The 71,515-nt window shown below is 37.6% G+C and overlaps 5 protein-coding genes and 1 pseudogene across 12 annotated transcripts; 4 read left to right on the top strand and 2 right to left on the bottom strand.

Moving 5' to 3' along the window:
* Positions 1 to 2,955: 2,955 nt before the first annotated feature.
* On the top strand, positions 2,956 to 6,126 carry LOC131018728 (uncharacterized). The gene is made up of 2 exons (XM_057947437.1): positions 2,956 to 5,392; positions 5,519 to 6,126. The coding sequence occupies exons 1-2, from the start codon at positions 2,956 to 2,958 to the stop codon at positions 6,124 to 6,126; spliced, it is 3,045 nt and encodes a 1,014-aa protein (XP_057803420.1).
* Positions 6,127 to 30,825: 24,699 nt separating this feature from the next.
* On the top strand, positions 30,826 to 33,887 carry LOC131016527 (wall-associated receptor kinase 5-like). The gene is made up of 3 exons (XM_057945240.1): positions 30,826 to 31,985; positions 32,078 to 32,245; positions 32,516 to 33,887. The coding sequence occupies exons 1-3, from the start codon at positions 31,100 to 31,102 to the stop codon at positions 33,721 to 33,723; spliced, it is 2,262 nt and encodes a 753-aa protein (XP_057801223.1). The 5' UTR covers positions 30,826 to 31,099; the 3' UTR covers positions 33,724 to 33,887.
* A 3,854-nt stretch (positions 33,888 to 37,741) lies between these two features.
* LOC131018727 (uncharacterized) lies at positions 37,742 to 38,619 on the top strand. Its single transcript, XM_057947436.1, has 3 exons — positions 37,742 to 37,936; positions 38,025 to 38,270; positions 38,365 to 38,619. The coding sequence occupies exons 1-3, from the start codon at positions 37,742 to 37,744 to the stop codon at positions 38,617 to 38,619; spliced, it is 696 nt and encodes a 231-aa protein (XP_057803419.1).
* Positions 38,620 to 42,233: 3,614 nt separating this feature from the next.
* Positions 42,234 to 44,399, top strand: LOC131016525 (uncharacterized). The gene is made up of 2 exons (XM_057945238.1): positions 42,234 to 43,826; positions 43,894 to 44,399. The coding sequence occupies exons 1-2, from the start codon at positions 42,445 to 42,447 to the stop codon at positions 44,297 to 44,299; spliced, it is 1,788 nt and encodes a 595-aa protein (XP_057801221.1). The 5' UTR covers positions 42,234 to 42,444; the 3' UTR covers positions 44,300 to 44,399.
* Positions 44,400 to 53,045: 8,646 nt separating this feature from the next.
* LOC131016526 (ammonium transporter 1 member 1-like) lies at positions 53,046 to 54,344 on the bottom strand (annotated as a pseudogene).
* An 8,090-nt stretch (positions 54,345 to 62,434) lies between these two features.
* LOC131016523 (cleavage stimulating factor 64-like) lies at positions 62,435 to 70,663 on the bottom strand. Of its 8 annotated transcripts, none has more exons than XM_057945236.1 (12): positions 70,414 to 70,656; positions 69,592 to 69,659; positions 68,951 to 69,035; positions 65,624 to 65,695; positions 65,323 to 65,401; positions 64,804 to 64,978; positions 64,628 to 64,661; positions 64,236 to 64,480; positions 63,819 to 63,896; positions 63,553 to 63,588; positions 63,272 to 63,457; positions 62,435 to 62,812 (listed from the first exon to the last, which is right to left on the bottom strand). In XM_057945236.1, exons 4-12 carry the CDS (start codon positions 65,661 to 65,663, stop codon positions 62,747 to 62,749), a joined length of 939 nt encoding a protein of 312 aa, XP_057801219.1. In that variant the 5' UTR covers positions 65,664 to 65,695; positions 68,951 to 69,035; positions 69,592 to 69,659; positions 70,414 to 70,656; the 3' UTR covers positions 62,435 to 62,746. The 8 variants fall into 8 exon arrangements, with proteins under 8 accessions (XP_057801219.1, XP_057801213.1, XP_057801216.1 ...); XM_057945230.1 differs by having other exon boundaries at positions 62,435 to 62,795; XM_057945233.1 differs by lacking the exon at positions 68,951 to 69,035 and having other exon boundaries at positions 62,435 to 62,795; positions 65,624 to 66,726; positions 70,414 to 70,663.
* Positions 70,664 to 71,515: the final 852 nt, after the last annotated feature.

Here is a 71,515-nt window from a genome sequence, read left to right as displayed (position 1 = left end):
GAGTAGGAATTGCAAGGGGTTGGCCGAGCCCCCTACAATTCCAACTTAGAGTATTCATTGTTCTCGGCCGACTCCGAATCCGGAGCCCGCCGTTTGAATAGAAAGATCATCAGAGCCATCCTCGACTTGGTCAGTAGGAAAAACATCAGATGAAAAGTTGTTGATTGCACCCACAGAGGAAGTACCACGTCTCCTTTTCCTCTCTTCAGCACACGTGGAACTGGAACCGTCGATATGCATGGAGACATTTCCATAATTATGGCTGATTTCCGTCAACGCCAACCTTTGCGGAATAGACGGGATTTTCGTCCCCAAATCTTTGGAGATTTTATGAGCTAAAATCATATCCCGATTTTCCTGTAAATTGGTTACGGGATCTGTAACTGACGGCTCCTTCGAAACCCTAGTGTTAGCCGCCAGCCCACTAGGGTTTACAGAGCCATCCTCGGTCTTGAGCCACTTGTCACCGGCCAAATTCAGGCCCCTCCGATCCGCCGCCTTCAACCAAACTCCCCACTCACGTTCAGCATTTTTCAGGGCAGGATTGAACATGAGTTCGCAAAAATTTTCCGAATGTCCCAGGCGACCGCAAAGAAAACAAAAGACATTGAGCCTTTCATATCTAAAATTGACCACAAAAGAGGAACCATCTTTTTGCTTGATACGCTTAAATCTTTTCAGAGGATCAGAGACTCGGATAGCCACCCGAATGCGCATGTACTGCCTCCAAACACCTGCTGCATTATTACTATCGTATTCCATGTAATTCCCAATGAAGTTACCCAGCAGACGACCAACTCCTTCCGAGAGATATCCGGCTGGGAGATCATGAACCTGGATCCAAAAAGGAAGGGTGTCTAGTGGAACATTTAATGGAAATTCTCCCTTCTTGAGTCTGTGAATGATGAGTGGAAAATTTCCAAAAGCCCAGGGTCCACCATCGTACACCCGAAGCATATCGATCTCATGGAAGAATTGGAAAATGAAACGACCTTGACCAATATCCTTCATGAATACTCCTTTGCCTGGCCTCCAAATGCTCGCAAGACGGCTACGCATGAGGTTGAAATTGATTGGTTGTTCAGTGAGAAAACGACCTACCAAACATAAATCGACGGCAACGGAGGAGTCTCCTGCATGTGATCTCATCATCGAGTTCTATCTCATCATCTTCATTAGCAAGGCTTAGCCCAGCCATGTGATCTTCCATAGAAAAACAGAGAAAAGAAAAAACGAGGGTTCTCAACAAGGGAGAAAAACGACGGCTCTCAACAGAGGAGAGAAAAACAAACACATTTGCTTGGTGTGGTTTTTGGAGACCCACTTATACTTATGAACTAGTAAGGCTTAGCTTTTGATCTGTTCCTATCTTTGAATCCCATAAATACTAGCTAACTCCACCGTAACGCATTTGACACTTTCTACATGTTATGTAGAGCTTTGTTAAATTTTCAGAATTCGCTTCCAAAATATGTGATACGTAGATACCTAATTATCATAGGGGATACATAATCCACATTCTCATATATGTAATGCTTTACCAAGTTTAAAAGAATTTTGTCCAACAAATTTACTCCAAAGTTGGAAATTTGTCGGTTATTTCCTAGAACTTGTCGAAGCCTGGCTTTGACACTACAAGGGGAAACCTTTATTTATAGGCACAACACGCATATATATTATACTATAGACAAATAAATCCATGAGAATTGTACAGCTTGATGATCTCAACATGAACACTGACGCAGGCAGCTACTATATCATAACATCAAACACATAATATATCATCATTTATCGAACATAACCGACTCTAGCTAATATTCTCATTTCTATGCGGATGAAGTTCTAAACTTGGACTCATCAATGTGGACTCCTTCCTCAGCGGCGCGCTCGCCGCCTGATTTTTCAATGGTGGTGAGGCCGCCCTTCCGCCCCATCTCTTGATAGCCTTCTCTTCCGAGCTGCTCCTTCCTCGTCTGCCCACCCCGGCTTCCCATTTCCTGGTACCCTTCCGTCCCCAGCTGCTCCCGTCTGTTAGAGTATTTATATACTCTTAAGTATTATTGTCATTGTGTAGATAAAAAGGAGTTTCTGCTGAAGTCTCACAGAATGTCTCTTGTTGAGTTGCTTGTTCGGTTGCAAGGTTCTGCTGGTTTGTTTCCTTGCGGGTTTTTGAAGTTTTTTGGAAATATATCTTTAAGATATTGCTTTTGCTTGAAGAGTCCGTTTCTTTAGGGTGTCCTCATACCCTAGGACTTGCTGCCTTATGGAAACCCTACATGGGCCCTACGTTGTTTTGGTTTGACAGTTCATGGGCTCTCTACTTCTTGGCAAGGGTTTCATATTTAAAGAGACGTCATCGATCGAAGGCTGCCGCTGCACTCATCGTTATTCTACTTATTTTGAGAGAGTATTTTCGTGCATCTAGAGAGCATACAATACGTGAGGGTGTGCTGTTGCTTTACTCCTTATTTCTTTGGAAGCGTGAGTTGGTTTTATGTTCGTTCATCTGTACTCCGGCTTGTAGGAGCGTTTCTTGATGTTGGTTTGAACGTGGATTGAGAGGCAATCACGTTCTGTGGGTAAGTTCTATCTTGCTCTCTTTTTGTTCACGTAGGTGAAGGTTTGGGAAGAAATAGAGGCTAGGAAGATCGAGTCTTCGCGTGTAAGTCCTTTGTATTTCTTATCTTCACTAGTGAACTGTTGGAACTGGGCGTGGCCCCCCAGACGTAGGTGTGTTATCACCGAACTGGGTAATCATTGTTGGTGTCTTGTGTTCTTTACTTTCCGCACGTTTTGCTTTAAGTTTCGCTGCTTACGTTATTTGTGTGTGGCCGAGACAATTAATCGTTGGATAGGTACAATTTCAATTGGTACCAGAGCGGGATCACCCAAGTTATCGGTGTTGATTCCTGGTGTATCTATCCTGTTCTTTCCGCTGCTGTGTTCGTGTGTTTAATGGCGCTGCAAAGAGAAGGTGGGTCTGTTGTGAGACCACCCCTACTTGATGGAAGCAATTATATCTACTGGAAAATGCGAATGACTTCCTTCATTCGTGCGGTTGATGAGAATGCCTGGACCGCTGTGGAAGAAGGGTGGACTGCTCCTTGTGATGAGGAAGGGAAACCCAAGCCAAGGATCAAGTGGACGTTCAATGAATTGGCTGCTTCTAATGCCAATCAAAAAGCTCTGAATTCTATCCAGAATGCTGTAACTATGGAGGTGTTTGCTCTTATATCCATGTGTGCTAACGCAAAAGAGGCGTGGGATGTTCTGATGAGTACTTATGAGGGGAATTCTAAGGTTAAAAAACAACGTCTCCAGCAACTTGCTACGAAGTTTGAAGAACTAAGGATGGACGAGAATGAGGATATTAGCATCTTTCATGGCAAACTACTTGCTCTTGCTAATGAAAGTTTCTCTCTTGGAGAAAGAATCCCTGAGGAAAAGCTTGTGCGAAAGGTGATGCGTGCTCTACCTGAAAGATTTGACTACAAACTCACTGCCATAGATGAAGCAAGAGACGTCAGTGATATGAAGCTTGAAGAACTCATAGGTTCTTTAAGAACGTTCGAAATGAATCTTCGGCCAGAGAGATCTGAGAAAAAGAAGAGTATCGCCTTTGTCGCCGATTCCGGAAATAACAAGAAGGACTCCACAAAATTCGACTCTGATGACTTGGTTGAATCTCTTGCTCTATTCACCAAGAACTTTGGTAAAGCCTTCAATAAGTACAGGAAGAATAATATGGGCAACAAAGGTTTTCAGAATGCAAAAAGCTTTCAACTATCTCAAGGGAAGAAGGATCAAGGGTCTGCTTCAAGATCTGGAATTCAATGCCACGAATGTCATGGGTATGGTCATATTAAAGCCGAGTGTGCCAACACATTAAAGAAGCAGAATAAATCCTTCAATGCTTCTCAAAGTGATGATGAAACGGATGACAGTGGGAGCGATTCAGAGGATGAACCGGTTGCTCTTCTAAGCTCTACTGATCTTTCTAAGAAGGAGGATATTGAGGATGATCCCCTGAAAATTGGAGTAGATTCTGACTCTGAAGAAAAAGTTGTCGCCTTTACTGCAAAATTGGAGGAAGTCGCTCCAAGTACCTCTTCAGATGATGTTACTGTGGAAGAGACTGAAAGTGATAATGAGGATATTGATGAAAGCTTCTTGACAGAGAATTATGAACTGATGTACAAGAAGTGTGTAGCTGTGCTTGAGCTGAATAAATCTCTTTCCACTCAACTTAGCAATGTCTCGAAGGAACGTGATGAACTTGTGGATCTCTGTGAAAAACAAAAGGCTGAACTGGTGGCTCTTCGACAGACTATGAAATCTAAGATTGATGAACTGGAGCATCATCAAAAACTTGTTAAAATGATGAATACCGGGACTGAAAAGTTGGACGAAATTCTGGAAAATAGTCAAAGCTCTGGAAATAAAGCTGGATTAGGCTTTCAAGGAAAAGGATGGATTCCCAAAGATGATGGAGGAAAAGCTAAAGCCACGCCCCCCAACGCAGTTGATCAGCCGCCTAAACCACCTGTGCTTCGACCAGCTGCTTATAAAAATGCTCATTCGAAGAAAAACTACAATAGAGCTTTCGTTCCAACTTGTCACTACTGTGGAAGGAGAGGTCATATCAGACCTAGATGTCGATTTCTTCTACGCGACATCCAAAATATGAGAAATTCCCAAAATTATCGGCCAAGGATGAACAGAGGATATGTTGTTCACAACTCTCTTTGGTCTGGCTTTCATCGGTCATGGTATTTAGATAGTGGTTGCTCCAAACATATGACAGGAGAAGAGAAGCATCTGGAAGATATTCATATAATTTCTGAAGAAAGAGTAACTTTTGGTGATGGTGTCCAGGCAAAGGTCGTAGGAACAGGTACTTTGAATGTTCCAGGTATGCCTAAACTAAAAAATGTCATGCTAGTTGAAGGTTTGAAGGCCAATCTGATCAGTATCAGTCAGCTCTGCGATGAACAAATGACGGTCATTTTCGACAAAGATAAGTGCATTGTTAAAGATGGAGATGAGGAGTATATCTCGGGCAAGCGATCAAGTGATAATTGCTACATTGTATCTCCTGATAATTCATGTATTCAGGTTCTTGGAGATGATACTGATACATGGCATCAAAAACTTGGACATACCAGCCTGAGAAACATGAAAAAGCTCGTGAAGACAGATGCTATCAGAGGTCTTCCCAAGCTGGTGATTAATACTAAACACATCGAGATTCACCATCATTTTATTAGAGAATTGGTAGAGGAGAAAACTCTCAATTTGGAGTTCTTGCCTACTGAAAGACAGATAGCGGATATTTTGACGAAGCCGTTGGATGCCGAAAGATTTGAGAAGTTACGTGGAGAGCTGGGGCTCTGTATCTTATGACTATCCGTCTTGAGGAAAACATGGGTACTATGCTATTTTGTGAATTCTTCTAGCATAAGTACCAGTTCTTATTCATGTTTCAAATGGAGTCTCTTCAAAAGTGTTATCTTTGCAGATATGAAGTACGCTTATCCTGGTCAATCTTCTGTTAATCAAGTCAAACTTGATCAGACTTGTGTTTATTGGTCCTGTGATCATTCAAGTGTTGTGCGAATGGATCATGTCTTATTAGCTATATTGGGCTTCAATTTCTATGGGTTAATTCTTTTGGGGTTTTCTCTTTCTAAAAGCAGCAACTGGGCTTCTCCTATTTTAGCCCATTGGTATGATAAAGAGCCCAAGATCAGAGACCTTTCATCTCCTTATTTCGGTTCCCGCGGCAAAATTGAGTATCACTATTTCTCTCTCAAGGGAAGTTATCTCTCCAAGAGCTCCGAAGATTCTGACGCCTCCGACCATACTCACTCTGTAGAGGACGGTCAACCTTCACCACCTGTTCAAATTGAAGGTGTGAACAACAATTTTACTGATGAGAATGGTGATTCTAGCGGCAATGATGATCCTCCTCGAACAGCTGCTCAAATTGCTCGCGGAATTTGGGCTGATATGACAGCCTCGTGTAAATGCTTCGCGGCAATGGTCCTGCTGGTGCAATACCTGATGAAGGTTCTAAGGATGAAGATTCTGATGGGTCTGGCAACTAGCTCTTTGTCATTGTTGTGACAAAAAGGGGGAGAAATTATGGTTCTTTCGTTTTTGTGCAGGTGGTGGTTGCTATGGTGCTTGCTTATAGTAATTTTTGGTCTGTAAGCTAACTTTCTAATCTTGTTTGGATGATGGCATGTAATCCAAGAACTCCGGTGCTTCCTCTTTGCTCTTATTTTTTTGTGCCGACGTTATTTCCTTCAGGGGGAGAGTTCTTGTTAAGGGGGAGTGATTTCTGTTTCTGCTGTGTACTCTTGTGTTGTGCAGAAAAGTGATTTTGTCTACACCAATGACAAAGGGGGAGATTGTTAGAGTATTTATATACTCTTAAGTATTATTGTCATTGTGTAGATAAAAAGGAGTTTCTGCTGAAGTCTCACAGAATGTCTCTTGTTGAGTTGCTTGTTCGGTTGCAAGGTTCTGCTGGTTTGTTTCCTTGCGGGTTTTTGAAGTTTTTTGGAAATATATCTTTAAGATATTGCTTTTGCTTGAAGAGTCCGTTTCTTTAGGGTGTCCTCATACCCTAGGACTTGCTGCCTTATGGAAACCCTACATGGGCCCTACGTTGTTTTGGTTTGACAGTTCATGGGCTCTCTACTTCTTGGCAAGGGTTTCATATTTAAAGAGACGTCATCGATCGAAGGCTGCCGCTGCACTCATCGTTATTCTACTTATTTTGAGAGAGTATTTTCGTGCATCTAGAGAGCATACAATACGTGAGGGTGTGCTGTTGCTTTACTCCTTATTTCTTTGGAAGCGTGAGTTGGTTTTATGTTCGTTCATCTGTACTCCGGCTTGTAGGAGCGTTTCTTGATGTTGGTTTGAACGTGGATTGAGAGGCAATCACGTTCTGTGGGTAAGTTCTATCTTGCTCTCTTTTTGTTCACGTAGGTGAAGGTTTGGGAAGAAATAGAGGCTAGGAAGATCGAGTCTTCGCGTGTAAGTCCTTTGTATTTCTTATCTTCACTAGTGAACTGTTGGAACTGGGCGTGGCCCCCCAGACGTAGGTGTGTTATCACCGAACTGGGTAATCATTGTTGGTGTCTTGTGTTCTTTACTTTCCGCACGTTTTGCTTTAAGTTTCGCTGCTTACGTTATTTGTGTGTGGCCGAGACAATTAATCGTTGGATAGGTACAATTTCACCGTCGAGTCTGCCCGCCGCGGCTTCTCCCTGCATAAAAATACTTCAGTTTTTTAAGGAAAAAGAAAACAAAAGATAATTTTGTTATTAATTTATAATATATACCTTGGGCGAGGTGCTCTTGGGCTTCGAGGCTCTTGCCGCCGGTGCCGCCGGGGATCACCGTCTCTCCTTGCCTGGCCCTGGCGTCAAGCTCCTCTCGCTCTTGTTGTGAAGCCATTTCTCTCTCTGTGTCTCTTGATATTGCAGATGTTTATTAATTAATAGTAATTTGTAATAACTAGTATGACGGCTAAGGAAGTGTTGGTTATATATATATAGTGGTGCGCAGCGCGCCTGCATGCGAATGAAGATGAAATTAAGGTTAACAGAAGGTGCCACGTGGACATGAAGTGCAGACGCGGCTGAAGAATGTGGAAGAGACCAGCCCCTCGCGACACGCAGTCGCTTACTCGGCCTCTCATCTTCGATTTTAGCGCCACGACACCGATTTCTACCATAAGAGAATATTATCGATGCCCGAGAACTACATGGGCTGCTCAGGTTAATCTCAATTCGAAAGGAGGACTTAAAATTGTAAGCCCAAACTTTTTTATGCCCATAATTTTGACTATTTTATAAATATGGGATAAATTTTTTTGGGCTTTCAATTATAGGATAAATTTTTAAAAATTGAGTAAAAATAGAATAAATTGAACTCGAAAATCAATTTATCATGAAATTGTAAACCCAATTTTTTTTTACTTACATTTGCAAAATGACCAAAGTTACGGTCCTAAAAAGAGAGAGAGAAGAAAGAATTTTTTTAAAAATTTAATCTTTAAATAAATATAACTTTTACATTCCAAATCAAATATTTACATAAAATAAGTCAAATTAAAGCTCTTATTGTGATCTTTAATTTGACATGCATATTAAATATTTTGAGTGGCAATTTTGGAGTGACAAGATATTAAATTTTTTGCACGCAAGAAAAGAAAATACAGGGGAAGAAAAAAGGATATAAATAACCCTTAAAAAGACAAGATTTCAATTTGAGTGAGAAATTTGGAGTTATAATAAAATTCAAGGTTTATTTATAAACTATATTTTTTAATTTTTTTATCTTTTAATTATTTTATTTTATTTCTTTCTAAAATTGTAAAATTCTACTAATTATAAAATATGTAATATGCATATCAAATTAAAGATCACAATAAGAGCTTTAATTTGACATATTTTATGTAAATATTTGATTTGAAATGTAAAAGTTATATTTATTAAAAGATTAAAAATTTTAAAAAAAATCTATCTTCTCTCTCGTTTTTTTAGGCCCGTAACTTCGGTCATTTTGCAAATGTAGGACAAAAAATTTTGGGATTGCAATTGCAGGACAAATTGATTTTTCGGGCTCAATTTGTCCTACTTATGCTCAATTTTTGAAAATTTATCCTACAATTACAAGCCCGAAAAAATTTGTCCTACATTTGCAAAACAGTCGAAGTTATGGGTCTAAAAAAACTGAGCTCTAAAATTTTTAAATCAATAAAATTACAATTTGAATAGCTCGTAATTGAATAGTCCAACACTCAATAAGATTGATTTGAAAATAGTCTGAAATTTTGTAGGATTGATCCAAAAATAATGTATTCGCTTGATTATATGAAAAATTTCTCATTATTTGATTTTCAACTTGATTACTTTGCTTCTCAAACTTAGTATGATAAGATATATTTTTCAAAAATTTGTGAAATATATTTTGATTCAATATTTAAAAGTTATACTTATTATTTCACCTCTCTCTATTTTTAATCTAATACTTAACTAAAATATTGCATCTTTATATATCTTAGAATTGCATATTAGTTATTATATATGTAAGTCGATATTGAAATATCACTTATTTATGCACACTATTATCCAAAAAGAAATATACTATTAGTTAATTATTTTAGAACAAATTTTCGAGTTTGATAAGCCTGATGGGCTAGCCCAAAACCCGAACGTTTAGGGTTAGGATAAAAAATGTTTAATTCGAAAAAAATTAATCTGATTAACCTGCACCCCAATAACCCGATAATTCGATAGGACTAGCCCGAAATATGATAAAATCGACCTAATTAACATCCCTATTATTTGATATAGTTGAGTCGAATATGAATAAAATGATTATTCTCGTGATCATTTTATTTATGTATATGACTGATAAGTTCTAAAATTATGGAATCATCATTTATAATGTAATCTCAGTTCGTAATATTATGGGATTAGCCATTTTTCATGTTATTTTTGGTGTTTTATTCAATTTTTGTACATTTTAATTTTTTTTTAATTTTAAATTATTGTATTTTAATACGCCCTTCCTCCGTCAAAAGTATTCCACATTGGCTGGGCACGGAGTTTAATAAAATTGGTGATGATGTTGATGTAGTGGAGAAAGGTTTCCACCACTTTATGAAATGTATGGTTGAGATTGAATTTGAGATGGGTTTTTTGTAAATAAATTGTAAATAAAGAGTGTTTGTAAGAATAAAATATAAAGGTGGATGGTGGGACCATGGCTTTAAAAAGGAAAGTGGAATACTTTTTGCGGACGCCAAATATAGTAATTGTGCCATACTTTTAGCTGACGGAGGGAGTATAAATTTAGAGATGATTTTGTACTAGCCAATATAGATACAGTTGGTCTCCTATGCGACCGTCGCATGCTATGCGACGGGTTCGCCCGTGACCCGACCCGAAACAAACAGTTATATAAATGCTTTTCACTATAGAAGACAAATTAATGCTTTGGTTTAGTGGTAACTAGTCGCACCTCGCACTCGTTATCCTCCAGGTCAAGGGTTCGAATTCCAATTGGGTCCATTTCTTTCATATTTTTCAAACCTCTATTTCCTTTTTTCCTCTTGTTTCTTGCATTTTTTTTCTTCTTTATATATGCGTTTTTATTTGTTTTTCTTCAGTTTTTTTGTTTTTCGCTTCCCCTCCAACCAATAGGTCGGGGGTTCGAGTCACCCTTCCTCTTGTTTCTTGCATTTTTTTTCTTCTTTATATATGCGTTTTTATTTGTTTTTCTTCAGTTTTTTTTGTTTTTCGCTTCCCCTCCAACCAATAGGTCGGGGGTTCGAGTCACCCTAGGAGCTAGAGCGCGCGTGAGTGGGTTTTTTCCTTTCTTTGGTTGTAACAAATTTAAAAAAAAAAAAAGCTTCTTTATTTTTTTTGTTTAATTTTTTATTTTCAACACTTTTTAAACTTTTTTCTATTTTTTTTAAGTTTTTTTAATATTACATTTACTCATATCAATATTTATTTTTTCTTACAACAATAATTAGTTAACCAAATAATTAAAATTATAAGTTTTTGCTACTAAAACTAACAATTTTCGTGAAAAAAGTAATAATTTTGAAATATTACATTTCTTCTTATGAATATTTTTTTTATTAAGATTATACTTACTTTTAATACGTTTAAAATGTACATTTCTTTGCATAAATGTATACTTATGTTAATATAAGTATTTACCTTCATTCAATATAAAGTATTAGATAAACTAGATCCTAAACCTTGAAAACTAAACCCTAAACCTTGAACACTAAACCCTGAACACTAAATCTTGATCCTTAATAGGAATATTTACTTTCCATAAGCATAAGATATATATTTGTTCGCACAAATGTATACTTATGTTAATATAAGTAAAATATACATTTGTTAGCACAAATGTAAACTTATGTTAATATAAGTATTTACTTTCATTCAATATAAGTATTACATTTTCTAGACATAATTTTTACTTTCATTGAAAATAAGTATTACTTTTCCTATTATTAATTAAAAAAATGCAAAATACTAAGAAATTTCAAATTTAATTTTTTTAAAAAAAATTACATTTCATAATACAAATATTTACTTTCAATCAGTGTAAGATATACATTTGTTGACACACATGTATATTCATATTAATATAAGAATTTAATTTCATTTAATATAAAATATTATATTTTCTAAACCCTAAACACTAAATTCTAAACCATAAACCTTAAAAACTAAACCCTAAACACTTGATTGATTGAGTTTAGAATATCAGATAAATGACTATTTTCATACATTATAAGTATTACATTTTCTAGACGTAATGTTTATTTTCATACATAATAATTTAGAAACATTATAAGTAAATGTTCTTATGAATAAAAATAAACATTATAGTGAGAAAATGTAATATTTTCTAAACATTACCTTTCATCACATCAATGGTTACTTTTTACCAACAATAATTATTATTTGACCAAATAACTAAAAGTATAAGTTTTCATAAATAAAAGTAATAATTATCATAAACAAATGTTACGAGTTTAAAACATTACATTTGTTCAAGTTAATAATTACTTTTTATTATGATAATAATTACTTGATCAAATATTGCCTAAAAAAATACTTGTCCAAATAAATTAAAGAAGTGGTAAAACCGAATAAAAAATTGATAAAAAATCCACAATTTAATTTTCATCTAGCAAATCCCCAAATCAATTTGTTCATGAAGATAATTACTTTTCATCATAACAATATTTACTTTGAAATAGCTCATAAATAAATAAATAAATAAATATAAAAAAGTAAAAAAGAATAGATGTTAAAAAAAACAAAAATTAAAAGATAAACACAAAAAATAGTAAAAAAAATTAGAAAGATATAAAAAAATGCAAAAGAAAAACAGTAAAAAAAACGTAAAAGAAAAACAGCAAAAAGAAAAAAAAAGAAACAGTAAAAAATTATTTTATCATAATAACAATTATTTTGAAATCAATAAAATACCTAAAAATAAAATAAAAAATATTGTAAAAAGAAACAGTAAAAAATGAAAAGAAAGAAAATACTGAAATAAAAAGAATGAAAAACAAACATAAAAAAACCCCCAAAAAAAAAACAGTAAAAACGCATAGTAAGGAAAAAGAAAAGAAAAAACTGAAAAAAAAAAAAATCAAAAAACGCAAAGAAAAGGGAACAAATAAAACAAATTACATAAACTTCGAAAGAAAATACTGAAATAAAAAGAATGAAAAACAAACATAAAAAAAAAAAAAACAGTAAAAACGCATAGTAAGGAAAAAGAAAAGAAAAAACTGAAAAAAAAAATCAAAAAACGCAAAGAAAAGGGAACAAATAAAACAAATTACATAAACTTCGGTCCTCCATGGGTTTGAACACGTGACCTCGTAGAGGCGCAAAGCTTTAAGGCACAGGTGGTAGCCGCTGCACCACAGCTTGATATTAGTTTTTAATTGTCAAATCTGCAATATATAGTTTGTTATCCGGGTCGGATTAAAGACGGATCCGACCCGTCGCATCCCATGCGACTGTATGCACACAATAATTTGCGATATAGATAATACAAATTAATAGTTGTCCATCAGCATTATTTCAATAATATTTAGTCAATTTTTAGAAATTCACGTGAGAATGTCCCTCCACCAAATTTAAATTCTTATTCTACCACCGATTTCTAATTTCTCTCTTTATTTTTTCCTCTCTGTTTATTTCGTTTACTATTAAAATATTTTCGTCGTTCTCTAAAAATTCGGCGTCATAACCGTCTTCACCTATGAATCTGCTACAGAAAATCTGTTGGAGGTTGAGCGTTCTTATTTGTCCCCCATGCATGATGGACCTCATAATAGGGTTGATCATCTTGAGTTCTTGCCAGTCCAACCCATTCAAATTCTTCCAACCCAAGGTACCCCATTCGATACTAATTTACTTCTCCAGCCCAAACTTCAACTCTCAATTTAAATCTCTGCTCCTAACCCAAAACCAAATTTGCCCATCCCTGCCCAAACCCATCGCTCATCCACTCGGGCCACCTCCCTGTCATCTGACCCCTTCCCTCATCTCCCCTCTCGTCTACCACTTGATGTGGTACCTACTAAACAACCGATGGAGAATTCTAGTCTTCACCTTGCCCCTGCTTCACCACAAGTTCAGCAAACAATACAGTCTTTAGCTCCACCCTTGAATAATGTGAATAATGGTGATGAGAATTTGCTTCAAAAGTCTCCGAAATATTAGGATACTCATGGAAATTTGGAGTCAAGTGAAGTTGCAGCTCCCACTCCCTTTAAAAATCATAAACATGTTGGTTTTTCCTCTGCCTGGTGCTTGGGGTGGCAGGTCTACTGCCAAAGTGGTACAGGGAAGCAGACCTAGTGGTGCTAATGCTCCGGTGGGATTTCAACCTTATTATATCCACTTTATTGGCATTCAAGGTTTGCATGAGGGGAAACCGTCTTTATTAATTTCCAATTCAGATAATTATTTTTTGGCAGGGAAAATGGGGCACACCTTGATTGGCAAGTTCTCTCACTTGATTTCAACCTCACATCACATTGCCAAAGCTCTGGGCAATATCAAATTAACAGGTAGCTTAATTTGGAACTTTTTGAATGCTAATCATATTCTGATTGAATTGTCTGATTCTGCTGATTATACTAGGATTTTGAATGGCCCTAATGGTATGCCAGTGTGGTTTGTGGAGCATCATCCTATGCGTGTCTCTAAATGGAGAACTGATTTTGATTCTTGTTTTGATACGCCTATTGTTGCTATTTGGTGTAATTTGCTTGGATTGCCTGTAACACCCCGTATTTTGAGAAGCTAATTGTGCCCTAGCTCGAATTTAAATTGAGTTTTAAATAATAGCTAGAGGAATTATGCACGTGGGCGAATAAATGAGACAAGAATTATTTTTTAGAGTTTAATAGGAGACGATATTATTTTCTCGAGCCTTATAAATCCTATTATTGAGAGACATATCTTCGCCCTATATTTTTATTGAAATGTCTATGTGATATAGATATTTTACTTAGTAGAATATTCACATATGATTTATTTATGCATTGTTATTATGATATTAGTAATATCATAATTGTGATATATTTTTCCTCACACGTGAATAGATATATTTTCTTGGAATATATTCCTACACACTAAATAAGAGTTAATTATTCAAGCATATATATATATATATATATATATATATCTCTTTCTCTCTCACTCTCTCGATCTCTCTCTTTCTCTCTCGACCTCTCTCACTCCCTCTCTCGGCTCTCTCTCTTCTCTCTTCTCTCTTCTCTCCCTCATTACTCCTTTCTCCTCCCATAAATGAAACCCACATGCCCACATTAACAACTCCCCTAAGGGTGCGTTCTCTTTGGTTGTAAAATTATCATGAGAAAAGGATGGAAATGAAAAGGTGGGAAAATTTTATCATTTCCACTCTTGTTATCTCATGTTCTCTTTGATGGAATTTTTTTTTTATCCTATACTTCATTTATCCTATACACATGTTCTCTTTGTGGGAAAATGATGGATAAATTGTTAAATGACAACATTACCCTTATTATTGACTTACTTATTTTATGCCATACTTTCAATTCTATTTTATGACATACTTCATTTTTTTTAAAATTTTTCTCGCCACCTCCACCCCCACCCCACGCCCCCACCAACACCCCTGCCCCCCCCCTCATCCCCAATTTTTTTTTTAATTTTTCTTTTTTTTTTGATCGGAAAAGAGAACTTGTATTAAAAGAGAAAGAAAAGGGGGTACCAGTAGTACCAGACAACATAATCCAAAGTTAGGAGAAAGAAAAAGAAGAGAAGAGGCAGACAGCGCCCAAACAATTAACCAAGCAGTGTAACCGCATTGAACCACCTATTGAACACAGCTGGGTTCTTCGGCAGGTTGAAAGCCAAAAGCCAACTCCAGATCTTCGTCTTAATCTCTGAAACCACCCTCTCCTTGTTCCAGCTTCCTTGGTTGAAGATGCAATCGTTTCTCCACTTCCAAATACTCCATACCGTTCCAATCCAAACTTGAAGGAGGAAAATGAGATCTTCTTTAATACCACCCCACCCCACTACCCCACGCCCCCACCCACCCCCTCCCCACCACCCCCCACCCCTCCACACCAAATTGTTTTTTTAATTTTTCTCGCCACCTTCACCCACCCTCTCCTACCCCACGCCCCCACCCCCCACCCCCAATTTAAAATAAATAAATAAATAAATTTTTCTCGCCACCTCCACCCACCCCACCCTACCCCACGCCCCCACCCCCCCAATTTTTTTTTTAAATTTTTCTCGCCACCTCCACCCACCCTCCCCTACCTCACGCCCCCACCCACCCCCTCCCCACCCCCCCCAACCCTCAAAATTGTTTTTTTAATTTTTCTCGCCATCTCCACCCACCCCTCCCTACCCCATGCCCCCATCGACCACCCTCCCCCACCCCCCCAAAAAAAAATTAATTTTTCTCGCCACCTCCACCCCACCTCTTACCCCACGGCTCCACCCACCCTCCCCCCACCCCCCCCCCTCGCCAAGTTTTTTTTTTCTCGCCAACCCCTACCCCGACGCCCCCACCCCCCGCTCACCCTCCCAACTCCAATTTTTTTTTAAAATTTCTCGTCACTCCTACCCCCATCCAACTTTTTTTTGGGGGGGTGGGGGGAGGGTGAGTGGGGGCGGGTAGGGCTGTAAATGAACAGGGCGGGTAGGGCTGTAAATGAAAAAAGTTCGTTTGGAGCTCGATTCGATAATAAATGGGCCGAGCACGAGCCTGATTTCGAGCTCAAAATTTTTATCGAGCCTGACAGTGCTCGGCTCGTTGAGCTCGCGAACATGTTCGAATTCGATTGTTCACGAACATGTTCGCAAGCCTGTTCACGAACCTTTAGTCGAGCCTTCAATCGAGTTAGTACACGAGCCTTAAACGAGTCGAACTCGAACTCGAATAACATATTAATTAAGAAGATTTTGTTAAATTTATAACAAATTCGAGCTTGAACATCATATATACGAACATCTAACGAGCCGAGCTCGAGCTCAAGCTCGAATTCGACATTATCGAGCATCACCCGAGCCGAACTCGAACCGAGCTCGAGCTTAGTATGTGGCCGACGAGCCGAGCTCGATCATCAAGATAAAAGCTCTAATCGAGCTCGAGCCGAGCTCGAACACCCGAATATTTAAACGAGCCGAGCTCGAGCCTGCTTGTATTTGACTCGGCTCGGCTCGTTTACAGCCCTAGGGGCGGGGTGGAGGTGGCAAGAAAAATTTTAAAAAAAATAAAAATTGGGAAAAGGGCAAGGGGGTGGGGGGCGTAGGGTGGGGGGGACGGGTGGAGGTAGCAACAAAAATTTAATTTTTTTTTTTGGGGGTGGGGGGTGTTGGGTGGGGGCGTGGGGTAGGGAAGGGTGGGTGGAGGTGGCGAGAAAAAAATTTTAAAAAAAAAATTGGGGGTTGGGGGGGGGGGTTGTGAAGAGGGGGTGCGTGGGGTAGGGGAGGGTGGGTCAACGTGGCGAGAAAAATTAAAAAAAAATAAAAATTTTGGGGGTGGTGGGGAGGGAATGGGTGGGGGCGTGGGGTAGGGGAGGGTGGGTGAAGGTGGCAACAAAAATTTTTAAAAAAAATTTGGGGGTGGGGAGGGGGTAGGTGGGGGCGTGGGGTAGGGGGGTGGATGGAGGTGGCGAGAAAAAATTAAAAAAAAAAATAAAATTGGGGTTGGGGGGGGGGTGGTGGGGAGGGGGTAGGTGGGGGCGTGGGGTAGGGGGGTGGATGGAGGTGGCGAGAAAAAATTAAAAAAAAAAAAAAAATTGGGGTTGGGGGGTGGTGGGGAGGGGGGTGGGTGGGGGCATGGGGTAGGGGAGGTTGGGTGAAGGTGGTGAGAAAAAAAAAATTTAAAAATTTTTTGGGGGTGGGGCGAGGGGTATGGTGGGTTGGGGTAGGTGGGGGTAGGGGAGGGTGGGTGAAGGTGGCGAGAATTTTTTTTTTTTGGGGGTTGGGGGGGGTGGTGGGGAGGGGGTAGGTGGGGGCGTGGGGTAGGGGGGTGGATGGAGGTGGGGAGTTAAATTAAAGAAAAAAAAATTAATGTTTTCGATCCGAATAAGACTCACTCACTGACATTCTCAATGTTAAGGGTAAAATTGGAAGATCAAAAAAATATACATCATGGGAAAATTTTATCATACCTGCAGGTCATGATAATATTATCATGATTTGGGATGAAAATGTGGGAAAAGGGGCTGCCCGGGAAAATTTTCCTTTCTGCCCGGAGAAAATTTGCTAACAAAGAGAACACATGAAAAAAATGGAAAATGAGGGAAATTATTTGTTTTCCATCCTTTTCCCACAAAGAGAACGCAGCCTAAGTAGCCAACCTAGTTTTAGCCAACACAATCCCTTATTTTGAGATCACACATGCACATGCACATGCACATGCACATGCACATGCACAATCTCTTCCCCCCCCCCCCCTCATGCTCAGCTCTCTCTCTTCTCTCTTCTCATTCTCCTGCACCATTAAGAGGATGACATCCTCACCATTTATCATCCTAGTTATTGCAAGATACATATTAAGGTGTGCCCCATTTTCCCTGCCAAAAAATAATTATCTTGCGCGAAGGATACGAAGAGGTTTGAGGCCATGCACAAAAAATGCCATGATCAATGGAAATCAGGCATGAGTGATATTCAAATCCTGGAGCAAGCAGAGGCAATGTGGCTAGCCGAGTACCGTGTTCCGTTCCGGTATTCGCATGCATGGAAGATCTTGCGCGAGTCGAAGAAATTTTCAAGTCTCGGCGGGGATGTTCACTCCGATGTCCATTCGGACAAACGATCAAAGGGGTCCGACGGTCTTCCAACAACGACTTCTAGTGACGCCTCTATCTCCACCCGGCCCCAAGGCCAAAAGGCGGCCAAGCGAGACAAGCGCAAAGGCAAGAAAAAGGCCGAAGAGACGTCGGAGGATAACCAAAAAGCTCTCGGGTACATGGCGAATATGGTGAATGCAATGGAAACATTCTCCCAAGTTCAACGTGACCTCGCCGATAGCATGTTGATGAGCCGGGACACCTCTCAAATGAATCCCGACGAATTGGCGTTTCACATGTGCAAGGTGGCGGAGATAAAAAAACGACACAACATCCCGTAGATTTTTAGGATTTTTTATTTTATGTTTGTTTTAATTTAAGTAATTTAGGATTTTAATTTCTTGTATTTCTTTTATTTCTAACAATGTAGGATTTGAATTTTAATTTCTTAATTATTGTAAAATGGAAACTAGAATAAAACTAATTCAAAAATAAAATAAAATCTATTGCACCCATAGTGAGTGCAATACCATTGTGGGAGTGAGTGCAATAGAAGTGGGACCCATGGTATTGCACCCACTATGGGTGCAAGCATTGTGGATGCTCTAATGAAGCAAATCACACCATCACATCACCTCATCAAAGCAAGCTCTCCTCTTCTCTTTCTCCCCCCTTATTTTCGGCAGCCCTCCACTCCTCACTCCACCACACTTCTCTCCTTGTTTCACCATTTTTGGAAAGAGTTAAGGAAGCCAAAAGTGTTCTACCTTCACACTAAAGCCATCAAGTGTGCTCCAATCTTCAAGAACAAGCTTCAAGAATCCTACGCACCACCCTTTACTCCACCTTCCTTGATTTGTTGGTAGTGACCTTCAAATCCTTCTCTTATGTTATGTATATATTTTCATGATGTATAAGCATGTATATTGATGCATATTGAAGCATGATAGTTCCTTCTCTACTTATGTGATTTTCGAAAATATTGGTGAAGGAATGAGCTATGAACTCCTTCAACTTTCAACTACTTTTCATATGCTTACACCTCTACATGTTAGATGCATGAGAAAGGAAGTCATATTTCTTGAAAACCCTTAAGAGGGTTATAGGTTATGATAATTGAAGGATGATGAGTTCTTAGTGTGAAAATGCATGAGAATGGTGGTGAAATTATAGATCTAAGAAGATATGTATAAATGTTGTTATTTCAACCATTTTGAGAAATTTTCTTACGTTCTGGACTGATGAGTCGACGAGGTTTCCCTCGTCCAAAAATCTTCAAACTTTTACAGTGTGTCGATATATGTGTCTTGAGAATACTGGTAAAATTTCAAGTCATTTGGACTTCGTTTACTACCTTTTTAAAATATAAAACTTTTACTGCACATTTCCGCCGGAAATCTAGAAGGGCAGTCCCTTGAGTCACACTTTTCAGTGACTTCCAAACACATTCAGCCTCCCAAATTTTTATGACAGAAAGATACATGTATTATATCGATACACATCAAATTTTAAACCATTTAGCCAACGTTTACTATTTTTAAAAAATCCTAGCTTCCAGTCGTGCAAAACTGCCGAATCTGATAGACTGTGGGAAAACACCCATATCTCTTAAACCACTTGGAGTTTTTCACTATACTTTTTTTTAAACAAAATTAGACTCAAAGAGGTTTTCATCGGTATAAGGCTTGAATCCAGGAGGTTTCTGAGTTAAAACAGTTTATTTGTTAAAGTTGAGGCAGAACAGAATGATAAACTGTAGGTGTCCGAAAATCCTACCTTGATTTTGGTTTAAGGATTTTTAAAGGTTTTGGTGGAAATATACACCATGTTATGGCATGAAAATGCTACTAGAAAATTTTATATATTTTCCAAAGCTTACATGAATATTTGAGAATTTATTTACAATGAAAAAGATTTCAAGTTCATAGAGTGACTTTTAAGTCACTTGAGTATTGAGATAATTCATATATATATTATGGATTAGTTGAGTAATTTGAAGCATGAGTGACTATGTGTTTTATTTGAATGCTATTTACCTAGGATTGAGAGACTTTTAATTGGATAAGATATCCAATTAAATTGGGAGGTCCAATTGGGTAAATAGGAGAAGTTATAATATGAGATTAAGCATTGATGCAAGTATAAGTATTAGATATTAGTTAGATGAAATTCTAACTAGAGTTTATTTTGTCACATGGCAATCTAAACCACGTGCGCCACCAAAGGTTCGAGTGACGGCCGGCGTTAGTACGACTCTGAGCGTTACGTCATCGACCCCTGAGACATGTGGGCTTTATTCTAACTCTATTATGGCTAGCTACCATGATAATGAGTTCAAATGCAAAATCTTATGAAAATGAAGCATGTTGAAGTATTATTGATGAATCTTATGAAAATGAAGCATGTTGAAGCATTATTGATGAGTATTATGAAAATTGTCAACTTGCCATATTTATTATTGATGAGAATGAGATGTGGTATGTTGCCTCTATGAAAGACATGACTATGATCATGATGCAAGATATCGGCCTTTAACTGAGCTATATGACAGTAAAGGTTTTGTGCGCAGAGGTGATCGTGAGCCGTCTCTAGTCGGCCGGTCACGGTGATTTGAAGGAGGCCTCCTTCTCTTCACCTAGTATATATATGTTATATGAGTTCTCATAGTTGGCACATACCCTGAATATATTGTCTGCAGACTAATGAAATTATTATGATGATGCAAATGAGTTTATGACAGAAAAACATGAACAGGTATTTCTAATCTCACAAAACCCTGTTGATGCATTGAAAAGGGCAAGATTGACATATAACTCTAAGAGCAACATTTCAATTATTTCCGGCATGAGTCCACTGAGTGCTTTTTGGTACTCAGCCCTGCATGTATTTCTAAATGTGCAGGTCTGGCTTGGCGCGAGGATGGGTGAAGGCTGTTGGAATTGTCAGTTGGCTGTGTCTTTCCTATGTCTCATACTTATCTTTATAAGCTTTGACTCTATAAGAATTTGAACTCCCTGCTATATGTCTTCACACATATAGTAACGCATCTCGCTGCATAACTCTGATGAAACTCTTATTTAATTTGCTTATGCCTGTAGTATCCCATAAGGGAAAATACTTCTCAAACCCTTGCTAAGTTTCAACTGCTTATTATGTTTCACCCAAGCGAGTAATTATTTTTGATCTTAAAATCTTTCTTGGAAATGAGTATAAATTGCAAATGCTTCCGCTAATACAAGATGCAAATTCCTTTTCTTTCACTATTTCTTTTATTAGTCGTACGATACTTGGTATACGCTATCACTGGCTATATCGGGCTGCGACATTGCCTTTGCATTTATATGATATGAATGCCTTGTATGTTGTTGGAAAATTATTAGGAAACCCTATTCTGATTGATAGCGCCACTGTCTCTAGATCACGTGTCACTTTTGCACTTACTTGTGTTGAGATTAACATATCTAAGCCTGTCACTAGTGAGATTGTCTTGCATGTTGCGGGTAGGGATGTTGTGCAGAAGGTAGTGTGGGATAAGATCCCATCCTATTGTTCTGAGTGTAGACATGTTGGGCACTTAGCGATGTCTTGTTATGCTTTTGGCAAAAGAACCCTGCCCCCCTCTGCCCAACCGGGATTATTCCTGAACTGTGAGAACCCCAGCATCACAGCTACAGGTTTCTCCAGAGACTTTTATTACTTCATAGATTCCTGTTGATCCACAACCTACCCAGAATTTTCAACCAGAGCCAATTGTTGGTATTCCTGATGCTTAGCCAGATAGTGATGGTTTTCAGAGATAGAGTCGTTCTCATCGATAGCGTAGAGGCCGAAAAGCCTCATCAAGGCAATAGCAGAGGCGGACACATGATTAGATCAGAGATAGTGCGGCAAGTGCTACTCAGTCTCAGGCTTTTGTGCCAGGTATAGCTGTTCAAACTCATCAGGGATGACGTTAGGACCACCAGGAAGTCTCCTCACGTCGGATCTCGAATGAGGTATGTAGATAACGAGCAGCTGCGATGGCACTTGAACATGTTAATCCGTATTCTCTTTTGAGTGATGAGGAAGAGGCAGATGGCTATGATTCTGATGCTACTGATATTGAGATTACCGGTGAGGGAGCTGTGCATGTTGTTAGAGATGTGGTTATGACTGAGGGCTCAATTCCTGCACGTATTTTAGGTTCTCTTGTTCGTAGCTCGGGCTCTCCGACTAAGGATAGTAGATATATTGGTGAGGGGCTTTATGCTTCTCGTTCCACCTGACCTTATTTTTTATGTCTGTCCAAAGCCTGATATGGAATGTTGAGGGAATTGTCAACCTTGGTACCCAGAGGCATCTTCATTATCCTATTGCATTACATCGTTTGAGAATGGTTATTGTACTCGAACCCCAGACTGAGCCTGATGTGCTGAGTTTCTAAGTACGAAATTTGGTTTGTTGTTTCGTTGTCGGAACGTGAATTGGTAAAATCTAGTTTTTTGCTTATAGGGATTATCAGGTGAATGTGATGGATGATTCGTAGTAGGTTCTTCATGTCCGGGTGTCTTCTACCCTTTTCTCCACTCCGATCTTTGTCACTCTGGTTTATACCACGTGCATTAGAGAAGAGCGGTATCCTTTATGGAAAAAGGTACGTGAGTTGTCTATGCTTATGGATGGACAATCGTGGCTTGTTGATGGCGACATCAACATTTTCCAAACAAAGGAAGAGAGAGATAGCAATACGATCAGTCGTCACCGTGAGATGATTGACTTTGTTGATGCTATTTCTGATTGTCAGTTGTTTGACCCCGGGTTCAACGGTTTGATTTTTACCTAGGAGCGCAGTGGTCTTCGAGAGAGATTAGATTGGATCATGTTGGGCGAGGTTTGGACTTCTATGTTTTCTACGACTCGGGTCTTTCACTTGCTTCAGATTTCTTCTGATCATGCCCCTCTTTAAGTTAAATGCCACTTTTCTGCTGAAAGAGCCTGATCATCCTTCCGCTTTCAGAATATGTGGATCAGGCTCCACACTTTCAAGTATGAGGTTGCTCATATCTGGGTTGAGGAAAATGGGTTCAACAAAATAATGAATCTTTAGCTCAAGCTCGTTCGGATTAAGCACTTCCTCAAAGGCTGGAGCCATGTGGTATTTGACAATGTATTCAATAGATTGAGACAGACTGAGAAAGCAGTTGGCACCGCGCAATTGGCTTATGACTCAGATTCGTCCCTTGCCCATAGGACTAGTTTGAGGAAGTCTGTTGCTGAGTTCGTGCTTCGCTCTTACATGGAGGAGGACTTCTGGAAACAGAAGGCGGCTATCAGATTGACTTTTGAGGGTGAGAGAAACTCTAGATTCTTTCAGGGATGGGTGAAACAGAAGCGGGTGAAAACCCAAATCTATGCTATTTCTAATGGGGAAAGGAGTTTGACTGATGAGATGGATATCCGCACCTCTGCTGTATTTTTCTTTCATAGTCTTCTCTCCTCTTCTGACATGGATCAGCTTCTTCCGCCGAATCTTGATGTGATTCACGCTTATCCTGGGGATGTGGATAGAGATGGTCTCTATGCTACTTCAGATGTGACTAAGGTTCGTGTAGCTGTCTTTGGGATTAGTGGAGATAGGACTTCGGGCCCGAACAACTTCTCTTCGCTTTTCTATCAGCACTATTGGGATATTGTGGGGAGTGATGTGATTGTTGTTGTTCAGGATTTCTTCTCTGGGGCTTTTATGCCCCGTTGTTTTACTGCCACTACAATCGTCTTGCTTCCAAAGAAGACGAACCTGGCAACTTGGGTTGACTATCTTCCTATTAGCCTTTGCAACATTACCAACAATTTTATTTCTAAGATCTTGACCACGCGTTTGGCGCCTCTCATTCCTTTGGTATCGTAAATGGAAGATTGTTGAGTGATAATGTTCTGCTAGCCCAAGAGATGATTCAGAATTTGGACAAAAACGTTTCCACTCTGAATGTTGTGTTAAAGCTTGATAAGGCTAAGGCGTATGATCGGGTTCACTGGTCGTTTTTTACTTCAGAGGATGAGTTTCTCTCCGGGTTGGTTGAGCCTTATCGAGCATTGTATCAGTCGTTGCTAGTTTTGTTAACTTGTGAGAGGAATTTCAGAAGTGTTTATCCATCCACTTGGAAGAGAATCGACAAGAAAGAGATAAGCTTCAACGGTGAGTTTGCTATACTTTGCCTTTTTTTTGCACTATAGTTCAAGTGGTAGCCATGGTTATTCATAGATACGCATGTATCTAGGTTATTTTTGCACCATGGTTCAAGTGGCAGCCATGGTTATGTAAATACTATAGATAAGCATGTATCTAGGTAGTGGATATGGAGAATAGGTTGGGGAATGACTTGTTCCATTCCATTTGTTATTGTGGTGATGGCTTGGAGCCGATTATGTGATATGTGTGTTTGTGTAAGAAATAGGCACAAGTGATTATAAATATTTGTGAAATTTATTGGTTAAGCAAACATGTGGGGAACATGGTTGTCTCAAATTATGCTGTTCTTGATCATAGACAACTTGCTAGTTAATTTACTTAGCAAATGAGAGATAATATTTTTGCATTTTTGTATTTTTTATTATATTAACTAACTTTATTGTGTGCATTCAATAATTGATTAAATTACTTGTTTTATTAGGCTCATAATGGATAAAAGTTGGATGCAAAAATATAGACTATCTGCTGATTATAAAAATGGCATGAATCACTTTCTGGATATGGCTTTTCATAATGTAAGTCTCCGTAGAAAAATTATATGCCCATGCAAACACTGTAAGAACTCAAAGTGGGTAAACAGAGAAGTAGCGGAAGAACATTTGACAGTTGACGGGTTTATGAAGGGTTATACAAATTGAACTGCACATAGGGAGGGAACTTCGTTTAATCCTACTACTATTCAAGAAGACGAGTCTTTTGTTATGTCAGACGACATGCATGATTTGATTTATGATACTTTCGGGGTCAATAATATAGATGAAAATATCGTAGATGAACCGAATGAACAAACTAAGGCTTTCTTTAAGTTGATAGATGATGCTCAACACGAACTATATCCAGGGTGCAAGCAATTTTCAAAGCTAAAGTTCATCATTAGACTCTTTCATCTGAAAGTTATTGGGAAATGGTCTAACAAATCATTCACAATGCTTCTTGAATTATTGAAAGAGGTATTTTTAGATTTGACACAGTCATTATCCACATCTTACTATGAGGTACGCGAGATAATAAGAGAATTGGGATTGAATTATGCTAAGATAGATGTAGGCCCTAATGATTGCATGATGTATTGGAAAGAGCATAAGAATGACACTTTATGTCATGTGTGAAATACGCCCAGATATGTTGAAACTGAAACTAATTCATCAAGTGAGGATGATTTATCTTTAAAGCGCAAAAAAGTGTCAGCAAAGGTTTTGAGATATTTTCCTTTAAAACCTAGATTGCAAAGACTTTCTATGTCAACTAAAACTGCATCATTCATGAGTTGGCACAAAGATAAATGCACTAAGGATGGCTACTTGAGACATCCCTCCCATTTGGCATGATTTTGATCGCCGACAATGTGATTTTGCCAGTGAATCATGAAACGTGAGGCTAGGTCTAGCTGCTGATGGGTTTAGTTCATTTAGAACAATGACTATTGCTCATAGTACATGGCCTATTATTTTGACCCCATACAATATGCCCCCATGGATGTGTATGAAAGAACCATTCTTCTTTCTAACTTTACTCATTCCTGGACCTTCATCCACTGGAAATAACATTGATGTATACATGCAACCTTTGATAGATGAATTAAAAGAATTGTGGAATGGGGTTGATACATATGATGCATCTACTAAGCAGAATTTTAGTATGCGTGCTGCTTTATTATGGACAATAAATGATTTTCCAGCCTATGCAAATTTGTCTGGTTGGAGCACAAAGGGACAACTAGCTTGCCCTCCTTGTCATAAGGATATATGTTCTACATACTTGCGCAATCTTGTCATAAGGATATATGTTCTACATACTAACAATCTTACATGGCTCATTGTAGATTTTTGTATCGCTATCATCCTTATCGGAGAGATACTAAATCTTTTGATGGCAATGAAGAACAGCGCACTGCTCCCCGAAGTTTGACTGGAAGCATGGTACTAGAGGAACTAGTTGGGCTTAATATAAAATTTGGAAAGACCGTAAATGATAATCCTTCTCTTCCTCACAATTGGAAAAAAAGAAGCATTTTTTTTCGAATTGCCATATTGGAAAGATATCATGTCATAATTTGGACGTTATGCATATAGAAAAAAATGTGTGTGATAGTGTTATAGGTACACTTCTAAATTTAGAGGGAAAATCGAAAGATCATGAAAATTCTCGTCTTGATTTGGAAGATATGGGCATAAAGAATGAACTCCACCCTGTTACTATGGATTCGGGAAAGAGATATCTGCCAGCTGCTTGTTTTTCAATGAGTAAAAAGAAGAAAGATAATTTTTTTGTGATATTCTTTGAAATGTGAAAGTACCTGATAACTATGCTTCAAACATCTCAAGGCGTATTCAACCTAAATTAAATAAAATTTCTGGTTTGAAGAGTCATGACAATCACATCTTGATGCAACAATTGATTCCTATCGCATTGTGTAAAGTTTTGCCAAAGCATGTTAGGAATCCGTTGATTAAGCTGTGCACCTTCTTTAGAGAACTTTGTTCTAAGGTTCTTAATCTTGCTGACTTAATTCGAATGGAGAAAGAGATTGCCAAAGTTCTTTGCGACTTGGAGAAAAAAAATTTGCCCTCTTTCTTCGACATCATGATTCATTTACCTATTCATTTGGCATATGAAGCCCGGATTGCAGGACCAGTGCAATATCGTTGCTCAGACTCATTCAATCAACTTTTACCTATATTTTTTTTGTACTTTTCTTGATTTCTTTTTATTTGTTGCAATTGGTAGGGCATATCTTTATGATTTAAATGATATGGAATGTACTATAAGTTTGTTGATTGCTTTCAATCTGTCTCTATTTATAATTTTTGTCTGGATATTAAATATTATTACATTTCTATTGTATTGGATTATGTTGAGCTGATTGTGTAATAATATGATGTGCCAATATTTCGCTCATTTGTCTGGTTTTATCTAATTTTGAAAGAAACTAACTTGGTAACAAAACAAATGATCATTTCATGGTATTTAATGTTCCATGAATTAATTTGTAAATAGGTGCAATGCTTGCTAGGCTATCTAATGTTGGTAGTCTATTTGATAATTAGGTGGTATTCTATAACATATTATCAGAAGTTGTTTGTTTAACTGCTACATAGCTATGACATAATAAGGTGGGAATTTATGTTATGCTTTGATTATCTTAACATTTATGTTATCTGGTTGTAACAAATTATTCTATTTTCTCTATTCAGATGGCATTGGATGAAGATGGAAATTGATGCGGGAACAAGATTAGAGGACCTTCATGGAGGTGTTAATTTTGTATTTCGTATTCTTATACTCCCTCCGTCCTAGCTTTTTGTATCCACTTTTAGTAGTATTTACTACTAAAAGTGGATACAAAAAGTTGGGACGGAGGGAGTAGAAGATAACAAACTTTGTGACTACTTAATTTTTCTTGTTGATATTGGACATGAATGTTATGACTTTTCATTTATATCGAGTTGTCATTTGGATTGTTTAGTTATTGAAATGTTGATGATACTATTTATTAATATTTCAAAAGAATATGATATGATTGTATTTGTACAGTAAGTACTGCCTTTATATACTAATTTTGGGGCATAAAATTTTTAATACTATGGATAAGTGCCTCATGTGTTCATCTTAACACACATATAAGTGTCCCATAATATTAATATCGAGACATAAAATGAATTTTGAGGCTACATATTTTGTATCTCGATACTTAAGCAAATGACACAAATAAGTGTCTCATAACATTAATTTGGGGACATATAACAAAATCCGAGCCTACATATTTTTTGCCCCGATACTTAATTAAAAGACACATATAAGTGCCCGTAATATTAATCTAGGGACATAAAACTAATTTTGACGGTGCACATTTTGTGTCTAGATACTTAAGCAAAAGACACAAATAAGTGCCCCATAACATTAATTTGGGGACATAAAATGGATTTTTCGGATACACATTTTTTGTCTCAATACATAAGCAAAGGACACAAATAAATATCCCTATAAACTTAACAATAGGATTCAAAATATTTTAAAGGGCACTTTTATGTGCCTCTAGAAATGAATTTTGGGGCATAATAAATTGTCGGGTAATCTATTGATATCGAGGCACATAAAAAGTGTCCCCAATTGTCACACCCCAATTCAAGAAGAAATAATTATAATCGAGGTACAACTAATTCATAGAAATAAACAAGGACAAACCTTGTTAAAATCCGAATAATAAGATAACGAGTCGGGCTAGGCCCCTTTGGATCACAAGTTTTGTTAAGAATCTAAGTTCGATCAGATATGTCGTTCAAAATAGAATATGAAAGCCTTAAGTTAGGGTCCTTAGGGAAAACAAAAGACAAGATATTATTTGGTGTTACAACGGAAGTCTTAATAGGAAGTTGAACCCTAGCCTCAACTCAGTCCCGTCAGCACCAGCCAGCCAACCTGAAAAAATTTGAAGTATTTTTTTTCGAGTAAAAGAATTTGAGCTCAAGTCAACAGGGATGACTCGAACTAGTAAAAGATTAGGATTGTAGCCTCAATTGCGACTTAAGAAAGCAAAGGTGGTATCAGAGCCGAACCTCTCCCAGTACGGTGTGGTTCGGGGACAAACGAAGCGGAAGCTGGTGGGCCTGTGACGCCCGTGGATGAAGTACGGAGTGATCGCCGGTGCAAAAAGAGGCACGGACAAGGAGCGGCTCCAATTAAGAATTCCAAGCGGAGGGGTACAGGGATGAACCGGAACACACCCGAATGAGAGGGATTCTGAGAATATGCAGGTATGGGACTGCATATTCAAGGATAACTTAAATGATTTGATAGGTGCTACTCATATCAACAAGATGCATCTTTTTTTTTATGCGCATGTGGAAGAAACTCCAAGGTTAAGCGTGTTTGGCTTGGAGCAATTTCAAGATGGGTAACCCCCTGAAAAGTTTCTCGGGAAACGTGCGAGTGAGGACAAAACACGCTAGAAAAGACTCGTGTTGGTTTGTGGGGACAACCGTCAAGTCTGGAGCCGGGCTGTTACACCAACCCTATTGGGACACGATACTTAGAGGCACATGTACTAAGTGCCCCGAAAATAAAAAGTGCCCCAAAAGAGCATATATTGGGGCACTTTTTGGTGTCTGAAAAACCATTTTTGTTGTAGTGATGATGGTCTCTATTGAACCTCCCCCCTATATATATATATATATATATATATATATATATATATATATATATATATATATATATATGAACTACCTAAAATTTATGAAATTATATATAGAACACCAATGAATTCGTTGTGTAAATGTATGAATTGCAAAAAATAAAGTTTTTACCACCTATGAGATTCGAATTCGGGACCATGAATTCATCCAACAAGGTGATGAATCAACTGTAAATTTTTATGATCTAAGGGCTGAAAATGGTTACTATTTTAATATATTTATACCGGAGCATTCCATTGAGATCCCTCACATATGGTGAGATCTTAGATTAATTTGTGGGTGTTGATTTCATGTATCCTATGGCTGATATTTACCTAGAGGGCGAATTTTTTTTTACTAAGGTTCGAATCCTGGAGGAAGCGAAATATATTGCGTTATTCATCACTATATATTGACTTATCAAACAGATTTTGAATCATGCATGGGCGGAGCCACACTATGATGTGGTGGGGCAATTGCCCCCCTAAAAAAATTAGTATACTTATTATATTAATATATGTGTATAATTATTTTTAAAAAAAAGTTTGCCCCACCAAAATTTTGAGAAAAATGGGCAAAATATGAAGATTGGAAAAAAGTTGACTTTGATAAACTACATTCGTTTTCTTTTGTCTAACGTGGAGATCGGAAAGAAGATAAAGAAGTTAAATTTGTACCAATTAGGAAGTCTTGCAATGGAGATGGTAAAGACAAAAAGAGATATTGTGTATTTATTGATATATAATCTTATTAAATTTGTGTTTGTTTTACCTGTGACAACTGCAACTGTGGAAAGAGCTTTTTCTGTCATGAAGATTGTCAAAAGTCAGCTTCGAAATCGAATGGGTGATCGTTTGATGAATGATTGTTTAGTTACTTATATTGAGAAAAAAAATTTGAAACAATGGATACTACGCGCTTTCAGAATATGAGTGATCGTAGGGAATTATTGTAAAAATATTTTATTATATAATTTTTATAGAAATTATTTTAAATTTTCTTTATCATATTTTGCCCCCTTGTCTTTAGGGGCCTGGCTCCGCCCCTGTTTTGAATAATGTAATGTAACTAGTTAATATATTTTTATAGTAGTTTAATTTAATATCTAATTAATTAATACATTCTTTCAAATATATATATATAATTTACACAATCACCTTTAAAATTAAATATATAATAGGGATATAATAGACAATTTATATTTTGTGCCCAAGATATTAATTTTTATATAATAGAAAATTAAATAATTTGTGAGATGAATATTTTGTAAATATTGTTGTCAATGAAATAAAATATAAGAGTGTTTATCCTAAAATAGAAAGAGACGGGGCAAATGACAAAAAAAAAATGACACTTATGACGAAGGGGGGCAGTATTTACTTCTATATAGGTTCTCTGCTATGCATAAGTTTTTCATGCTTAATTACAACGAACATGCTAGATTTAACTCATTTAATATTCAGTTACTAGATAATTGAATGTGAATCTTCACATGAGGATTTTCGTTTTTGTCAAGCAACTATATCGACAATTGGCCACTTACTTTCCTACCGACGACGAGAGAGAGACAGCGGCAGACAGAGAGAAAGAGAGGCGCTGACTTTGAAACAAGCTCAATCAGTCAACAATGTACGTACACGATAACGCCTTCGCCACCTAATTTTGTCAAAAACGAACAAAATCGCCATGTCCATACATGCAAAAAGCTAAGATCGACTGAGATATTATCGCTGCAAGCAGCACTACATAGTTGTACGTAAATTAAACTTTCACTACATATAGTAGTCAGACGTTGTTTCTTCATCGCATGAATTAAAAATGTCCCTACACACTAATACTGCCATCCTGCATCTCGTAATCCTATGTCTCCCACTCGCTCTAACCCTAACCAGCGCCGACACCAAACCCAACTGCCAAAGCAAGTGCGGGAACCTAACCGTCCCGTACCCCTTCGGCATCGGAGTCGGATCGGGCTGCTCGATGAGCCCGTGGTACGACGTCAACTGCGACGCCTCCTTCGCGCCCCCGCGCCCCTTCATCGCCTCGGGCAACCTCGAGATCATCTCCATCACAGGCGACGCGCTCCGCATCAAGAGCTGGGTGGCCGCGCGCTGCTACGACGCATCCGGGAACATCACGCGCCAGAACAGGGTGCTCATCAACATCACGGGCTCCCCTTTCGCCTTCTCTCAACGCAACAGCTTCACCGTCATCGGCTGCGACGAGCAAGCGCTGCTCAACTTCAACGGGTTCGGCGCCCTCGGTTTTACCAGCGGATGCATCTCCATTTGCTCCGACAGGGCCGACTTGGGCGCGGGAGATTGCTCCGGCGTCGGGTGCTGCCAGACTGCGATCCCCAAGGGCATGCAGCTTATGAACTCGTTTCTCGGCACGACCACGGGCCACGTGAGCGTGTGGTCGTTTAATCCGTGTGGCTACGCGTTTCTTGGTGACCCCACCAGCTATAGTTTCGCGCCGTCTGATCTGGCTGACCCGGGTTTTCAGAACAGGACTGTAGATAATGTGGGATTGGTGCTGGACTGGGCTGTTGGGAACCAGAGCTGCAGTGAGGCTCGGAAATCCGAGGATTTCGCCTGTTTGGACAATAGCGATTGTGTTGATTCTGATATGGGGGCTGCTGGATATAGGTGTAGATGTTCGCAGGGATTTCAAGGGAATCCATATCTAAGTCCAGGATGCACAGGTATATATATACTCAAATTTTTGGTTTTTGATTAATTTGAATATTCATGTGTTATGTTTGTGTATATAAAATATATGACCTTTAATTTGCAGATGTTAATGAATGTGAAACTAATCCATGTGATGAAAATGGGATTTGCACTAATGTTGAGGGTAGTTATGCTTGTTCTTGCAAGAAAGGGTACTTGGGAGATGGCACAAGAGATGGCCATGGCTGCATTGCTAAGAGCTCTGAGTTTCCAGTCATCAAATTTTCATTAGGTATTATTCCTATTCTTATATATCCTAAAACATGGGAAAAAGGGGGTTAATTGGCTATCTCTAAATCCATGAACTATTACGAATTTTGATTTTTCCCCAAATCTTTAATACTAGTGTGCAATCATATATAAACTTTAGTGTTTCCGAAATTTTACTCGAATTTAGATTCTGTGTATTTGTTAATAATTTGTGGATTTACAACCAATTAACCAAAAAAAAAAAAAATACAGTTTTGTTGAGTGAATTTTGATCTTTGTTCATTATTTGTAGGCTTGAGTTTTGGGTTATTGGCCATAGTAATTGCAATGACATGGCTATTCGTGAGTGTTAGAAGAAGGGCGCTCATAAATCTAAGGCAGAAATTCTTCAAGCAAAACGGTGGGCTGCTGCTCCAGCAGCAGCTCTCTTCAAATGAGAAAACTATGAAATCTATGAGAATATTCAGCGCAGAGGAGCTCGAAAACGCCACCAACAACTACTCAGAAGATCGAATCCTAGGCAAAGGAGGTTTTGGGATAGTTTACAAAGGCGTGTTGCATGACCCACAGCAAGTAGTTGCAATCAAAAAATCAAGAGTGATGGATGAGAGCCAGATGGAGCAGTTCATAAACGAGGTCATCATTCTAACACAAGTCCATCATCGCAACGTTGTGAAGCTCCTAGGATGTTGTCTGGAGACGGAGGTTCCTCTGCTCGTGTACGAATACGTGAAAAACGACACACTCTTCCACCACATCCATAACAGCGGAGGAATGCCTTGGTTTTCATGGGGGAATCGTCTGAGAATCGCGGTGGAGGCTGCCGGTGCACTAGCCTATCTTCACTCCGCAGCAGCCAAGCCTATTATCCACAGAGATGTGAAATCTCCCAACATTTTATTGGATGAATATTACAATGCTAAGATTGCAGATTTCGGGGCATCAAGATTGGTTCCCATTGATCAAACAATGGCCACCACTCTAGTCCAAGGAACCTTAGGTTACTTGGACCCGGAGTCCTTCCGCACGTGCCAGTTGACAGAGAAGAGCGACGTGTACAGCTTCGGGGTTGTCCTGGCCGAGCTCATGACGGCCAGGAAACCTCTCTCCAACACCAACAACGACCGAGAAAAGAGCCTCTCGACTTTCTTTGTGACGGCGATGAAAGAGAACCGGCTCTTCCAGATTCTTGATCCCCGCGTGCTGAGAGAAGGGAGCTTCGAACAGCTTCAGGCGATTGCTGAGATCGTGAAGAGATGTCTGAAGCTGCATGGCGAGGAGAGGCCCACCATGAAGGAAGTTGCGATGGAACTGGAGAGCTTGAGGAAGTTCAGTAGGCATCCTTGGATTCAGCAACAGGTTGAAGAGGAATCTGTGGGATTGATGAATGGGGAATTATCTGATTTGTACACTATCTCTATGAATAGTGAGATTAGTATGGGACCGCATAATTCTGGGACTACACCTTTGATGTACCCACGGGAACACAGAGAAAATTAATTTGAGAAAAAACAAAAATAAATTGGAGGTGCGCTTCCCCCAAGATTCGCCAATGGATGCACTCTGTTTTGGGGCCGGCCCTGTAATAAAGTCTAGCGGGGGCTCCAATTATTTTTTAAAGTATTAAATTAGTTTTAAACTCAACAAAATATCATTCCCTTTCATCTAGATTCTAACTCATTGTTTGGCAACATAGATACATAAGAGGACAAGCCCGTTAAATACAAAGGTTCGACTTAAGTTTATTGTTCCTCTTCATAATACAAATCTCACCTCCACCCTAGGGTAGCATAACAAGTTCAACAGTGAGCCAAATAGGTGAGTGATATGACTATATTAGCACTGTAGTTGATTCCCGTCTCGTTTCAGTTCTGCTGCCCGACCTGAGCCGTTCTCACCTTGCTTTTCCAGCCCTGACCTTCTCCATAGTAAAACTCCTCCCTTAATGGTTATGAGCCTCCCGTCCCGTGAGCTCTTCGTGGGGCCTTTGTTTGGGGTTCTTCCTGCTCTTCGGGTTCCAGGGCTAGAGAATACTCTGTCATTCCAGGCCTGGATCCATATATTTTACTCCTCATCATAGACTCGATCTATACTTAAAAACAGGCTCAAAAAGAGCATGAAAAACTGGCTCGTCAGACTCGAACCCAAGACCTGTGGCCTTGGGCATTAATCTCTTACCGTTTGGCCAACACACAAACACTTGTATATTTTATTCATTAATTAAAGTACGTAATTTTTTAATCTTCAAAATTACTAGTAAACTAGCATTTGCACCATGTCCAATATATGAGAGAATATTTTTATATTTCTATAAAGCTGACACCAACTTAAGTATCATGTTTGTAAATAAAATAAAAAAATTATTTAAACTAAATATATTTGAGTTGAATATTGAAAATAAAAAAGGAATTCACAATAATAAAATTTAATATTATGAAAGGCAAAAAACTAAGTTAAAAAGATAAAAATAAGAATAAAAAAAATAAAAATAAATAAAAATAAATTTATTCAATAAATGATTTACATGCATTTTTCACTCCTTTATCGCGTTATTCTTTAGTATTTTGGGCGTTTCTTATTCAGTTGTTGAGTTGTCTATGGTTTAAATTGCATATTTTTGTGGAATAGACTACTCCTCCGTGCTTGTGTTGTTTTTACAGGTTTTGGACTTGAATTGAGATGATTTTAATGATAGTACAGAGAAGTACTTGAACAGACGAGTCCGTAGGCGCAAACGGAGGTCAAATCGGACACTGGACAAGGAAAAACGAGCATCGGGAAGTTCGCGGGTCGAAGCTCACGCGGTCCAGGCATGCCGCATGCCACGGCCGCGCGAGTAAACCGCACGACGTCATGCGGCCGCACGCGTGTCGCCGAGTTTTCGCCTAAATTTTGGATTTTACTGTATTTCGCGATTTTGGGGTATTTTGAGTCCTACTTGACCTAGGGCATATAAATACTCCCCTAGAACTTATTCTCTGGGACCTTTTATCACTTTTTATCATATTTTTACTTTTTCTGTGAGTTGAGAGAGACAGAGAACGGAGCCGAAGCAAGACTGAAGATTCTCGATCTTACTACGATTTTTCTTGTTGAATGTTTATTTGTTTTATTGAGACTTTGATTCTAGTTCATATGTCTATGTGTGTCTAGAATCCCTTTTTCCCAGGGTTTAGGGAGTAGACATGATTTGATTTCCTAACTGTTTGATTCAATTAATTGAGATTTCTATTCCTTTTTATGTTTTTGTTTATCTTGTTTGCGTTATTGCTTGATCACCAATTTAGCATAATCATAGGTTTTAATTTGATATCGAGAGATGATAATTACTACCTGAACTAAGAACATAGAACACGTTTATTTTAATTCTAAAGGGAATTGATATTTGTGAGGGCGTTAATCCTAGGAGCTTTTAGGAGTTGCATGTTAAAAGTGTGATCCGGAGACGGTAGCCTTGCATGTAATCAACGGTTTGTATGCCATAAGAATGGGTATAAACTAGTTTTGAGATTGCCTTAGGAATTATCTTGATGATTGAATTGAACTTGTTAGTTATGAGAATCTGTTGAAACATTTACCTTGGGAAATTCTGCTCATATTTGTTTCTCTATTTGTCTCAGCTCAGTTTATTTTCTTTCCTGCTTTTATTTATTTAGTTTTAAAAACAAAACTCTCAATTTCGGTTTTCCAGATAGAGGAATAATAATCTAGGATATGCATTGATAATAATTAGTCTCTGTAGAATACGACCTTGCTTACTACTGTACACAATTGCACACGTGCACTTGCGGCGTGTAAAGAAATTAGTGCAAAAGTTTTTGGCGTCGTTGTCGGGGACTGATTATTTATTGATACTATCTAAAGATTGTTTGATACTAATCTAGAATTTTTATTTCTGTTTATTTAAATTATGTTCTTTGTTTTCCTGTGGTTCTAATTTTTGTGTTTGGAGCTTTCTAGGTTGTGCATGAACACACGATCTCAGAATCTTCCTCTTGAAGATTTTGATCCCGAGATTGAAGCTACGCTCCGCCTTAACAACAGCAAGAAAACTAAAGCCACACTGAACACGATGGCTACTACAGAAGAAGTCTGTGCATTGAGAGAACAGCTGCAGGCGCTGTTGGATGTTCAGAAAAATGCTGGCGAGCAGAAACAGGCCCCAATCAATGAGGCGTTCACTCCGCAATATCAGTTTTACGAGCCTCTAAGAGTCAACGCAAACAATTTTGAGCTCAAGACTGGTTTGATCACGATGGTGCAGCTAAACCAGTATGGAGGCAAAGCGGTGGAAGATCCCAATGCGCATCTGGCGCAATTCTTAGAGCTGTGCAGTACTGTCAAGATGAATGGAGTCTCTGATGACGTTATACGACTCCGCCTTTTTCCCTTCTCACTCAGAGATAAGGCAAAGCTGTGGTATCAAACTCTGCAGCTTGGAGCCAATCCAACATGGGGGGACATGGCAGATCTTTTCCTACGGAAGTTCCATCCTCCTGGGCTTACATTGAAGTTGAAGATGGATATTCTTCAATTCCAGCAATTTGATGGAGAGACTTTGGCTGAAACATGGGACAGATACCAAGAGAAGTTGAGGAAGTGCCCGTCCCATGGCTTTGATGAATGGACTCTAGTGGTCATGTTTTACAATGCATGTGGAGAGCGCACGAGGATGTTCATGGATACCGCAGCTGGAGGTTCCCTGCTCAAGAAGGGGAGCTCTGAGGCAATGGAGATCATAGAAAGCATGGCCGCTACCAGTTATCAATGGTCATCCGAGAGAGTGCAGTTGAAGAAAATTGTTGTTGCATCTAGCTCAGATCCCATGGCATTGATTTCGACTCAGCTGGCAGAGATGAACTCGAGAATTGCAACGTTAACTTTGGGCAATCCTGAGCCGGCTGTAGAGATCCCGACAGGCGTAGAAGACGTCAACTACATCAACGGCAGAAACTATGGGAACTTTCAACATGGGCAACAGGGCGGATATAATAGTGGACAACAGTTTATCATGGAGGGCGTCCACACCCAAATCTGGCTTATGGGAATCCCAACAATGCAATTCAACCTCCACCAGGCTTCTCGGTAATCAATGGAGTTATAAATGAAGAGAAAAAAGCCGAACATGGAAGAGTTAATGATGAAGTTCATCTCCAAGGCCGATGAAAGGATGGAGAAATTAGAGTCCACTACTGCTGCTTTAGGGACTCAAATGAAGATGTTCGAGACCCAATTGGCTCAAATAGCCACCGCCGTCAACAAACTCCAACAGTCGGGCAATTTCATAAACAATGCCAAGGTGAACCCAAAGGAGCAGTGCATGGCCATTGGATTGAAGAGTGCAGCCACCTCTGAAGGCAGCCATGGATTTCATGAGATGGGGGATAAGACAAAACTAAGCCATGAGGAGAGCCTACGACTTCCACCTCATCTGCGTCCTCCTGGGTGGATGCCGTTTCCCCAGCGTCACTATAAGATCATCGATTTGCCGAGCGGGACTACACAAGAAGGGGCCAAGATGCCCGAGTATGAGAATGCACCGCCGGTTGTGGAGGAAATAGTTGAGGAGGTCACTGTTGAGGTTTCAGGCAAAAAGAATGATGAGAAGAATAAAGGAGCTTCGCCAACAACTGTGACTATACCATTCCCTCAGCGCCATCAGAAAGAGAGGATGAAAGAGCGGCTCTCTAAGTTTTTAGAGATTTTCAAAAAGGTGAACATCAACATTCCGTTGGTGGAGATGTTACTAGAGATGCCGCAATATACCAAATTCCTCAAGGACATAGTCTCGCGTAATGAAGAAGTTGGGGGAGTTTGAGACCGTGAGGCTCAATGAAGAATGCAGCGCGATTCGGCAGAGGAAGCTGCCGGCGAAGGTTAAAGATCCGGGCAGTTTCACACTTTCATGCATTATTGGAGGCCAGCATTTCGGGAGGTCACTTTGCGACCTGGGGGCAAGCATCAATCTCATGCCTCTATCTGTTTTTCAGCAGCTGGCGATTAGGGAGTTGAAGCCTACATCTATGAGGCTAGCAGATGGCAGACAGGTCGGTCACTTACCCTCGTGGAATTGTGGAGAACGTGCTCGTGAAGGTAGGGGATTTTATTTTCCCTGCCGATTTTGTGGTTTTAGACATTCAGGATGACAATAAAATTCCGCTGATTTTGGGGTACCCGTTCCTTGCAACGGGAAGAGCTTTGATTGATGTGGAAAAAGGAGATCTCACGTTGCGAGTTCATGATGAAAGCCAAACATTCTATGTCTATCAAGCATGCCGCATCCACAAGGATGAAGTGCCCAAGAAAGCTAGAGATCCGGGAAAGGAAAGGAGCATGGCTGGCAAAAGTGGAGCAGAGCGCAGCTGGTCGATGCACTGCTTGTACCAGCCTCCGTGATGGATTTGATGTTCTGTCGAGCTAACGACGTTAAAAATAGCGCTTGTTGGGAGGCAACCCAATCTTGGTTAGTTCGTTTCTTTTTGTTTGCTTTTTTGTTTTCGTGCCCCACAACTCCTTTTCAAACTTATTCCTCTTGATGGTGAATAAGTTTGGGGGGATGTGTCTTTGTGGGTGCACTTTTTGTTTTGGTTTTTTTTGTTCTGTCGTTGAGTTTTCTTAGTCTTGCTTTGGTGGTTCTCTCTGTGATGTTACTTTGATGATGATGCGAGTAGTAGTAGAGATTAGTTGGATAACTGGCTCATGATGATTTCTGTTTAAAACTTGTGAAATTGCATGCGTTTGTGTTGATATTATTGAGATTGAGCATGATTGATGGATGATAAACATGGTCTCTATGTGTTTGCAATCAATGAAATAAGATGTGAGATTTGAGTCTTGACTGTCACTATTTTTACAGTCTTATGTCTTATTCTTGAGTGATTGTTCGAGCATGCATGTTTCTCACTAGAACTTGTCTTGATTTCTCCCTCGAGGTCACATAGTGTGCTTAATAACTTTGAGATGATAGAAGGCCATCTTTGCTAGCCTATATATCCCATATCTGTCCTTTTACTATATATGATCCTAGTTCGCCCCCCTTTGAGCCTTATTTTCTATTTAATTTGATTTAGCCGTGGGTGGGAACTTGGAGATAGTTGATGTGGGGTAGTTGGCGTTGTGGAGATGTGTAATTATGAATTATGAATTTTATTCTTGATTGGAAAAATCCCAATACCCTGACTTGTTTGAAAAAAAAAAAAAAGAGAACAAAAGAATTGAAAAATGGGTACATAGGATGCATTAGAGAGACATAATGTCATGAGAAATAATTGTTGAGTTGTGATAGTTCTTGCCTTCAAAATTTGGTTTTGTGAGAGGTGGAGGATAGAATTAAGTAAGAATGCTATAAGGTTGGTGATTGAGCTACATTGAGCCGTATCTTTTAGTCACTTAGCCAAATACATCCTACCTTACCAAAGAGCCTACATTACAACCCTCAATAAAGACCTTTTTGATCTTGGTTATAGGAGCACACATTAAGTGGTGGAGAGGTGAGACGATTGACAAGCTTATGGTTGAGTACTTGTTTTGCTTGAACTGAGCGTATACACGTCCATGTTGATTTACACACTTGAGAGTTCAGAGTTCTTAAATTATTTATCTTTTTGTGAGGATTGCAAGTCATTGAGACCATGTTTTGAGTTTGTCATGATTGTGATATCTTGATGATAGGAGTTACAAATGCATGTTGATATTTTCGTTGACAAATCTGAAGCCACAATGTTATACACTCTTCCCTGCGCTCTTGTTGATTCATTCTTGGTTCATCTTTGTTTTGTCCGAGGACGGACAATGGTTTAAGTTTGGGGGGTTTATTTACATGCATTTTTCACTCCTTTATCGCGTTATTCTTGAGTGTTTTGGGCGTTTCTTATTGAGTTGTTGAGTTGTCTATGGTTTAAATTGCATATTTTTATGGAATAGACTACTCGTTCGTGCTTATGTTGTTTTTACAGGTTTTGGACTCGAATTGGGATGATTTTGATGATAGTAGAGAGAAGTACTTGAAGAGACGAGTCCGTAGGCGCAAACGGAGTTCAAATCGGACATCGGACAAAGAAGAACGAGTGTCGGGAAGTTCGCGGGTTGAAGCACACGTGTCAGAGGTCGCGCGGTCCGGGCATGCGGCCACATGCCACGGCCGCGCGACGCGCGACGGAATAGAAATTCTTGGAGGACCGCGCAGGGGTGGCTCGCGGCCGCGCGAGTAAACCGCGCGACGTGATGCGGCCGCGCGACGTGGCTCCGAGTGTCGCCGAGTTTTCGCCCAAATTTTGGATTTTTACTGTATTTCGCGATTTTGGGGTATTTTGAGTCCTACTTGACCTAGGGCATATAAATACTCCTCTAGAACTTATTCTCTGGGACCTTTTATCACTTTTTATCATATTTTTACTTTTCCTGTGAGCTGAGAGAGACAGAGAACGGAGCCGAAGCAAGACTGAAGATTCTCGATTTTACTACGGTTTTTCTTGTTGAATGTTTATTTGTTTTTATTGAGACTTTGATTCTAGTTCATATGTCTATGTGTGGCTAGAATCTCTTTTCCCAGGGTTTAGGGAGTAGACATGATTTGATTTCCTAACTGTTTGATTCAATTAATTGAGATTTCTATTCTTTTTTATGTTTTTGTTTAGGGTTAATGGTGTTTTTTGCCCTATTGGAAAAAGGAAACATAAAATGTACCCACTCAAAAATAAACATATAAAATGTACCCAATTGAGTGTTGAAAAGACTTACATGCCCTTATTTTTCTTTTTGTTTTATTTTTGTTTTTCACATTTATTTAATGCCATTATTTTTCTTTTTCTTTTAATTTTCGTTTTTCACATTTGAAGGTTGAGTAAAACGAAAATTGGTAGCTGCAACTTCAACATCAAACACAAAACCAAACACTTTTGAAATATTCATCTTCAAAACCCCCAAAACTTCTTCAATTGTGGGTTTCTTCAATTCGATCATAATCTGGTAGTTTGAAAGGTATATTCAGGTCTTCTATACATGAATTACTGTTATTCAAAACTATTTTATGGTTTATGAAGAACAATTTTCAATTCAGTTGATATATTTTGAATATTCCCGTTTTTGTTCTATAGTGCTCGATTCGCGAACTTCACTCGGCATGCTCGACAAGTCAAGCATGTCGAGCATACATGGGACATGAACAAATACTCGACATGCTCGACCATATGGAGTCGAGCATGGCGAGCATTAAGCATTTAGTACTGTTGCTCGACAAGCTTGCCTTATCGAGCATTGCGAGCGAGGATCGCGAATCGAGCATGCCGAGCATATCGAGCAACAGTAGATGTTATGCCTCATTTTTTTATTCAAATCTCATTTTGATATTTCTTATGTTTCGTTCGTATTTTTCAGATGAGTCAATTATGTATGGTTGTATCATATGGTGGTTCATGGAATAACGACAAGTATGAGGGGGGGCATCATGAATATCTCCGTTTTCCATCATCGGGCATGACATTCAACACATTAGTAAGTCGGATTCAAGGGATTGTTTGTTTAGATACAAATATTTATGAGTATTGGATATATTCATATATGAAAACTCCGGAAGATGAAACTTTGAGAATCAAGATACTAGATGATGATGATTTAAACTTAGTGATTGATTCTTTTCAAGTGCCGAAGATCTTTGTATCAGTTGTTCAAAAGATAAATGTTCCTTCTTCTAGTTTTGTGAATATGTTGAACTCTCAAGTCACAAATGTGAATATGAAACAGCCAATGTTTGAAACGCTACAAAATCCTCAAAGAAACATGGATCAACTTATTGTGCCTAGACATGACGTTCAAATTGAAAATGTTGCTGCCAATAATTTTGAGCGCATTGCCAATAATGTTGTTGATGATGAACATGGTGTTGATTGGGGTTATAATGAGAATGTTGACAGTTTGGATAGTTTAGATGATGATGATGATGATGATGATGATGATGATGGTGGTGGTGGTGGTGGTGGTGGTGGTGGTGATGATGATGATGGTGGTGGTGGTGATGATGATAGTAGAAATAGGCATAATGTACCTTCCTTAAGCAGCTCATTTGTGGATGTGGATGTAGAAGATGACATTTGGGATAGACAGATTGGGCATGGTCAACAATGGATCATTCCCGGTGCTCTATATCAAGCGTCACTTCCTTGTGAGGAATTAGGAATAACCAAAGGGTTCAACCGTGATACACTATCAGAAGGATCTACATTTATGGATAAAGAAAGCTTGAAGACTGCACTGGGGCTATATCATTTGGTAAATCGTGTAGAATTTGTTGTTGAGCGATCTGATAAGTGTAGATTCTCAGTTGTTTGCAAGTATAGTGAACAATGCCCATTCTTACTACGTGCTACAGCGCATGGGACTGTTTGGAAGGTTATCAAATGGGTTGCTCCGCACAGTTGTCAGATTGACTTGAGAAATCACGGTCCTAGAACAGTGTCAGCAAGGACGATAGGAGCATTTTTTGCTCCAACATTGATGAATGAAGGTGCTGTTTTGAAGCCTAAGGAGATGCAAGCACAATTGAGAAGAGAATATGGGTTTGTAGTTGATTATCAGATGGCACTGATTGGGAGGAATCATGCTATCAGTATGATATATGGAGATACAGATAAGTATTTTCAATTATTACCTTCATATTTGTACATGTTGCAAGAATCTAACCCCGGTTCTATTGTTGCATTACAAACTGACCCTGTTGATCGTTTTCAATATGTTTTTATGGCTATTGGTGCTTGTGTAAATGGATTTAAGTCTTCTTGTCGTCCTGTCATAGTTGTGGATGGCACACATTTGAAAGGAAAATATAGAGGTATTATGTTTGTTGCTGCTACAAAAGATGGAAATGAACAGGTGTTTCCATTGGCTGTGGGAATTGGTGATAAGGAGAATGACAGTTCATGGATTTGGTTTTTCAACCAATTGAAAAGAACTTTTGGTTGCCCTGATGATTTATTGTTTGTTTCTGACCAATACCGAAGCATCAAGAATGCTATTGCTACTGTGTATCCCGGAATTCCTCATGGTGTTTGTACATATCATTTGCAGCAAAATATATCAAGATGGGGTGCTCATGTGGTTGCTATGTATCAAAAAGCATCCAAATGTTACCGAAGTCGGGACTTTGATAAGCAAATGTCAAAAATTGCTTTGACTTCTAAGCAAAATGCATTTAAGAAATTGATGGATGTTGATCCAATACGGTGGTCCCGTAGTAAATGTCCAGTACGACGGTATGAGTTTCTTACTTCTAATTGTGCAGAATGCTTGAATGGTCGTCTTAGATGGGCTCGTAGATTGCCAGTATGCACTCTTTTGGAATGTGTACGGACATTGATTGCACAGTGGTTTGTTGAGCGACGTAATAAAGCTTCGGTGAGAACCCATATTTTAACTGAATATGCGGCAAAAAAGTTAGAGAATTCCATTGAAGATGGACGGACCATGGATGTCCAGCCAATTACATCAATGAAATATAAGGTTTCATGTGGAACAAAGACGTATGTGGTTGATCTGAATGCTAACACTTGCTTGTGTCGGGAATTTGATCTTGATTTGATTCCTTGCGCTCATGCTGCCGCGGTAATAAGGTACTTCTATTTGTCTACCACTTGTTATTTGTATATTTGGTATTAATGTTTCCAACATTTAATGCAGTAAATCAAAACAGAGTTTATTTTCATATGTGTCGAGCTACTACACAACAGAGACATTGCGTGAGATATATTCGGGTGAGGTGATGCCAATCTTGCATCCAGATGAGTGGTGTGTGCCAGTAGAAGTGAAATCAAGACAAGTGTTGACACCACCTCAGCCTACACAGGCAGGACGTCCACGGACAAGTAGAATCGAATCTTCTAGCCGATTATCTAGAGCTTGTTCGAGATGCAACCAAAGCGGTCATTACCGTTCCAAATGCAAAGAGGCCATTCCAATATCACAAGATGAACACATTGCTAGTAACGAGTCAGAAGTTGTTGGGTCCCGTAGGCGCAAATGTTGTGGCATATGTGGTGAAGTTGGGCATAATCGTCGAAGATGTACAAAATTTGTGACGTCTTGAATGATTTATGTCAATTTGTCTAAGACTTTGGATGTATGCTATTTTTAAGACTACTCTAGTTTGGATATGCTCTTGTTTATGTTATTTTTAAGACTGTGGATGTAAGTTTATTTTAAGACATTTTGTTCTAGATTGCTCTAATGATTTGTGACTTGTTGTAGATGTTTTAATAGTTGTTGTTCCAGAGTGCTCGACATGCTCGTCATGCTCGACATTAGATTTTAATGCTCGCAGTACATGACATGAGTCGAGCATCAGTACAATTAGAACTAATGCTCGACATTAGTTGAGTTTTCGAGCATTATTATATTCTCAACTTAGCCTCGACATGCTCGACATGTATCAAAATCGAGCATTAATACAATTAGAACCAACGCTCGACATGCTCGAATTTACACATGTGTCGAGTAAGCGAGCGTTAGTGCAAATTGCAGTAGTTGCTGTTCCAGAGTGCTCGACATGCTCGTCATACTCGACATTAGATTTTAATGCTCGCAGTACATGACATGAGTCGAGCATCAGTTTATTTTAATTCTAAAGGGAATTGATATTTGTGAGGGCGTTAATCCTAGGAGCTTTTAGGAGTTGCATGTTAGAAGTGTGATCCGGAGATGGTAGCCTTGCATGTAATCAACGGTTTGTATGCCATAAGAATGGGTATAGACTAGTTTTGAGATTGCCTTAGGAATTATCTTGATGATTGAATTGAACTTGTTAGTTATGAGAATCTGTTGAAACCTTTACGTTGGGAAATTCTGCTCATATTTGTTTCTCTATTTGTCTCAGCTCAGTTTATTTTCTTTCCTGCTTTTATTTATTTAGTTTTAAAAACAAAACTCTCAATTTCGATTTTCCAGATAGAGGAATAATAATTTAGGATAGGCATTGATAATAATTAGTCTCTGTGGAATACGACCTTGCTTGCTACTGTACACAATTGCACCCGTGCACTTGCGGCGTGTAAAGAAATTAGTGAACAATAAAAGATGAGAGGAGAGAGAAATTTTTAAAATTTTAATATTTAAATAAACATAACTTTTACATTTTAAATCAAATATTTACATAAAATAGTACTCCCTCCGTCCCACGAATCTTGAGTCACTTCTTTTCGGCACATGAATTAAGGAGTTGAAGATTAATATTTTAAGTGTGTAGATAATAAAGTAGAAAAATGATTAGATAAGTGTGTAGGTAATAGAGTAAAAAAGTGATAGTAAAATGGAAAAGTGATTAGGTAAGTACACAATTAATTAAGATAAGTTTAATTAAACCCCTTATTTTTTAACTAATTCTTACTGTATATAGAAATAACTCAAGATTCGTGGGACGGTAGGAAAAGGAAATTGACTCAATTTTTTTGAGACGGAGGGAGTATTAAATTAAAGTTCTTATTGTAATCTCCAATTTGATATATTAAATATTTTGTAATTAGTCGAATTTCATAATTTTAGAAAGAAATAAAATACAAACAATTAAATAAAAATTAAAAATATAGTTTACAAATAAACCTTCAATTTTATTATAATTACAAAACTGTGACATAATTTTGAACTTAATTTGAAATTAATTTCAAATTAAAAATTGCATTTTTAATATATTATAGATTATAGATGTTAATTACGATTCATAATACTGCAATATATTTTGTTTTAATAATAAATACTCCCTCCGTCCCATGAAGCGTGACCCATTTCTTTTCGGCACGGGAATTAAGAAATTGGTATTTTGTGTGTTAAGTGTGGTAGGTGAAAAAGTGAAAAGGTGAATAAAGAGTAAATTTTTTGCTATTTTAGAGACAGGTCAAGCTTCGTGGGACAACCCAAAAAGGAAAGTGGGTCACGCTTCGCGGGACGGAGGGAGTATTAATAAAATAACAAATTTAATAGTGGAACACCTAATTTAAACGAGTAGACAGTCTACTTATAGAAAATTAAAAAGATTAAAGATGCTGATATCAAAAAGCGAGAATATTGAAAGAATAAAATGACAAAACAAGATAAAATAAAAGACGTGCATTTATTTCTCTCCCAAAGAGGATGGGAATACACAAGAAGCCTGCAAAGTAAGAAGGTAGAGTGGGAGGATGGGGTGCTGAATTGATTCCAAATATTTGGCCCGTCCCATTTATATATACTAGAAAAAGAACTCTAACACTTGAGTTCAAAACAGTTCTAGTCTATTACAATTGAAACCTATTAATTTTGGTATCATCAAAACTAGGATTAGGATATTTCATTAAGTTCCCAACAACATCTTATTTTTATTTACCTTCACCTTTACAGAGAATGACCGTGATTCAGATAGGAACTCCAAGGGTTCTTTGTCACGGTTGCACTCCATTTTGCGTTCACTTCGCAATGGACCTCAAGGACATCGGCTTAATTTATTGTCCAAGGAGGGCCAATTAAGTGGTGGGTCAAACTCATCTGTTATTTCCCCAAGGTCTGGAGGAAGTGCTCGTTTCCAGCCTGAAACGTCCCTCCTCCGAAAAGTTTTCTAATAATACTACAGCTGTCGGATCTCTAAATAAAAATGAAGAAAGTCCATCCTCTGAGTTTGCCGAGATGACTGCTGAAAATCAAAGCAATGGTGGTGGTAGTAATGCACCTCCTCCATCATCTGCAATATTGGACAGCACCAGAAGTGTTGATAATACACCTGCTACAAACGAGCCCAATCAGGGAACGGAAACGTCAAGCAGATAAGCTCAGTCTGTTGAAGCTCAATATGACCATACTGATGTACTGAGTGATGTGAAGCAGTGAGCTAAGAGAGTGGCGGCAATCGGGCAGCTTTGGGTGAGACGCGAGAGCTTAAGGAGTTTAAATACTGAAATTGGAAGTGTCGATGGCCATGATGATGGTGGAGACAAACATGGTGGTGGTGATGCTCGAGTGAGGAGAACTACTAGTAATGCGTCAGTAGGCGGGAGGGATGCATCCCTCCACAGTGTCAGTGAAGTTTCAGATGATCCGATTCGAGATGTTGATCAAAATGACCCTTCTCAGGAGGAACAATATAATCGGGATGCTGAATCTATTGCTCCTGCTTTTCTTGATGCACTTTCTAAGGAGCTGCATGCTGAGGTTCTTTCTGTTCAACCAAGTGAAGCTACTACACAGCCGCAGTATCCGAAGAAGTTCTGGCACAACAAAGGGCACAAAAGCTGCATCAATCCAGAATTGGAAGGTTAGCCCGTCGAGATGGATGAATTCTCGATAATTTCAACTTTTCCTTCGGATATGGGAAGAGGTATCTTATTGACTTTGTCCATAAAATGTTCTATTCACCACTTGTTCTAAAGTCTTATCTCATCAGATTAACTATTTTGTGAGTTCACTCTTGCTCAATTTCCTTTAGGACTCAAATTCATCTTCCGCTCTACCACTGAATCTGCTTTCATGTTAAACTTCTTTGTGTGCTATTCTGTGCCATATATCAGCTTCTTAGTGTGTGGCTGTTTTAATTGGACATTTCAGCTTCTTGGGGTCTTACATGCCCAAAGCCAGTAATAAAATAGTTTGATATGTCTGAAACCAGTCGATTGAGCATTCATTCACACAAATAAAAGCTATTAGAAGCACCAAATTTCTTTTAGGACCATCAGTAGTAACACTAGATACACTTTGGGGTGATACAAATTAATTAGCAGGTTGATAATACTCAACATGCTTACCAAATTGTGCAGTTGGAGGTGATGATGATTATTGAGGGGTGGTACTGGGGTCAAATGGTACTGGGGTCAAATTCTCGACTATCACTAGCAATTATGAAGGCTGGTCATAGACGTGGTACGTTCTTAATCCTTTATGTGCAAATAATAATATTTACTATCTGAAAGCAAATCATTTCACCCAATCCTTCAACAAGTCAAGCAGAATTCACATTGCTGTAACAAAAACCATAACAAAGTATTTCACTCGTTCATGTGTAGAATAGGGTACTACAAGTCAGCAGAATTTACATTGCTGTAACAAAAACCATAACAAAACATTTCACTTGTTTATGTGTAGAATAGGGCAACTCAACAAGAACGTACTCAACAAGAACCATAACAAAATCATTTCACCTTCTCCACATTATAGACATAAACATTGTTTTTGTGTATAATAGGGTTATACACATAAACATTGTTAATATGGGATCCACCATTGTTAGCAGCACCATTCACCACTGGTTTTTCAACATGGGCTCCATCATTGTTAGCAGCACCATTCACTAATTTTTTGCTAAACAAAAGCTGAAAAACCTTTACCAAACCATTACTGATAAGCTGCACAAAAAATAATTTTCATAACATAAATAAAGCTCATAAATAACCAAGTATAAAAATCTAAGAAAGTTTGAGCTTACCAAACTCTGCAGTACAGTTGCACCATTGCTGTCTTACCAGCAGCTAAGCAAGCCTCTACTTTCTCAAAGAGGCCCAACTGCTGATCTAAAATCTGAGTCAAAGGCTCTACCAGAAATTGTTCTTGCCGAATAGTAAAAACCTGTAAACAGAACAAACAAAAATACCTAATTGCACATAATCAAACAAGAACTTTCAAGTGCTAAAAATGATAGTTACCACGAAGGCTATCATAAGTAGAAGGCTAATTGTATAATCATCCATTGTTTTTTCATGGACAAGTACAAACGACTTGTCAAACTTTTCAATTTGCTTTTGAGTTTGTGAAACATAGCCAGCACGAGTGTTCATCTTCGGAGGCTGATAAACCTACAATATATAATCAACAGTTTTATATAGAATGATCTTTAAATAGAAAATGCAAATTACCAACATTTAGTTAAAATCACTTGATGCTCTGTAACAAATGTGTTCAACTAGCTTTAATCATTTATGTGCAAATAATCTCCTCTAAAACTATTTCCCGTATATGTTCAACTAGCTTTAATCATTTTGTATGAATGTGATATCACAGTAAATCATTCATATTTCAACATAAATATGCAAATAAAAAAATATTTACTAAACATATGGATATCCGAAAGCAAATCATTTCACCCAATCCTTCAACAAGTCAGCAAAATTCACATTGCTGTAACAAAAACCATAACAAAGCATTTCAACAAGTCAGCAGAATTCACAATGTTGTAACAAAAATCATAACAAAGCATTTCACTCGTTCATGTGTAGAATAGGGTACTACAAGTCAGCAGAATTCACAATGTTGTACATAACAATGCATTTCACTCGTTTATGTGTAGAATAGGGTACTCAACAATAAGGTACTCAACAATATCCATAACAAAATTATTTCATCTTCTCCATATTATAGACAGTATAATAGGGTTATACAAATAAACATTGTCAACATGGGCTCCACCATTGTAAGCAGCACCAATCATGAGAATACCAAAAATCAAAATGACCAAATAACTTATATGAATTCCAAAACATGAATACTAGAATACCAAAAATCAAAATGAGCAAATGAGCAAAAAATCAAAATGTTAGATCGAGAAGAAGAATACCCAAACATGAATATCACAAATTCATTAAAATAACTTATAGCTTTATATTCATAACTCTAACTTATAGCTTTATATTCAAAACCCGGATGTGCAGATTACCTGAATACTAGAAGCAATTGGGCGATGAATTACAACAACTGTTGTTGGACTCGCAATGCGACATAGAGGCGATGAGTTGGTGAAAAACTGACGATGCATGGCAATACCTACTTAATTAAAATAGTAAAATAATTATATTTTTTAAAATATTATATTTAGAAAATAAAATTCTATAAGTTACTTATATTATTATATAAAATAGCTATAATAAAGATAGTTTCGTTAAAAATGAAGATGCAACTGTTTCATCTTATAATTGAAGGCTTATCAAATGAATGATCAAGATCTTGACAAAATCTTTTTATCCAATAATTATTACTTCCTATTTAAAATTTCCACCAAAATATCTAGATATTTTTCTTTCAAATTTTCTATTAGTCTTGAAAGAGTTTCTAAAACTTTTAATTACTTTTTACTGATTTGCATTTCACAACATAATTTTTGGAGGCATTAATTGACTGTAAATTCACAAACTATAAGTGAATTTTGGTATTTTTTAATATAAATATATAAATTTTAGCTCATTCTGAAATTTGCACTGAATTTTAATTTCGTCCAAATCCATATTAAAGATGTATAATATATACACATTATATTAAAATAATTTATAATACAAAATTTCTACTGAAATATATACAGTACTAAAATATATACATATGTATAGATACATACATATATATATATATAGTTAATATATAAAACTATCCACTTTCATATTGTAAAATTAAAATTGTCCACTAAGATAAAAATAATAAAAAGTGGCCAATTTTTGAACAAAAAGACGGAAATACCCCTCCCCTAAAAATAAAAATTTCTCTCAATTGTCGGATGCTCTCTCTCTCCCTTCTTCTCTCTCTCTCTCTCTCTCTCTAAATCTGCGAATTCTCTCTCTCTCATCCTCTCTCTCCACTCTCTTTCTCTCTCTTCTCTCTCAGCTCTCTGCCACCCCGTCGCCGCCCTCTGGCTGTCCGGCCCCATCTCCCTTCCTCCCTGACGCCTTCAGCCCGGCGGCCATCGACGAAGGGACTTCGACGCCGCGCCCCATTCCATCTCTGATCTGTTCACCCGCAGAAAACAGTGGCTGCATCGCCGCCGCCACTTCACCGGCCGCCACCGAACCTCCGTAACTCCTTCTTTTCTTCCCCTCGCGTATCCCCTTGTTCAGCCCCTTAACTCCGAAATCAATATCTCTGTTTCTAATTCTTTTCAGTAGTGATGAACTTAGGTGAATTATTCCATTGGGAACATTTAGATTAAGACTTAAGAGTAATAGTAATTATTGTGAGATGCCTATCTTTTGCGTCTTTTTACAAGACAAATGAAAAGGAAAAATTGTGTTTCTGTATGAGATAAACGAAGAAGCAAATAGAAGTAATAGCTTTGATGTGATGAATTAAGATTATAGAAAAACTACAGAAACAATGAAATTTACCGTCTGGACATTCTGCATGAGAGAGATCGAGTTTGCTGAAGAGCAAAATGAGAACTTTCTTTGCAGTTTGACAAATTTTGGGGATTTTTGTCTTAATTCCTTGAAAAAAAGTTTAGATCTGAGACGTCTGTGAATGATTTTCATTCTAAGATCTGTTGAGATTGTTGATTCGGAGATTGAATGCTGAGATTGTTGATTCGAAGGAATTGTTGTATTTTGATTGTAAATTGAATTGATTCGGATAATATTTTGTTGTATTTTGATTGTTGATTTAGAGGAATTGATGTATTTTGATGGTAGATTGAGTTGTTGTATTTTGGTGTTGTACAGCAATTTGATTGAGCTGTATAATTATTTTTTTAATTTTCTTAAATTCACAACCAAATTTATGAATTCACATCTTAATGTTTTTGAATTCACGACCACATCTATGAATTCACAACTTAACATTCTTGAATTCAAAATCAGATCTATTAATTCACAACTAAAACTCGAATTCACAATCAAAATAAATTCTAGTTTTAGTTGTGAATTCAAACTTTAAAAACTCAAATTCAAAACTACTTGAATTCACAACCAAAATAAATTATGGCTGTGAATTGAATTCTGGTTGTGAATTCACTAAAACTCGAATTCACAATCAAAATAAATTCTAGTTTTAGTTATGAATTCAAACTCTAAAAACTCAAATTCAAAACTACTTGAATTCACAACCAAAATAAATTATGGTTGTGAATTCGACTGGTTGTGAATTCACAACCAAAAAATTCTGGCTACGAATTAAATTTTGGTTGTAAATTCACAACCAAAAAATTCTTGTTGTGAATTCGACTGTGTAGGGTTTATGGTTTAGGGTATAGGGTTTAGAGTGGATTTAGGGTTTAGGGTTTAGAGTGGGTTTACGGTTTAGGGTTTAGGTTTTAGGGTTTAGGGTTTAGAGTGGATTTAGGGTTTAGGATTTAGAATGGGCTTGGGCTTGTGAATTCACAATCAAAAAATTCTTGTTGTGAGTTCGACTGTTTAAGGTTCAGGGTTTAGGGTTTATGGTTTAGAGTGAGTTTAGGGTTTAGGGTTTAGAGTGAGTTTAGGGTTTAGAGTGAGTTTAGGGTTTAAAGTGGATTTAGGATTTAGGGTTTAGGGTTTAGAGTGGGTTTACGGTTTAGGGTTTATGTTTTAGGGTTTAGAGTTTAGAGTGGATTTAGGGTTTAAGATTTAGAGTGGGCTTAGGCTTGTGAATTCACAATCAAAAAATTCTTGTTGTGAGTTCGACTGTTTAAGGTTTAGGGTTTATGGTTTAGAGTGAGTTTAGGGTTTAGATAGGGTTTAGGGTTTACGGTTGTGAATTAAATTTTCGTTGTGAATTCGACTGGTTTTGAATTCACAACCAAAAAATTCTTATTGTGAATTAAATTTAGGTTGTGAATTCACAACCAAAAAAACTTGGTTGTGAATTAAATTTTGATTGTGAATTCGACTGGTTGTGACTTCACAAACAAAAAATTCTGGTTGTGAATTCACAATTCACAGCCAGTGTGAATTCACAACCAAAAACTTTTGGTTGTGAATTCACACTGGTTGTGAATTGCGGGATTTTTTAAAGGGGAGATGTAAAGTAGATATTTTTTTAATTTTTAATGTGAAGGGTATTTTGGTAACAGTGGACATTTTTTAAGTTTTTTATTTTAGTGGACATTTTTTATTTTTACAATATGAAAGTGGCCATTTTAAAAATCCACTCCATATAAATAAATAGGGTAAATATCAGTTTTTGGACCATCGTTGGGGCGTTTTCTCAAAAATATCCCACCCTAAGCATATTTACAAAACAGTACCCATCGTTTCATTTTTTTTCTTATTTATGGCCCGCAAAAATAATCCGACAACTGGAATATGACGTGTTCCGGCCAAGTGCCATGTGGGTAATACACGTGGAATTAAAAAAAGAAAGAAAAAACCTCATGAAATCCACGTATAGCTGCAAAGTCTTCTTCCTTGAACAAAGACTATTTCAACCTTCCAAAAAGCGTTTCTTCTTCCTCCCATTCCTCCTAATTCAACCCACCGCCCATGACAGCCCGTATGGCCGCCCCGACTTGCCCTGGTACACCTTGTTCACATACTTCTCCGACGCGAACAGCGCCGTGAAGATCACCCCCCCCACGCGACACAGCCACTTTGCCGGCATATTACACTCGATTAGCACCAGCCAGCCACGAATCCGCACACCATCGCTGCCCACGGCTCCACCACCGAGCACCCTGCCGTGATCGCCTCGAATCCGCCTAGAAGTCGGTTGTAGATGTCTGTAACGTTCCAGTGACAGAGAGGATCCCTTTTCCGAATAACATCGTCAGCGCCGCCGTTCAACCGGCTAGAGTGGTGGCAACTGTCGTTCTCCCAACGGCAAACCACTGGACGTAGTAGCTTCTAGTAGCATAGGGGATTAGGATTTTGTTGGATGAACCGGGATTTCACCCTTACCACCCGAACCATAAAAGGAAGGTTCCTAAAACTACTATAGAAGCACTATGGCGACGAATTTGTTTCTCTCAGAGATTAAGCCGGAGGTGATGCCAGCGGCTGCGATGGCGAAGGCCCCTGGTAGAGGAAGTTGCTGTAGTCGAAGGTGTCGGTGGACATCTTTGAGGCCGAAGAAGTGGCGACCAATGAAGCCGTTAGAGGGGGCACCGAAGGCGAATGCGAATCTTAAGAGGTAGTAGAAGATGTTGGTGAGCATGATGTTCATGGTGTTCTTGGCACGAATGGAGCCGGCACACAGCATGAGGCGAGCTGCATGGAGAAGACGAGGTAAGCTGAGAAGATGAGGTACGTGGTGTCAATGGCGAAGCCGGTGTCGAGGAACTTGTCGGAGACGGTGTCAAACTCACCGCAGTAGGTTGAAATCATTTTTGAAAAAGAAAGAAGAGCTTTGCAGCTATACGTGGATTTCATGAGGTTTTTTCTTTTTCTTTTTTTAATTCCATGTGTATTACTCACATGGCACTTGGCCGGAACACGTCATATTCCGATTACCGAATTATTTTTGCGGGCCATAAATAAGAAAAATATGAAACGATGGGTACTGTTTTGCAAATATGCTTAGGGCGGGATATTTTTGAGAAAACGCTCAAACGATGGACCAAAAACTGATATTTACCCAAATAAATATGACATTAGCAATTAAAAAAAAGGGTAACATGGACTTTTACTCTCAGCCGATCAACACCTTAATAACCTCAAATCCGTATTAATTCGCTTCCCCAAAATTGCAACGACTATAAATATGAGAAATAGTACAGAAACATCACTTTCTCATATCAATTCATGGAAGATGCAAAAAAGATAATTATAATATTCAACGAGTTTGAGATAATCGCTAGTGATTTTGTGGGGAAAAAAAAGGTATGAACAATAAACCATTATTATTTTAATAGGCATTTATCTTATATTGTCAAATAAAATTCTGAATAGATCTTGTATTAACGTATATGATCCAAAAGAATTTGTGTGGTGGTATTCGTAGACCACTACACATTTATTAGTTCATGAACAATGCATCAATTGTGATTATAATTTAATCACAATTCTAAATTTGATGTGTTTATACACATTTTACATATACTTTTATGGGATCCCAATGAGCAAGTAGTGTTAATATTTCACATGAATAATGTATTTATTTTAATTCTTTTTGTAGATTAATACTATTTGAAAGTTTATAATATTCACATGAACAATTTGAACATATGCATTAACAATTAGGTTTTTGATTTGCTGGTGCACATAAACAGAGCAGCTATGAGGACGACGCAAGTGCTTAGCCGTGGTATTGGGCGGTGAGAAATGTCGCGATCCATCTTTCCCCTTGATACACCAATATCCGTGTGTCTGTTCCGCTGAATTTCCTTACGGAGCTCTTCCCTCTGATCTTCGGATGAGTGTTCTTCGTTGTCGGAAACCTCGTTCTGCTCAATCTCCTGTGCATGCTCTCTCAGTTCTATTTCTAGACTCCTCAGTTAGCTCTTAAGGAACGATACTTTTTCTTTTAGCTTGGTGTTCTCCCTTTGAGCACCCCTGCTGCGCTGCGGGGTGGTGCCACTGGTGGAATCACCCACATCCTCAATTTGGACACTGTTAGTGATAAACTTTTTCTTGTTTTTTCCCTTCCCTTCTTCATTGTTCTCCATTCCCCTTTGCGTGATTGGTTTTGATATGTTAGGCATTTCACATTCTCTTTCCTGAGCAGGCACGGTGGTGGCTTTCTTATGTATCACTCGTTCTTCTTCCCTTGGTGCAATTGGCGCGATAGGAGGGAGCGGTGTTCCCGTCAGTTGGCGGATTGTGGCATAGTTAAGCATTGCTAACATCTGTTCAGTAATTGTGATGTTGAGAAGTCCCGGTGTGGAGGTGGGCATTACGCTGGCATGCGCTGACGTTTCGATCAAAGATTGCGCTCTCCCCGGAGTGGTCATGGCGAGTCCCGGAGCTGGATTGTTGAAAGTAGTAAATCCCGGTGGAGTGAATTCGGATAAGTTAATCCCCTGAGTCGAAGGAATCCCAGCCTTCCCATTTCCTGAATCTTCCGCGACCATGTCGAAGTTCTTGGTTAGATCCCGATGAGGATCGTCAGTTCCCATGATCGGTACCTGAAGTGTAAGAATGTTAGGACATGTAAATATAAGCAGTTATTACTGCGCAGAGATTCATGCGCAGGCGTCCTGCGCGGCCTTATTTCTTCGTCCCTTATGATTACTGATTGTGATAGTGGGACCCGTAAAACCCTAGGGAAACCCTGAAAGAATCCTCGAAATAAAAAATTCATGGAGGCCCACGAACTTCAGCCCATAATATGACCTAAGATTAAATGTACGGATTTATGCAAGATAAAAGTTACGTAAAAAACTCTTCATCATGAATATTCATGAAGAACATCAAGTCTTTTTGGGAAATAAACCCAGAAAAAGCATCGCCGCATCCCATCTCCAAAATGAACAAGTGTTATTATGAGGATAAAAGCCACAATCACATAGCAACCATCACCACAGGCAACAAACGTTAGTTAACCATGATATCGAGAAAGAAAAAGATTTGATTACCCTGTAATTGCGTACCAACAGAGAACTCACTATGACTCCACTACATAAATATCACTTCTTAGAAGTGTTAAACATAGATATTACCTTTATCCCTGTTGTAGTTTACACACCAAATTTAAAAACAGAGCATGCATAGGAGATCTCTAAACGAACTACACTCAGGATACCACAGACGAAGATCTCCAAACCGAGATTCGTTCACGAAGAACTCGAAGAGTCACGAGAAAAGCCATTTCAAGGGAACATATCAAAAATCACATAATTTCTCTACCCTCAAAACACATTTAGTAACAAAAATTTTCCCATATTACCATCCCTAAAACTTCTCATGCAAAAATTTCAAAAAGAACTTCAGATTTGAGCGCATACCAGTAGATCTATCCTCAAGACATGTCCAAACAACACAAATCCTTATCAAGAACAAGCAAGATCACGAAGAACAGGGCACAAAAACCTATCTAAACTCACGCCTCAGCATAGCATTTCCCACAGACGGCGCCAGTTGGTGAAGCATAGATTCATCAACATCCCGAAAAGTTAATAAATAAGTGAAAGATTAAAATCTGAAGTGCCAAAATCCAATTATCACTTTTGCGTTCTTCAATAAGTAAATTCTCTCAATATAAGAACTTTCTGGAGTACAAGTATGGAGTGATATAACTTCAAAATCCTGATCCTCTATTCTATTACAGATGTGATATTTATAAGGAACAAAGGTAGAAGGACATCATCGTCTTTTCCATCTTGGCACGTGTTCAGCATACGCGGTGTACTCCCAGTGTCATTGTCATAGATGATTGTCCTTACTCTAACGGCCTTGCAACTTTTACTTTTATCAGAGGGTAGTTGGGTGCTCTCATCTGCGCTAGTGTCTTCAGGTGATCTGAAGAAGGGTTGTGGTCTGCGCAGGAGGTCCTTGCTTACTCGGCAGTCCTCTGGTGGTTGCACTAGTATTTCATGAGCTACGCGGATGATAAATAGGCTGCGTGGGTTAATCTCGTTGACCTGCGCAGTCTTCGAGGTAAATTCTTCCCCACACTTTTGGTCTTCGTTCTTTTATCTGCTCAGTTAGTTTTCCAATTCATATAATAAGGATTATAATAAAAACATTAGTAAGATATAAAGGGTACGTCGAATCCTGCGCTGATGAGGATCTTACCCCTCATCAGCTATGATATTTTATTTTCATCACATACCATTTTAATTTTCATTTGTCTTCGATTTTCTCTCTCTAACAATTATTTTCTCTTTCTAACTAAAAGTTACTCTCTCCGTCCGACGAATCTTGATGCAATTTCCTTTTTTAACTGTCCCACGAATCTTGAAACATTTTTAAATATGGTCAGAAGTAGCCCGTTAATTACACTTTTCTACTTTATCAATTTTGAACTTTATCATTTTTCTACTTTATTATCTACACACTTCTATTTTATCACTTTTCTACTTTATTACCTACACACTTAAAACACTAATATTCAACTCTTTAATTCCCGTGCCGAAAAAAATTGCATCAAGATTCATGGGACGGAGGGAGCATCTCTTTAATTTATTAGCTCAATTATCCAAACACTTTGATAGCTTATAAGCTCTTAGATCATCTCCAATGCATTGGTGCTTAGGGGGTGTCTTAGAAGGTTGTCCCCATCTAAGACACACCCCTCTCCAATGCATTGTGTCTTAGATGGGTGCTTAGATCCCCATTTCCACAAAATTCACATTTCTACACTTTTATTTTTAAAATTCATATTTTATTAAAATTAAAATTCTACATTAAAATAATTTAAAGACATAATTTAAATACAATAAATAAAAATAAAAATTACAATAATTTCTTAGGGCTCAATCGGACCAAAACGAGACCAAATGTGCTCCTTCAAGTCCAAAGTGAGGCGAGCATGCATCTCCGTGTCTCGCATGGATGCTTGTCGTGCAACAAATGCACGAAAATCCGGCGGAGCACCGGCACGAGGTTGAGATGCGGCGCTACTCGAAGCTTCGTCGGCGTCTTCTTCCCACTGTGTTGCGTGCTCGCCTTCGTCTTCGATGATCATGTTGTGCAAAATGATGCACGTGAACATGATGTCGCTCATCTCCTCCTTGCTCCAAAGACGTGATGGGCCTTTGACGATTGCCCAACGAGGTTGAAGGACCCCTAAGCACGATTTAAAGTAATCCGCATGCAAACGTAGAGCGCCGGCTTCACGGTCCCGATGAATGTAGGCCTTCTTTGCCACTCTTCGTCGCTGCCGACGAGGTTGCGCATCTGGATCATCAATAGCTTGAACAATTTGATTAAATTCTTGCACAAGATTGGAAAATTCTTGAGCACGTCGCTCATCCTCGTGGCTTGATGAAGATGAAGACATTTCATATAGAGAATTTTTGATGTGGAGATTATTTGTAGGTAATAAAATGATTGGAATTAAGTTGGGATATATATAGCTAGGTAAAGTGAAAAAAAAAATATTAAAATCTCACAATACCGTTGGCTTCCAACGGACGAATTTTTAAAAAATAAAAATAAAAAAATTCAAACGGCTCAATATTTCAAAAAAAATAGAATTTCGAATTTTTTTTTTTTAAATGGGGCGCGTCCTCCGGACGCGCCAACCATTTCTTCTCTTCGCCCCGGGTATCCGCCAAGACACGGCCTCGCATCAGCTCGGTTCTCCAACGCAGGCTGTAGTTTGGCGCACCGGATCGAGGCTCCCTTCGATCCCCCGGTTGGAGATGCTCTTAGGAAACTAAATCTTATAAGCTCTTGAAACATCTTCTAATTGTTCCAAATTCTCTTTTAATATTTTATGGGTCGAAACTCTGCTTACATATAAATTTCATAAGACATTTAAATTAGATCAACTTCAAATAAATATTACATTTTTCACTTTACACAACAATTTCATTAAATTCTCTATTTTAGTAAAAAGAAAATCATGAAATAAAAAATACAATAAATAATTTCATAAATTTATATTTTCATAGATTTCTGTCGAATTTCGACGGGTTAATTACTAGTATAATTGTAAAAATGAAATAACATGTAGATATATATGCTACATTTGGCATAAATACCTTTATCTAAATCAATCATAGCTATGCGACGGGGTGAACGAAATGAAATAGGCGATTTGCCTGAAGTATGGATCAAATGGTGAATGAGTAAAACGGATATTGAAAATAATAAATGTAATTATAAGAGATAGTTTGTGTACCTTTGTTTACATTTGTTCATTGATTAAAAATCAATTTCTTGCCCGGAGAAATATAAATTATAACTAGCACACTCGCCTGTGTAATACACGGCGAACATAGTTTTGTATCAAAATTAAACGATGTAGTGTATATATCGGCTAAGCAATTAGGGGTTAATGTCTGAAATCGAAGGTTTTGGGTTCGAACCCACTGTGGCGCGGTCTTTAAATTTCTTTATTTAATCATGTTAATTTATCAAAAAATATATATTTAAATGATGTATCAATAAATAAAAAAATAAATATTAAATATAGTTAGAATATAAGTAAATGTAAATTATTTTTTCTTAAAAAATAAAATAATCTATATCAATTACTCAGTAAAATCCTTAATTTTATTTTATAATTTTCAAAAGTATCATTTTTAATTTTGAGTGAATTTTGAAAATAGCCACTTTTATATAGTAAAAATAAATTTTACCCACTAATATAAAAACTTTAAAAAATACCCACATTTACCATTTTACCCTTGCATATAAAATTTTACAAATACCCACGAATTCACAACCAGTGAATTCACAACCAAAATAAATTTTGGTTGTGAATTCAAGCTTTAAAACTCGAATTCACAACTGAATAACAAGTATTGGTTGTGAATTCAAGTTTTAAAGTTTGAATTCACAACTATAAATAGTGTTAGTTGTGAATTCGCGTGAATTCACAACCCACACTATTTCAATTTGTGAATTCATAATCGATAAAACTTGAATTCACAACCAACATTTTTTCAAGTTGTGAATTCACAACCAATTAAACTTGAATTCACAATCAACACTAATCAACACTATTTCAATTGTGAATTCACAACCAACGCCGATAATTCAGTTATGAATTCATAAACTTTGTTGTGAATTCAAGAACATTTGCACAAAATTGAGCGATTTTCATCAATTTCTTCAATCTGTGATCCAATATACTTAGTATTCAATCAAAGCAAAGCTTATACAGAAAATTTATTACATTTCCTTTCTTGAAACGAAATACATCGCTTGTAAACATAAAAAATCCCCAAAATAAGAAAAATTTAAAAAAGCCCCAAGTTCATCTCAAACTAGGGCTCGATTTCCCCAAATCAGGAAACTAAATCACCAGAGACTTCGGCCTCTGCAGATCCGGGGCGGCGCGGCGCTGAGACGGCGGCGTGGTGAAGGACGGGGCGGCGCGGCCGAGGCCAGGCTCCGCTGGACGCGATCGAAAGCAGAAATCGAGAGAGATCGAGAGAGAGAGAGAAATCGGCGCCGGCTGAGATTCGACGGCGGCGTCATGGACGAAGGCGTCGACCGTTCGCCGGAGTTCGGAAGAGCAACAGCGGTGATTTCAGATTTAAGGGAAAACTAGGGCTTTCTTCATTTTTCCTCATCTCCGTTGAATTCACATTCCGCCGCCGTCCTCGTCGCCGCGAGATCTACGTCGTCTGGCGCGGCCCCTCCCGCCACCGCCGTACTCCAGTTCGCCGCGCATCTGACTGCATAATCCTCCTCAGATACAAGCATCCAACAAACCGCAGCAACACAAAGCAGCACAACATCCTTTCCAGAATCCATCGCCTCTGGATTGAGTTTCTATCGGCGGATCATTCGTCGGAAAATCAGCAGGCGGCGGCGGCAGCGGCAGCGGCGCCGGGTAATGAAGAGAGAGCGAGAGCGGAGAGAGAGCGAGAAGAGAAGAGAGATAGGATTAAGATTTCAGTCTTTTCACCCATTTATATAAAGGGGTATTTCAGTCTTTTTGCATAAAAAGTGGGTAAAATTTTATGCTTTTATTCTAGTGGGTAAAATTTATTTTTGCTATATGAAAGTGGGTACTTTTATATATTGACACTTTTTAATTTTCCACCTATTTGATGGAAAACTTTGTTTTCTTCCCTAAAATTATAGAATAAACACATCTTAAAATTTTAAAGTATAATAACTTATTTGTTTTAAATTCATATTTGATCATTTTTATACCAAATTAAAGATCTTCCATTTATCTTTAATTTAAGATATATATATTGAACATTTTTTTAAAATAAAATTTGATTTTTTAAAAAAAATAAAAAAAATATGAAAAAGAGAATATGAGAGAGTGAGTGTATATAAAAAAGTGAAAGAAACCGTATGATGAAAGAGGAGAAAGGAGAGAGAAAACATATAGGATTTGTTGAGTATAGGAGAGAGAAAACATATAAGATTTGTTGAGTATCCCTATTTTATGGGATTTGTTGAATTTTGTAAATAACCTTAACATGATTATTTAATTGTCATTTTGCCACAAACTGTGTTTTCATATAATAAATAGATATTTAATTCAACGAGGTGAATAAAAACAACGCAAAAATCAGTATATTTTGATAATATTTACCTGGAACAATAGTTTCAGTTCGTCGCAAATGAGCCATATCTGATACAAGGAGAACAAATTAAACTAAACACGTTTTGCATCAAACGTAATAAAACTTGAAATCTATGTTTCTAAAATTAATCCTTTTACTTAATTTGAGAGATCTAATTGTAAAAACTAAAAATGAATTGAATTCATTAATAAAACATACGTTCGGACGTTCATAACCTTTATCGTGCATGTAAAATCAAACATTGTTCAATATCGATATTTTGAAAATGTATATAACCTGTAATCGAACATAATTTCAATTCATAAAAATGGTATTCAATTCATAAAAAACATTTTTCAATATCGAGTAAGACGGATGTCAGAGAATTACAACAGATTTTTCAGTGTCAAAGAAACAACAAAAACATGCATTACTCTTGCCAAATCAATGGCATTAAAGTGGATATGAAGAATAACCCAAAATTTCTTTTCATTTCAATGATGTGTTCATCCCAATACAAGAACAAGCTCACAACGCTACATGAATGGTACAACTCTCGTGCATCTAGTGTACACCTAACAATACTTTACATTGTAAAGTTGACAGTAAACAATTGCAATTCCCTTCTAAACACATTGGAAGAAGGATGTATAAAGCTTCTGCTATTTCTAGAACTAAAAAGGTTGAACTATGTAACCTGCCGGAGCATCTGTTGAAGTTGCATTACTTGTTGTTGCTGATCTGGTGGCAGCATACTTAGCTGCTCTGGCGTCAGATTTAGCAGTTGCTGAAGCACGGAAGGATCCAAGTCGAGGGGAAGTTGCATCTGTAAAGAATGAAAATCTAGTTGACAATCAGATCAAGCTCTCTAAAGAAGAAATTCATTAAAGACATCATACTTATTATAAATGCGAAATTTCAAAACCAGAGATGTTCTGGTGGATTTCACTTAATCCTTCTAGAATGTAGTCATAATCATATTCCGTTAAAGAATCTTTCTTTTTCAGCAGATGGAGTTCTATTCAAACTATACATTTGAAAGTCAAATTTTTATGAAGTTCTCATCTATTAGATCAAGATCTCGTAAAGTTTTTTCATCTTCAAATGAAAGATATTTGAAATAAAAACATGATGAAGATGGAATTTCAATCAAAATAAACATTAACAAATCCAAAGTAGGTAAACAATGAAGATACAAATTTGTAAGTTTCACACATTATGTCTACAAGCAAGTACGAGAAATATGACACACAATTCCAAAAGGAATAAATCAGAAAGATATGTCTTGCGGAATTTAACTACCTGAGTAGCTTGCTTCCCAGTGTATGGAGTTTCTTCTGTTCTCGGAGGTTGTCTTCCTGGAAAAGGCAGCGAACCCATTTGCATTTTGTTTTGTGGAAGTGGGGGTAGCCCAGAAAGAGTTTGAGAATTTTGCACCAAAGGCTGTACTGGTTGGCTCAAAGCTTGCCGAATATTGGGCATCTGCAACTGAATGGTTTAAAAAAATCAAATATACTAACTTAAACATAATAGCTTGTAGCAAAACCTAGCAATCAATGACAAACTGTGTGAAGTGAACATACCATTTGAGGTGACACTACCCCAAGCATAATCTCAACCTGCATTGAAGTCGAACAGAAAGTTGATCAACATAAATAATGGTATACAAATAATGAACTGAAGTAGAAAAAAGAAATAAAAATTCTCAGGTAAAACTTAGAGATTGAGAAATGTAATTGACTATGTTCATTAGATGGATGCTTAGTAGGTATTTAACAAAAAACTTAATAGAAGATAACTACAAAGAGCTCACAAAATATTCATAAAACTATCAAGGGCTGATAAGAACCTGGAAAATAGCTTTTGGCAAGTTGGGGATGGCGAGCAATAGTTTCCGGGCTTGTTCCTTATTTTGCGTAGCCAGTGCCTGTCAACACCATATGACTGCATAAGATCATAAATTTCCCAAATTGACCTCTATAAAAATAAATTCCAACTATTTCTATAGAATATTAGCCATTTCACTTTTCAAAGTTATTTGGCGTACTTGGGTCTTGTATCTTCACATCTTAAGGAACATGCGTACATTTAGGAAACACATATTTATAGTCACAAAATCACTTCTACTTTCATCTAAGATTGGCTTGCTTATTTATTTTGCTTTGACTCTCTTTGAGAAAAATAAAAGGGAAAAAAAAAATCTTTATGCACCCAATTATGAAGTTGGTCCAATTAAATGTCGGGTAAGTTGTGTTTAGAGCCTTACCTTAAATTCAGACAAAACCTCAGTCAGCTGAATCCTTGACATTTTGGCCAAGTGGCGAGTCAAAGGATCAGTGCCTAACAAGGACGAGTTCTGTAATCCGATCTGATTTGGTATGCTAGCAGTCTGCACCGATCCAAGAGCTCCTGCCATGACACTTGCAGCAGCTGTAGCAACTGAATCACCAACCGGCTGATGAAGACTGGGATGCCCAAGGACTGCTTGACCCCCAAATTGTTTTGGAGCATCTGCATTGCATTGCAGGCATTGTGCAGATACACTTAATACTAGAGAATTGAAATGGAGAATCTTAGCCGAAAAGAAAAGTGACTTCCTAACAGCCCATCTTTATACAAAAATAATGAAATAATACAAAATCAAAATATTTTAGTTACCAACATTCGAGACAACACCAGGACCACCACGCCCCTGCAAGAAAAACAACCGGCAAAAAGTTTAAGAGGGAATCAGCAAGTTCTGTTCTGTCTCAACAACACATGGGTTAACATTGATTAAAAGTACAACATGATAAGCCTATATACTCACACAAAAAGATAAATAAACTGTTTACCTGTTCCCGGTTCCTGTCAGCATTCTTGTCATTTTCAGCGAAGTCAACTCTTAGCTGACGACCGTTTATCTCATAACCCTGAAGATTACGACGAGCACTCAGAGCTGTCTCTTCATCCTTGTACTCACAGAACCCATAACCCTTTGGTTTTCCAGTTTCTCTATCAGTAACTAATCTGAGATGGAAAACAGGATCAACAAAGTAAAATTCAATCAAATAGCTTCTGCGAAATTCGAAAAACATAACATTTACATTGAGATATGAACATCAAGAACATTAGTTACTCTTTAAGTTATTGACAAAAGTTTCCACGAAATCATATAGATGTGGGTCTTGGCAATGTCGAAATCAGAAGAAATTGGCGATGTCATGGCAGATAATAGCTATTCAGGACCTTGTCCAATTATACATCACAATAGGCAACATTCAATTGTAATTATTATTAACATAAACGCACAGCCACATAACATCACAAAACCATCAGTCAATCAAGTTAACCTAAACATGAATTGAACTCACCTGAAGGAAACAACCGGGCCAACCTCCTCGCATATTTGAATGAGTTGCTCTTCAGTAGCATCATACGGTATGTTCCCAACTGCAAACAGACACAACAATTAATTTATCTGAAAGTCTAACTCCGATCCCTATCAGTATCGAAAGAGAATTGCAATTTAAAAGTGAATTTCCCAATCAAGAAACCAAATCTCGAGTATAAATCAAAGCAATTTCGAAATGAAGACTGTGGCTTTACCAAAATCAAACCACCGACACGGTGTCTATAGATAATAGAAGAATAGATAAATGAGAAAACACTAACCAAAAACACAGCGATGCTGAGATTGTGCATTAGCGGCCATGAAAGAAATCGTTGTCCCAAAACAAACTGAAGCTGCAGCCACGATTAGGATTCAGCGTCAGCCACTTCGCCTTTATATAGTACTCCACCAATTGCGTAGCTAATTCTACGAACCGCGCTTCGCCCAGCGCTTATTTATTCACCCAAAACGACGTTTGAAACAAGTATTCTTCTACTATTCTAATTGTTTTCCAGTTGGTATCTATTAGATGCCGATAATAAATTTCAAATCAAATTAACAAATAGAGTAGATTGAGGATTTGAGATGGGGTGAAATCTTGATTCTAGTTACCAGTTTTATTTATTTACAAATTGGAATTTGGAGAGGGTGTGATTTATGGAGAGATCAAGAGGGTGTTTGTGTTAGTGTTGGCGCCCTCCATAGATTTTCCTACTCCTGCTTGGATTCGTCAATAATATTTATAAACAATTATAGACTAATAAGGCAATATTTAGGGGAAATAAGATAGGAGATTTGGGCTTTCCTGACTTCAATATGTACTGGGCTTTCTAGTTTCTAAATTTGTTGAGCTATCTAATTTTATATTTTTAGAAGGGTTAATTACGTCAAAATTGAAGAATTTTGGACTGATTTTTAATTTTTTCATAAACTTTATTTGTTGTCTGCAATTCCATCAATTTAATGAATCGTTCAATTTTTTCACACTTTTAAGCTCCGATGAAGTATCGAGCTGACATTGCGCCTATGTGGTGGTCAGTTTTAACCTGGGTTTTAAAAAGCCCGAGGCGCACGAGGCACAAACATGCCTCGGAGCCTAGGCGCAGGGCTTTAAGCGCAGGCGCGGGCTTTTCGTAGGCGAGGCGCAGTAAAGCCTAAAAAATTCTAATATATTTACCTACATTATATTTTATACCAAAAACACAACTTAAAACCACAAATAGTACTTAAACACACATATACTTAATCCAAAACACACAAATACTTAATCCAAAACACACAAATACTTAAGTTTTAAAATACGCAAGTCTAAAAGTAAGATCAAATATCAAATAAGTAATCAATAATCATCATCCTCAAGTCCATCATCCTCAAATCCATCATCCTGAAATTAAAAAAATAAAATTTATTCAATTATAAATTTATAATATCAATCAAAACTGAAATTATAAAAAACAACTTAAAAAACTGAATTTAGTTAACTACAATATTGAAAGTTGAAACTGAAATTAAAGAAACTAAGTAAAGCCTACCAAACTAAACTAAAGAAATTAACAAAACTCACCTGGAGGCTGGCGGCGGCGGACGGCTGGGGCTGGCGGCGGCGGCGGCGGACGGCTGGCAGCGGCACCGGCTGGCTGGCAGCGCCAGTAGGTGAGCAAAGGGGGGGAAGGACGCAGAGGAGAGAAGAGAGGAGAAAGGGAGGCTGCTGTGTTATGTTTTAATTTCAAAAAAAAGTGTAACTAGTTAAAACCCTAAACCTAATTCTACAAAAGGCGTGCGCCTTAGGGAATGCACGCCTGGGCGCGCTTTTAGCGCTTTTCTGCGCCTCTGCTGCGCCTCTTGTAGGCTGCAGCGCCTGCATTAAAAAAGTCCACCCCCCCTGGGCGCGCTTTTTTAAACCCAGGTTTTAACCTAACTTTAAACAACCGTTATCTTTAGATTACCGCTTATACGAAACACTAAACAACCGTTAGTGTAATAGACAACGGTATATTGAGCTATGCATAATGCTTACAACCGTTATCTATAGTGTATTAGATAACAGTTTTGTGCATAAATACATAACGATTGTGTAACGTTGTCTATAATAGTGATAGATAAGGGTTCGTGACGTTACCATAGATTATTTCCACTGTTATTTAATGTATTTCAATTTTTAATATTTTATTATAGTTAACGGAAATTTTTTAAATATATAATGGTATATACTGTTATCTTTGTTGAAATATGTAACGGTTCTTTGTTCTCATGTATAACAGTTTTACCGTTATATTTGTTACAATACGTAATGGTTTTTTATTCTAAAATTCATTCTTAATGATTCTAAAATCCGATGTTAATGATTCTAAAAATCGTTATGTATTCATAATATGTATATATTACAATTTTTTAAAAAAAATCCCTAAATTTCCCTAATATCCATGGCTCAAAGTAAATTAAACAAGTGATTATCTAGCATGGGTTATAAATATCAGTCTCAACTAATATAAATGCAATATCCTCCAGCAATGGAAACTATTTTAAGATCAAGATCCTTGAGGCTCTTAGCAGATAGAATGCACAGGAAAAGACAACAGTTGTGAGTACCAAAAATATGTTAAAGGCTACCTTAACTCATCTTTAGCAGCTAATTGAACATCATCGTCATCCTTCTTTTCAGTTGAAGGCTTTATCACAGAACAACTAGCATATTCTGGTTTCTCAAGGGCAAGTGACAGCAAGTCACTCGATTGAGATGATAATAACTCGTATTTATTTAGTAGATACTCAATAAATATAAATTTTTCATGTGTGGATATCTGATCTGTTATTTTGTCTTGTAAAATTTGATTAGAATTTTACTGTAAAATGCTAATGACAGTCTTCTTAGTGTGAAGTAGTTTGAATATAGCTTAATAGCATTGTCCTTTACTTTTATGCATTTGCCCAAGTATATCACTTATTCTCCTGCCCAATAATGAATACTTAATAACACTTAATCATTTTCTACATTTATATTTAGTCTCCATCTTCTTTTTCACGGATTTTTTATGAAGTAATGGGGGCCTACTTTTCCTTTGTCAGTTTATTTTATTTTCCTAGCTTTCTTACAAGGAATCTTAACTATGTATTTTCCTAGCTTTCTTGTAAGTTTATTTTCTATCATTATACAAGTTAATTAATTTTCACTATTAAATGTATTTTCACCACAAAAATAAAAAAGTTAAATAGAATCACGAAAATTATTAGTGATATATATTTTATGGTCATTAATCAACCAGAAATTAATGCCTAAATTCTGCATTTATGTTATAGACCAGATTCCTAAGCATCTAATATTACTTTTTTCTGCAGCTTTAGATAAACATTTTCCTTTTTTGTATTATGTTGTTCTTTTAAAATATTATTACGTGTAATATAATAAGTTAATATTATGTTTCAACATACTTTATATCCTAGAATTTAAGTTAATTACTTAATAAATATATGAATTAAAACTACAATCTTCAGGGATTATTTAATCAAATACTGTATCTATAAATAAAAAAAATACAGCTAATCTGTATAGTAATATTATTATTAGAGTTGGATCTAAGATTTTCCTCTCAAACCTTAACTAAGTATACCTTGAACTGCTTAGTTTACGTATGCTAAGCCTCGCTCAATTCCAATAAGTTTTACCATGGATTAGAGTTTCTCACATTAGACACCCTGCCAAGACCAAAAACAGCATGAGAGCCCAAGTTTAACCTCTCAGTAGACGAGCTTAACGAACGACTTTATCTTTGAAATTTTAACTATAGGTACGTTCTACACGAGTACTAGTAATATGAAAAGTTTCAGCCATACCCAACAAGATTAGCCCTATTTTTCAGTCCCAAAATACCCTATTTGAAACTAGTTTAGATATTTCGTTTCAAGATGTCATTTTTGAACGAGTATATCTTCAAGACCATTTTGAATTCCAATATGAACATAAATCATCATAACACTTAACAAATAAGTACTATAGCAGGTTAATGTTAACAGAAACAGATTAAAAAAAAAAAACAAAGTCTAAGCATGAAAACTAAGGACACCAAAACACATAGTACAAATAATTGGCTCCAAGTCATCGCCACAGCAACAAATGGAATGGAACAAGCCATTCCCCAACCTACTCTCCATAACCACTACCTAGATACATGCTTATCTATAGTATTTACATAAGAATGGGTGACGGTTGAACCATAGTGCAAAAATAAAAGCAAGAGTACAAGAAACTCGCCTTGAAGCTTATATCTTTGTTACTCTAGCACCAATCAAGCTGGTGTTCACCGGGTTGGAATATATATCCTACATAAAACAGAGCTCATATATAAGTTCAAAGGTCTTGTGTTCGATTAATGGTCTTAAAATATTGCTAAGCAATAATATATAGCCTACATACATTTGGTGATAAAAAAAATAAAAAATAATAATAAAGGAAGCAGGTGATAATTTGAATAATGGTCAATTATGAAAACCTTCCCTTACTGATTCAAATAGAACCCTTTATCATGGTTAGAATTCATGATGTTAGGAAGCCTAGAAACACAAACTGGTGTTTAAATTTTCCATAATGCTAATGCGCTGCTATCATATTAGTTGTTCCAATTTTATGTAAAAACTCAACCAAGGTAATCAAACCATATCTGCAACTAAATTATAGGAGTCTAAAAGATCAGAAATTGCATAGTAATCTTAATGGAAAGGAAAAGAATTGTAGAAACATAATTACGCTAACAAAACGAGACTTGACGCATGCAATAAACGAAGATTCAGAAGTCATCAAACAAAACACAGAGATTCAGGAACAGCGGCAGTGACATTATCCACGAATTAAAGCAATGAATATCAAAACTTTGGCCCCAAGAAAAATAAAGCAACACACGAATTTGTTGGCCAAATATCACTTCATTTATACAGATTCTACAGCAATATATAACATTTCTCAACCTGAAGCTTCTGACACATAATAAGGAAATTAAGTTAATGTTTACGGTAAATAATTTAAATGGTGGTGGATCTAAAATAACTTCTAAAACACCCGAATAGCCTACCATCTTACCTTTTGTTGGAAACGGCTGCTGCAGCGGAGTCGCCGGACGGAGGCACAGAGGCCAGAGGAGGCGGGGCGCGGGAAAGAATAGGTGTGGGCGGGGCGAGCCGGCGAGGGCTGGGCGGCGCACTGCTGCTGTGGGAGGAGGCGGGGGCGGCAGCGACCGGCGGCTGCAGAGAGAGAGTGAAAAGGAAAAGGGCGGAGAGAGAGCGAACGGTGGTGAGAAGAGAAATCAGAAACCCAATTTTTTATGTTTACTAATAGTACTAATAAATTGTATTTATATTATTTATTTTATTAAAAGTAATTTACTTGTAGACGTAAATGAAGTCCACAACGATAAACGATTTATACACTTTTTATTTGCAATTAAATTTTGATGCAAAAATGCAAGCGTATTTTTAATTTTTTATATAAAAGTTTTAGGAGTTATGGCCAAAAAATACATGAACTTTGAAAAAAATTGCAATTTTCACCTAAACTTTCAATTAAGCCCCAAAATACATGAATTTATATTTTTGTTGTAATTTTCACATAAGTTTGACTTTCAACGAAATTAGAGCTTAATTGACAGTCGAAATCAAGCCAAATATATTAATTTTTGCCTTCTTAGATCTCCGAGCTTCTAAACACTCATCATCATTAGAAGTTAGACCAACATCATGTGAATTTCCGACTGTCAATTAAACTCTAATTTCGTTGAAAGTCAAACTAAGGTGAAAATTGCAACAAAAATATAAATTCATGTATTTTGAGGCTTAATTGAAAGTTCAGGTAAAAATTGCAACTTTATTCAAAGTTCGTGTATTTTTTTGCTATAACCCCAAAGTTTTATTGGATTAAATTAATTAATATGTGATACCCGATCACTACAAAACTCATCTTAGATTTCGATTTTTTGATAATCGGGTATTTTATCATCGATTGAGCATCACCTTATACCTATTTTTATACCCATAATAAAAAAAAATTGTTTTTGTTCAGTTTTTTAATTTCTAATTTTATATTTCTATCTATTTTTTAATTAATAAATTAACTATAAAAATAAGAAAATAAAACTGGATATACCCGATACGCAATATCCGCTATCCCTATAAAACTAATACTTAAT

This window comes from Salvia miltiorrhiza, chromosome 3 (genome assembly GCF_028751815.1).
Source record: "Salvia miltiorrhiza cultivar Shanhuang (shh) chromosome 3, IMPLAD_Smil_shh, whole genome shotgun sequence".
In the NCBI taxonomy this organism is placed as follows: Eukaryota; Viridiplantae; Streptophyta; class Magnoliopsida; order Lamiales; family Lamiaceae; genus Salvia; species Salvia miltiorrhiza.
This window is presented reverse-complemented; position numbering and strand designations above follow the sequence as displayed.

What these genes read in the sequence shown, in the direction of transcription:
- LOC131016523 (XM_057945233.1), bottom strand. Translation starts at nt 65,663, where the DNA reads ATGGCCGCTAATGCACAATCTCAGCATCGCTGTGTTTTTG. An exon ending in TGGTGTTGTCTCGAATGTTG is followed by an intron (nt 64,481 to 64,627) that starts GTAACTAAAATA and finishes AATGCAATGCAG; the next exon opens with ATGCTCCAAAACAATTTGGG. An exon ending in CTGGGAAGCAAGCTACTCAG is followed by an intron (nt 62,796 to 63,271) that starts GTAGTTAAATTC and finishes CATTCTTTACAG; the next exon opens with ATGCAACTTCCCCTCGACTT.
- LOC131016527 (XM_057945240.1), top strand. Translation starts at nt 31,100, where the DNA reads ATGTCCCTACACACTAATACTGCCATCCTGCATCTCGTAATCCTATGT. An exon ending in TCTAAGTCCAGGATGCACAG is followed by an intron (nt 31,986 to 32,077) that starts GTATATATATAC and finishes TTTAATTTGCAG; the next exon opens with ATGTTAATGAATGTGAAACT. An exon ending in AGTCATCAAATTTTCATTAG is followed by an intron (nt 32,246 to 32,515) that starts GTATTATTCCTA and finishes CATTATTTGTAG; the next exon opens with GCTTGAGTTTTGGGTTATTG.
- LOC131018728 (XM_057947437.1), top strand. Translation starts at nt 2,956, where the DNA reads ATGGCGCTGCAAAGAGAAGGTGGGTCTGTTGTGAGACCACCCCTACTT. An exon ending in ACGTGGAGAGCTGGGGCTCT is followed by an intron (nt 5,393 to 5,518) that starts GTATCTTATGAC and finishes TTATCTTTGCAG; the next exon opens with ATATGAAGTACGCTTATCCT.
- LOC131018727 (XM_057947436.1), top strand. Translation starts at nt 37,742, where the DNA reads ATGCCCGAGTATGAGAATGCACCGCCGGTTGTGGAGGAAATAGTTGAG. An exon ending in TTTTAGAGATTTTCAAAAAG is followed by an intron (nt 37,937 to 38,024) that starts GTGAACATCAAC and finishes CGCGTAATGAAG; the next exon opens with AAGTTGGGGGAGTTTGAGAC. An exon ending in GGCTAGCAGATGGCAGACAG is followed by an intron (nt 38,271 to 38,364) that starts GTCGGTCACTTA and finishes TTAGACATTCAG; the next exon opens with GATGACAATAAAATTCCGCT.
- LOC131016525 (XM_057945238.1), top strand. Translation starts at nt 42,445, where the DNA reads ATGGATAAAGAAAGCTTGAAGACTGCACTGGGGCTATATCATTTGGTA. An exon ending in CATGCTGCCGCGGTAATAAG is followed by an intron (nt 43,827 to 43,893) that starts GTACTTCTATTT and finishes CATTTAATGCAG; the next exon opens with TAAATCAAAACAGAGTTTAT.